The sequence below is a fragment of the Vidua macroura genome, chromosome 4 (assembly GCF_024509145.1).
Source record: "Vidua macroura isolate BioBank_ID:100142 chromosome 4, ASM2450914v1, whole genome shotgun sequence".
NCBI classification, from domain to species: domain Eukaryota; kingdom Metazoa; phylum Chordata; class Aves; order Passeriformes; family Viduidae; genus Vidua; species Vidua macroura.
In genome coordinates this window covers 41477561-41549649 of record NC_071574.1, presented here as the reverse complement: position 1 = coordinate 41549649, position 72089 = coordinate 41477561, and the positions used below count along the sequence as shown (strand labels likewise).

Genomic DNA, 72089 nt, shown 5'->3' with positions numbered 1-72089 from the left:
TCAGAGAGATCCATGTTTATTTCCCTTTGCTGTGTAGGGCGCAGTCCAGCCAGAACAACGACGACAATTATTTCCTACAATTATTAACACATTTCACACCCTTTCCTCTGGGTTATGAGAAGCAGCACCCCTTCCTTGACAACACCTACAGTGAGTTTCCTTCCTCACCAGAGACCTGCCGATGGTCTCATCTTTATGGGTTTTTCACTCTGTCCCCTCCCCCTCCATAAAGAAATAGCGTTTCATTTTCTACCAGAAACAACTCAGTCCTCAATTTCATCAAAAGAAAATAATTCACTTGGTACTTGTTAAAATAATTTAAAAACCAATCAAAAATCTAATTTACACAATTATTGCCCCATTCAGAAGCAAAATTTGGTTCTTGAAACCATCACTAATTTCTGGCACAAGGCCCTGTCTGGCCCATCACAAGTAACACAAGGCTGTCTGTTTTTCTGCACAGCAAAGGGGACTGTTCTGCATGTTTTCTGCAAGGATAGCTTTGGTTTATCACTTCCTCATCACTACCGGATGCTACAACACCATTCCCTTGTTGACACTACCAGTTACTTTTAAAGGGGTGGTTGTTTTACCCCTACAAACTTCCATCACTCCAAATGTGCTAATTTAGACAGAAGGGATTTCCTAATCTCTTGGTGCAATTCTGAACTGGCTTAGTTGCAGATCCTCCAGGGGTGTATAAACAGTGAGCCAGAAAGTACCAGGCATTTTCAAGAGCTCTCCATCAACATCCCTGTCAAATTCACTCCAAGGGAATGCCATAACAGTAGAAGGACATGCAGCAAGGTCTTCAACTTTATTTTCATTTTGTAGATGAAGAACAATGAAACAAAAACATGGTTTGTTTTCCCAAGGCCTGAAGAGTCAGTCACAACTCACAAGGAAAAATGTGGTCTGTGTGAGATGCTAAAACAAAATACTTTAAATCAAATAGATAAGCTTTGCAGGTCACATTTAAATTCCATGCACCTTGTCATCTCTCTGTATGGGAAAATAAATAATTTTATAGGAGAAAAATGCTTTATCTCTGTTTGACTGAAACATCCTGTGCATTAATGGGGGCGATTTGAGGAGAGTTATGCAGAAGTTTGGACCAAGGGGCAAGAAACCTCTTCAAATCACAGTGCAAAATGAATGTTTTGGAACCAGAAATTTCCTTTTTCAGTACAAACACAGTCTGATAGCTAGAAGACACTTGCAGGCACATCTTTGCCAGACTGCCCATCCACAAAGCTCAAACACATCCTGCCTTGGATACAGCTTCAGCTTCCTGACCCACCTCCTCTTCCTCCTTTCCTGGTAACACTCTTATTATAACCGAGATAAAATAGCTAAATGGTCACTAGCCGGCTAATAAGCACAACACACCTACATGCCTAATTTCAGATTACATCAAGCATTCCTTGTCAAGCTGAAACTGCTCACAGGGCTGTGGGATCAGCACTTAAACAAAATATGTGTATTTTGCAGGAGAGAAAAAACAGGAGGATTAAGGTCCTGTATCACCTTTAAACAAGGTCATGGGAGAAAAATACAGCTATTTCTTAGTCTTCTTTACCCGTCAGATAGGTCTAAAACACAGTCCAGCTTGACAGCAGCACTCAACCACCCTGCATTCTTCACTGGGATAATTACACCCGTAATAGCTGACCCTCTGTTCTGCACTGCGTCAAAGGTGTTTGCCTTTTGTAACACAAACCCAAGAAATGGCTTAGAGCAAAATGAGTTAGGCTTTACTAGTCATCCAGCAAGACACACATACCTTTGCTTCCACAAGGCTACTAATAAGCTGGACAAAGCCATTACAGAATCAATTAAGTTGGAAAAGACCTCCAAGATCCAAGTCCAGCCTACGAGAGAAGTGAGAGAGGGTGAAACCAGTACGTTTATGCAGTTCGGTGCAAGTGAAGATACAGGCTGGAGTGCTGCTCTGTAAAAAGGTTTATCCACAGCAAAGATAAAGGCCTGATTTTACAACATTCTGCCGCTATTTTAGAAGTGGAGAGCAAGTACCATAATGCCAACAGAACACCACAGGGATAAATCGTCCAAAATACGCAGCAAAGCAATCTTACACAATGGCAAGGAAACCCACTGGATTGCACACTAAGACATCTTACCTCATCTGGGCTTTTTAATGGGGAAGAATAGTTTGGAAGCAGAGAAGAATGGGAATCCAAAATGCAGTCAGTGATAAAACTCACCTCCTCAAGAAGCCACACTTGCCTATTCTGTTCACATTTTCATCAATACATACTCTATATCCAACATCACATTATGCTTACAGATGACTTCTAAATCTTCTAGACAGAGAATCTTTTTGACATCCTGTTTACACAAAGGCCAAAGCCCTGAAACCCCAGCCACAATCAGGACATACTGCCACTATCACAGCACAATAGACACACATACATGTACAAGACCCACAGGATGACTTACATGGGATTTCCTCACCAAATGAATCTATAGTCCAGATGTTCTTTTCACTTTTACTATTTCTGTCCAATTTCTTTCTTTCCATTCTTTCTTCCCTCTGTTCTCCATAGCACTGACACCAGACGTAACCCATACCGTGATGATATCTCTCAGCCACCAATCTGGTTGGCTGGGCCAGCCAGATCATACAAAGGACTAAGCTCTGATATTAGGATTTGCTCCTGAAGTTTTCATTTTCTTAAGCTTGAAGACCAGATTCCCTTGCATGCAATTGCAGCATAAATCCTCCTTAATACACAATCTTACTTTGTGTTTGCAGGTATCAGCACAATAAATGTTCTGTCAACAATCTGTTTGGTGCACTGCCCAGCAGACTGAAGCACAAGGGAGTGATTATCCCAAAGCACCCATGGGATTTAAAGATTTCTCCTAGGATCTAGCATTTCACAAGGTGCTTTGCCACTGTAGGACTTGGTCTGGCTGAGCCACACTAGCAGGTACAAGTAAAGAGCTTTAGAAAATTATTCAATAATGCTGAAGCCACCGCAGCAAGGAAAAACTACTGCAAAGGAATAAACATTCAAAAATTTCTTCTTTCTTCTCAGTCTGCTACACCAACATCTGCAAGCCTTGTTCTTAAAGCTGTCATAAGTCTGTCTTGCACACAAGCACAGTGACTAAGAATGCAGTCCCTAACATGCTCAGCTTCCCCTCTCACTACCCTAACAAATTGCCAACACCCAACCTGTGGAAGTGAGCCCTTCCTCTGTCTCCACTATACCTGGAATTTTTGGATATGCATGGCTCAGCTGTTTGTTTGCTCTAGGGCTGGCAAAGCAAAGTAATTTTTGGGGACACACCATTATAGGTTGTGTCTGCTCTAGGTAAGTCCCAGAAGCACACTGAAAAGCTCTTCAGCTCAGCACATCCTGTTCAACCAGTCCTTGAGCAGATTTGGGCAGAGGAAGATTTCCAAGTAACTGCTTTTCAAACCATCACATGAAATGGTGTAAGAAAGGCCTCTCTCAAGTGAGCATCTTGCTAATTGGAAATACATTACTTGTAGAGGGCCCAGCTACTTCTGTCCTTCCTACTACCTGTTGCATACGGTACTATACAACAAGCCAAAATTGGAAAGTCATTCTTTCTGGCTGACCCAATCTTAAGGAGTGACACCAATATAAAAAAAGGCCACTATGACCATTCCATGTTATGTCATTTGCGATGCTGAATTGTTACAGCAGGAAAACTTTTTAAAATAAAAAATAAAGAAAAACAGAACAAAAAACCAAAACCAAACAAAAAAAATTCCTAAGCAACAACCAGAAATGAGCAAAAATCCTTAATGAGACCCTGTGTGAGATCCTGTATTCCACAGAAGTTCAGCAAGTATATTTTGAATTGTCAAATAGTTTCACATCACACATATAGCAATAAAGCATTTTTTTCTTTTATTGTAGGTGTTAATGAACTGTTATCCTTGTCTTGCTCATGCTATTCAACAGATGTGACAAAAAGAATTCTCTACATTTCCCTAGATTTGCACGTTACTCCAAATGGTACTTCATGGTCACGCTATGGAAAATATTCACATGAGTAAACATGACAGTCATCATAAGTATCCCTCTGAAGAGGCATTTCATCTCCTCTTCTGGCATTTGAAGAGACCAAAAACCACTAATGTGCTGAACTCAGTTTGTTCCAAGCTCAGCATTTTAAAATAAAACAGCCCATTTTGAAATCAATACTGGAGCAAATATCTCCTTTTGTAAGGAGCCCCTGGCTTCATGTAGGTCCTTACAACTCTATAATGAGCTCCTGGGAGGTCCCCAGGTTTTTCTTTCAGCAGTGGCAGCAAATTCCTTAAACTCACTTTTCTGGTCCTTGAAGCAAATTATCAGATGAAGAAAATGATGCATCTGTAAAAGTAGAAGGAAGATCGTATAATAGGCGGCATACCAGTGCACTGACCCCCTTCAACCCACGATGGGAATTCAAACCAGCACTTCCAGCCTGGCATCTTCTGCTCAGTGCACTCATGCTTTGCTTTTCATTTCCCATCTCCTGTGCCTACTGCCCACCTCTCAGCCAAGCCAAACCTGCACGGCTCTGAGACTGCAGGCTGGAGATTCAGTGGCCACTGGCACAACACAGAGCAGAAAAAGGAGCATCTCCACACACAGCTCCTGTGAACTCTGTTGGGAGTCACCTGTGGCTGCAAAAGCCAGCTCCAAATTAGTCACAGGGGGAGCCAGGAATGGTCTGGCAGCACACAAAGAAGTTCTTGTGTATGCCAAATTTTTCTTCTGTGAATATATCTATTTACTTTTGAAGAGAAAAGTTCAGGTTTGGGGTGGGGGGAAGGCTGTTCTGTTGTTTGGGTTTTTATGGTTTTTATGAGAAATCTTTCATGTAAGATATAGAGGATACAAAAAGTCTAAGACATTATTTATTCGTTGTTTTATTACGTTTTCTGAAAATATAGCTCTTTTGTTTGTTTCAGACTTACCTCCTAATATTTTAATTTGATGCTCCCAAATCCTTACATCAGGAAAAAAAAAAAAAAAACCCAAACAGGAAAAACATAATTGCTCAGTTCATTTTCTCCCAGGACTCATAATTCAGTCAGTTTCCACAATATAGCTGCTACATGCAAAAATTATTCTCCAAACCTCAAGAATACCTGTCCTTGCATCTTTTCTAGTTCTCTGGCTTTGTAAAATTGGTATTCTACCACCTTTCATTTTATTACCTATTTCTTAAACCATCCAGTTTATTGGAAAAAAAACTCCTGAGCATACATTAAGTTCAAACCAAACTGGCAAAACACTAAGTTTCAAAAAATCAAAGAGGAAGCTTAAGTTCCTGCCTTTGTTCTATTTATTTCTATTCTATTTATCTTTTTGTTATCAGCTTGAGTATGTTCTCAAATAATTTCCCATTCTTTAGACACAAAATGTCCAAGTACTTTGCTGCCTAAAGAAGGCTGAGCAAAATCCTTTGGCCCAGTTGTCTGGTCAGCCAGAATAAATACCAGAATTCCTGCAATGGAAAAGCTATGACCTTCAAAGAAAAAAAAAAAATAACTGTAGTTCCAAAGGTGATTCACATCCTTGCCTTTAAATATACCTAACAAGCATGTTCTTCAAAGGAAAAAAGACATTTTAATTGTGTTTGTTGTGCATCTGCATTCTCAGCATTGTCCAGTCATCAGCATGAACTCCTGGTCATGAATGCCAGGAGTGTGGGTGCCCAGGCCATCGCCACAAACAATAACAGACAACCTGACATCCAACACAAACATGGAATGGGGGAGGAAGTTATTTAAAAGAGTGGCAAGTGGACTGAAAGAAGGAAATACAAACTGCATCAACAGTAATCCTTTTAACATAACAACTATATTTTCCCCTTCTTGTTTACAATGCACAACAATAAACTTTGCAAATTTCCAAAGAAACAGAATGATGCTTTTACTTTCAAGAAGTCAGGAGCTAACAGCGTGAGATAGCTTGCCCAGACACTGCTAGCTAGTCAAAAAGAAAAAAAAAGTGCCATCTAATAAAGCCAAAACACAGACTCCTATCTTATAAAGTCAGGCATGCCCTTACCAATGTCTTAGTCAGACAGGCAGCTCTGGATTCTACATTTAGAAATGTAGAAAATCTTGTATATATTTGCCTGGGCTTGCAAATGCCACTATATCACATTTCTAGCAATGCTTTGGGCAGTGTATTTTGTATGAGTTACATAATCAGAAAAGGTTTAGAATCTGCTCAGTTGGCAGCAAACTTTGCTTGTGCATATAAACTTCTCAATTGTTTATATGTTAAACAGAGTAACTAGGACACATAAGCAGAGAACTGCTTGATTGTATTCCATTGTCCCTTCTACAATTCACTGAAAGCAGCCACTTACAGCACCACAAACAAAGCTACAGTTTGTGCAAAAGAGAATAGAAAAGAGAGGAAATGGATATTAAAGAAAGAATCAGACAAACTGCAAAGTCTATGTTTCATATATTCTTTTTCTCCTGTGTTCCTCTTAGCTTGAGGCATCTTTATTTCTCACTTCACTGAAAATACCTTCTAACTCCTACTACAGTAGGAAATTCCCACTGATGGAAATAAAAGTTGAATCTTTAATATAAGAAAAGATGGGAAGGTCTATAGCTCCCTCTTCCAATAACCCACCACGGTTTAAGTAACAGCTTCTACAAGGGTCATCCATCTACTTTGCGTCTTCCTTTAGCAAGACCCTTTTCAGATCTGCTGTGATGCAGGTGCCCAAATCCACTGACCAGACACAGCCAATCTCACCAGGAGCAGATGAATAGCTCTGTTGTATTACAAATTGTAGCAGATGAGCCAAAATGCTCACAAACTTTGCATGTTTTCTATGGTTTTACTGACATTACCATGCAAAAATATATATCTAGGGTAGTTTTTTTTTTTTTTTTTTTTTTTTTTTTTTTTTTTTTGGTAAGTTGTTTATTCAGACAATGAATTCTGTGCAAGTCAATGAACCACACTTTCATAGTCCAAAGAGTATCTGTCAGACTGTAGAAACACTAAGAAAAGTATGAATGGTCAATGTCTCCTCCTCCCCTCTATTCTGAGACCAACTTCAAGGCTTACAGCCTCCATTAGGTGCTTACTGATGCAGCTGAGGAAAGAATAAAGTAAGGAGATAAGAAGGAAATGTTGTCTAAGAGTAGTTTGAGAGTTTAAATTCTGAAGAAGAACATGATTTAATGAGCTGAGTAAAAAGACTGGGGTTGCACAAGGAGCAGGTCACCTGCAGACAGAAAAGTCACAAAAGAAGTGGGAAAATGAGGTTATGAAAGGAAGAAAAAGCACTTGATGATTTGTTTTCCATAACTTCCAGTCACCAAGTCATTACAACCTAACTTCTCAGCATTTAAAATTAAAGAAAGGGCAGGATTCCTGGACATTTTAAAAGATCTATCAAGATTACCTAAAGCAGCTATTGCTGGGACTTTAAAAAAAAAGTTTAAATCATGGATTAAGTGTTAAAAAAAAAAAAAATCTTTCCCAAGACAAGCATGGTAAGAAAAGCTTCTATAAAAAGCTGCTGGCAACTACTGGTCTGTCAATCACCTTAAGGATCTGTCAAAACACAGAAATATATCTGAGGCAGGCTGGGGAAGGAGTTACACTTCTTTTTTTTTTTTTAGACAAACACGTTTCAACTAAAGGCAACAGCTGCCTAATCTCGTTCAGAGCTGTGCATTCAAAAAGGTATTCCATTTGCCTCAAGAAAGCCAGTGTCCAAACAGTGTGGGTAAGAGAGACAGCCAGACAGCACTAGGTGCTCCTGGTTCCCCATTATGCACAGGCAGAAAGACCAGGGGAACCTGTTAGGCAGGAGCCAAGGCTCCAAAAGGACCTGTCCACAGCAACACATGTAGGAATTGGGGAACTCATCCACAAGATCCACCAGAGCTGCTGTTAGCTGCTGCTGTCTTCAGTAGGGCATTACCTCCTGTAAGCAGGAGGTCAGACCAGAGACCCATGGAGGCCTCTTCCTACAAAAATTACCTTATGATTCCACACACATTTTTTGAGGACTATAATGCAGAGAAGATAAGGCACCTGAACTATCTTTTCCTCTCTCCTCACTCCAGGTTAGGTTTTTGTCTTTGAGATGGCTCATTGTGAGCTCCCATGTCAGAGCAAAGGTTGTGTGACCTCCTCGGTGCTGGCCCACACCAGCTCAAATCACTGTGGCAGCGCAGATACAGAGGGAAGTTCAGTTCCTGCTAAGTGTAAGGAGGGCTATAGTACTGCAGTCAAACATCTGGAAATGGACCTGTGCCTTTCTCAATGAAGTGCAAACAGAAAGAAAAAAGGCAAGTTAAGGATAGCACTGGCACAGATCAACTCCAGCACTTCCCACATCTACCTAGTACGTCCCAGTGATTGGTTTCTCAACCCCACTTTTCCCACACTGTTTGGTATCATGCCTTGCCTTAACCATCTCATGTTTTTAAGGATCAAAAACATGCCCTTTACAAAACACATGGTCTGACTTCAAAGCACAGTATCACCGTATCCATTCCAAGAGCCAACTTTTGAAGGCTCAGCCCCAGCTAGAACTAAATGCAGCCAGTGGAATTTCTGGAGCCATCAGGAAAGACAAGATGAAGGTCTCTGAAGAAGGTGGATTTTGTAGAAGCAGGTAGAGCAGAGCCAACAGAAGAATGACAATGCTGCAAGCAGTGAGGCAGGTAGGCTGAGAAGGGATAGGCTGTTCAGGGCACTTTATCAGACTGGTGTGATCCTGGCACAAAGCCATTGCTGGAGAAGATGACAAGAGCTTACATGCTGGCATGAGCTTTTAAGCAGAGAGATAGCATTGAGAAAAGGTCAGTCATGGATAAAGGTAAAAGCCACACTTGCTAAGTTCACAGAAAAAGAAATTCAAAAGGCAGGAAGCAAAAAGCCCTTAGGAATTCACAGCAATAGCTCAGTTTGTAGAGGAGAGTTACCATATCCCAGCACTGCAGTCTGGATAAGCCCAAGCTGGCTTTAATCTAGGAACTCAAGTCTCTTACTGCAGCAGCTCATCACAGGCTCCCTGAGCAGCAAGGGGAGTTAGACACTGCTGAAAACCATAATTATTGCTGGAGCTGAAGAAGAATGCAAACTCACCTGAGCTGGCTACTTCAAAACTAGCTCAGATATATTTATGTTCAGCTGAAACACATGCAGGAAAAATCAAGGAGCCCAAGGCTGAAAGCAACCTTAGTCATCTTGCAGAAGCACTGAGACCTGTGGTTTCAGGAAGCAAAAGGAAAGATACCCCACAAGATACCACTTCTCTTTCCACCTCTGCTTTTCCAGGACAAAAGTAGGTCACGTCCTCAGATGTACTTCTGGGTATTGCCACAGAGAGAAGAGACCCTACCAACAAACCTTAAAAGGACTGCACTGACAAACATGCTTCAGTAGAAGATGCAGAGATGCCTTGTGGGGCAAATTTTATATTTTCTTACCACAATTCGAAAGAACAAGCCTGCAAGAAGCCATATACAGCACTAAAAGCTACAGGTAATGTCACACAAGAATTACTATCTTGCAGTTTATTAAAAGAAACATCATATAAACCATGAGAGACTCCAGTTCCCTTATGTGCAATCACCATATTCTATGGTATGATGGTCCTATACCCAAAGTACAAGACCACAGACTGTGACAATCTGACATGTCTCCATACACCTGCTCTAATTTTCTCAGTTAACAACCACAGCAAATAAAGCAAGGATAGCCATTTATGAACTATTACACATTTATGGCTCCAGATTCAAGCCAAACACATATCTAAGAATCTGCGACTGCAAACTCACCACAGCTCTGCTAAAGCCTTCAAGATTTATGCATGCAACTCATTCATGGAGCAGGCTGAGGACTGCCACAAAAAGTAATTACTATTGCCCAAGTGGTGAGAAAACAGGTAAAGCAAATCCAGGCAGGTTTTAAGCAAGAATTCTTTGCCTGGCTGCCTATTTACAGATTACCTCTCATTCACTAATAACGTCATATGTGTATATTATTATGTAAGATTTTGCACTGTGAGAGCACCTAAGGGCTTTAGCCCCGCTCAGCACTGCAGTGCCTAGCACATAAATGTGACAGTCACCAAGTTCTCTGCCCCAAGACTTGTGCTCTCAAACACAAGGGAAGGAACAGTGGTTGGACCAAGCTTTCCAGCTTGCAGTCATCAAACTCCCAGTCATCCCTGCTGTTCCAAAAGTTACCACCACAGGTGTTCTTGAAGAAAAGATGATGAGGAAAAAGTGCAGAAGCTCAGGGTAGCTGTCATAGATGATAAATTGTGAATTATTTGAAGGGAAAGTTTGGTATGTCTGCAGCATACTAATAGGGGAGCACAAACTTCAGCTGTGTAGGTACCTGCCCATTCAGGTGTAAAATGGTGGGGTTGGTGAGGTCAGTTTTCAGCTTGGGGTCTGCAGGTCTCCGAGTGATTTGGTCCACAAACAGATAAAAGTGAAAAGCACCACTTACATTTGCTGTATTTTCACTGGAAATTCAGCAATCTGCAAACTAAAGAAAGGTGAGGATCATGACACTAGTGGATTGTTACTCATCAGGACAGGAGGCAGCATAAATTACCCAAATGAGTGTGCAAGCCAACAAGCAAAAGTACTCCCAGCACAAAAAGAAAGAAAAAATTGAAATAACACATCCCAGTTGTTAAATATTGTCCTAAGTAGTGGGGAAAGTTCTGTCAAAATTATTTCCTTTTTACCCCAGTCACTCATCACAAAAATCAACACTGAAGACTGCACTCACTTTTCTTCCATCTCACCAGATGACTGGTGTCTAGTGGTTCCCAACAGACAGGATATGTTTCGGCCTTTCTCTCAACACAAACATTGAAGAGACTGGAAAGATATCACTGGGATTAATTTAAGTAACCACTGAAACCTGAAGCCCAATGATTATCCAAGCAGAAAAATTGAAAAGACTCATGTGCTGGCACACAGATGAATCTGCTTTCCCCCTTTACGAACAAATATGTCATTGAATGAGACTAGTTATTGACAGAGAAAAGCAGAACAATGATAGATGTAGTGATTCTGACACTAAAACATTTTACAGCCATACTGCACTTGAAAGGCAGCCAAGAAGCAAGTCCCTACAGACCTTCCAACAGCTATTTGGCATCAGCTTCACTGAGGAGCTCTATCTGTACACCTCTAGCAAAGACAAACTAACAATAAAAAAATACCTTGGAAACGAATCCAAAGACCTTGAATTAATAAGAAATCTATAAGCTAAAGGCTACAAGCTACTGCCATAAATAAAAAATGACAAGATGATAGTCACTAATTCCTACACAAGGAAAGAAAACAGAATGATTGTAGGTTAAGTTGCCTACTTTTTATGACTTTTTCTCTATTGACAGAGTATTAAGACTTCCTCTTCATACTTTTATTGAAGTATTGATTAATACTTCCTCTTCATATTTTCCTGAAGTCACCTACAAAAGCAGGGTAAGCTCTTCTGCTATTTAGTTCTCAGAGTACTGTATACATCAAAATACAAATGCAAAGAATACCAGTCTTGGATTCCCAAGCTAAATTCTCAAAGGGCTCCTGGTTTAGACACAGATGACCCGCTCTGGGATTAACCAGGAAGAGATTCCTTTGGCAAATCTCTTAACAACAGTCAGGCAAATGCAAGAATATATGACAATCCTATATTCAAAAACCATGATTCCTCCACCAGACTCAGACTTACTATAAGCACATGTGGGGATCTGTAACTTCTTGAATCAAGGCCACTCAAAGTAATGGAAAACCTCTGTTCGTACAGCACTTAAAACACTACATACACCCTCACACACATGTCTACATGAAGCAAGCCCAGCTGAAAATTGCCCTAAGTTTCCAGCAGGGAATACTTAAGCACACAAAATTTCTTCGAGAAACACTGCGAAGCTTCATGGCCCTATGAGCCCTATGTTCTTCCATCCCCATGTTGCAGACACATCCCAATCTCCTGAAAGATGGAGATACCATGTAGCTAGACCCCCTAAGTGAATGCATCAAGTACAGTTAAAGTTTTCATTTTTCATAAAAACAGAACAGACCTGACACCTATCAACCTCACTTCCCTACCACTGGAAGCACTATGTCCAAGATTATGTCATTTCACTAAAAGGCTGGCTGGCTTCCCTTCTCCTTTGGTTTCCCACTCTTTCCCGATGTTCATTTTCATAAAGGAGGATTCCCTACAAGGCTGACATCTGTTCTGAAGATAACTGTTTGAAAAACAAACTTTTTTCTAGAACATCTAAGATTGCAGAGATTTGGAGTTATTTCTCTTCACCCTGTTTTTATCCACTGTTTAGCCCTTTATGACTTTTCCTCTCTGCAGCTTCTCACAAAACTAATTTTTCCCTCACGCTACCTAGGATTTTTCAATCAGTAACACCAGTAAGATTTTTTTTTAATCCAGTAGGATAATTGTGGTAAACCAGCAATGATGGCAGTCAAGTTTAGCGTCCTCAAAGCTTTTTCCCTCCCCATCTCAGGGACAGTGGTAAATGTGCCCCTTTAAATTATTTTTTCTATGATTAAACCAGGGAGAAAATTCCTTCTCCCTTTTATTTATTTTCAACAACCCCTTCTGCTAATAATGTCTGGTATGTTGGATACTGCATCTGCTTTAAAATAGTCTTAAAATGCTGGTTTTCAACTGGTTAAACCACCTTGTGAACCTGTGACTAACTAGGACATCCCTATAGCCCAGGCAAGTTGCTGCCTTCCCACAGCTGGACCAGGGCCACTCAGGTGATACCAGGCACCTGTAAATATCTGTTCAGGTTCATCCAGCTGTCCATAACTTTTTCCTCCTTTGAGCCACATAAACACTAATTAAGGGGCAGTCCACCAGGACCTCCTTCCTCTACTCTCTTTCCAGGTGCTGTGGATATTTCACTCTCTGCTTTGCGCTCACAAGATTGCCCACATCAGCCTGGACCACCCCACTGGACAGGGACTACTTGCAAAGCCTTACCAGGAGTAGCAGGCACACCAAGTGGATGGAAATCTTCACATGGGTGCTGACCTACTCCTGACTTCACCAGCCAGAGCATCTCAACAGCACCCTCAGATTTAGCAACGTGTACATGTTGCCCTGAGCAGAGAAAGTGGAGACAAAGGAGGCCCTTCAGGGAAACCCAAAGAAAACACTCTGCTTTCTCTTAATGCCAGGTATTGTTATTTCATCTGTCAGTGAAAAGGGAACTTGTTTGGGCATAGCCCAAATAGCCATAGCCAATATTGCCCTGCAATATGCACAAGCAGGAGAGCAAACATTTAATGCCAGTCTGCTGGACTGGGAGTCAAGTGCATGGTCCAGTTCTACACACATTGAAGAGTGGCTGGAAGGTTCAAGGGCAGGTTAAGCACTACTGGCACCCAAAAACCACAATATGAATCCTTTGAGTAAAACTCCCCTGAAAGAAAAGCAATTAAAAAAACAGAAACAAAAAAAAAAAAAAAAAAAAAAAAAAACCTCTCCCAAAAACCCAACTCCTACCCCCAAAACTACAAAAAACCAAAACATACCAAACATACAGAAGTCCACTGCAGCATCGCATGGAGCTTACAGGACTTCAGTTACTTCTTTAGAACTCAAACACAAGAAATTAACAGGCAATGATAAAACTTATTTATGTCAAATTTATCTCTTTGTAAAGGGACATAAACAATAAACTGTATGCCCTGCTACTGGCACAGTAGCAGGATTCTGTAACCTCATGCATCCAAGGATACTGTTAACACAAGATAAATAGACATGATATATTTATTAGGCCATTAAGCCTTTTTCCCAATGACCTGGAGAAAGGCTGCTGCATCCAGAAATCTATTTCTTCTATATTCTTTGCACATAGAAAGATATCCATGGATATTATGAGTGGAAAATATAACTATTATCTGAAAAAGTGAATATTAATTTTTCTTCTTTAGCTAGAAGTTTTGCTAAACTTGCAATAGGGCTTTTTAAAGAAAAAAAAAATCCGTTTTTAAAAAAGAAATATTAATTTTATAGCCCCTCAATAACACCTAAGGCTCTGCTGCCTAATCTCAAATACACTGGCAGCAGCCAGCTTGTTCTAATGCTAATAATACATTGCAAGCTTTACAGCTCCAGTGAAAACACAGTCCCTGCAGTTTCACTCCTTCCCAGGAGCCTCTGAACACCCAGTGAGAGAAGACATTGCAGCACACACAACTGCAAGACAGCAGATAAGCAGGAGTTACTGGAGCTGCAGTTACTGATGAGGATGGACCCAGCAATGCAACTGCCCTGCTACCAATGCAGGGGAACAGAGACACTGGCTCAGCCACAGACCAGCCCCAGCACATACCTTTATTCCCCTTCTGCTGGCACCAGAGGAGGAATCAGCCTGCCTCGTGGCCAGCCCCGTCCTGGAGGCCACTTGGTTTTGGCCACGTAATTGCAAAAGCCATTGGGCCACCATCCAAGAGCCCATTCTGCTCTCTCCCAGTGGGATTTCCCATACTGGGGCCAGCAATGGGTCCTTCAGTATTCGCATCCTCCTCTAAAAACACACATGAGCCAGCATATGTACCCTCTGAAGCCCTAACAGTTACCAAAAATTGCTTTAAAACTAAAGCTTCTGGAATATACCCAAACCAAGCTCTTTGGGTAGAAACATTTTACACAGTCACAGTATACTATAAAGAACCAAATTTGGAGTTGTTTCCCAGAGCTTAAGTGAATTGGTTTGCACTTCTAAAAGATCAATCTTTGATACACCTGCATGCCTCTTTATTAATTATCTCATGGTGAAATTCAAGGTTAAGCTAAAAGGCTGCTGTGTTTTACTCCAACTTCTGCTATTTTGGTACCCCATCCTGTCCTTGTGTGCAAGAACAACAATGAAGTCCCATATTACATGGATTAGAATTCTATCCAACTCCAGGAAAGACACTACAGAAGTTATTACTCTGTGCATTAATTGAGTGCACAGAACACTAACTTGCTTTCATAAGAAAACCAAATATAGCTTAATAAGTGTTGAGAGTAATATTACACCATTGCTTTTCGGTTACACGAAAAAGAAATGCAACTAAAAGAACCCCCATTCAGATTCAGGGTAGTTACTGACCTTTGAATGTATGCTCAAATGCTACTTCAACTCAGAATAGGATCCCAATTTGAAAAGGAGGCGTGAAGGCCTGCTCAAATATCAACATGAAAACACTGTTTCATCAAAATATATGTGTTTGTACATTCTTTACCTTCAGATACTTCTCATCACGGGTCTCAGGTGAAATCCCAAGTCATAAATAGAGGGATCAAGTACAGCAGACAGAAGAAAGCATGTTTACATATTAGGTGAAGGGATTTTAGTCCAAGAATGTAATAGCCTTAAAAATCTCTCCAGATCTGGCCCACCCAGGGAGCAGTTTCAATATCGGAAACCAGAAACTGCAATAACATTCCCAGAAGTCAACATCATTAGAAAATAATCAAAATATTTATGGTTTTGTATTTAAAACAAAGAAGAAAAAGTTTGGAGACAGCTTGAATTTTCAGAACCCTGTTAAATTTCTGTTATTGCAAAAAAACTATTAAGAAATTCCTTCTATCCTCACATTTCACAAGCTCAGTTTCTGAAGAGGAAACCACCACCTGGATGCAGTTTTTATTTTCTCTGAACACTTTAGACTTTCCTTGACTACTAAAAGAAAAGAGAAGCCTGCCTATCATGTTTGTCATAGCCAAAGGAAGGAGTGATGTTGCTTGGGAGGCAGCTTTTGATGCCAGGAGTTTTGGAGGACACCCAATCCATCTGGGTTGCACCTTTTCTTCTACACTCTCCAAAAGAGTGTCTAAAATGCAGACAAGAATGTGCTAATGCTTTGGCACATCCTGTTGGGGGACAAGCTGTGATTCTCCTGGCCTGCAGAAAGGAGGAGAGATTTACCATCCAAAATCATGGCCTGAGGAAACAGCACCAGAATTGCTGGGAGAGAGCGCCAACTTTGTTATCATTGCCTTTACAAAAGAGCTGAAACAAAAACCTGCCAGTCAAGCCCAGGGACAGCAGTGTTTTCAGACACAGTTGATCCTTCCTAGCACCTTTCTCTGTGCACTAAATGCACATTTCTCCAGGCTCAGGGGCTGGAGCACCTCTCTTATAAGGACAGACTGAGAAGATTCTGGGGAGGCCTTCTAGCACCTTTCAGTACCTAAAGGAGGCCTGCAAGAGAGCTAGAGAAGACTTTTCACAAGGGCATGTAGTGATAGGACAAGGGAAATGGCCTTAAACTGAAAAAGAGAAGGTTTAGCATAGATACTCTGACAAAATTCTTTACTATGAGGGTGGTGAGCTGCTGCAACAGGCTGTCAAAAGAAGCTGTTGGTGTCCCATCCCTGGAAGCACTTAAAGCCAGACTGGATGGAGCTCTGAGCAACCTGGTCTACTGGAAGGTTCCTTGGTCACGGCACAGGGGTTGGAATGAGATTATTGTTAAGGTGCCTTCCAACCCAAGCCATTCTATGAATCAAAACTCATTTAAAGCAAAATTTTGAACTGTGGCAACACGCATAGAAGGTCTATACTTTGTCAACTAAAATCATTACAGTTTGATAAGTAAAGCATTTAACAACATGACTCTAATTAGTAAATTACAAAGATGGACGAAAGGGGAAACACAACTGAGTTTTCATGCCACAAAATGGTAAAAATGAGTGGGCAGGATGGAGATGCCTGTGACTAGCAGCTCCATGGTTATCCACTGCATGGCCCCTGGACACCTTATTCACCTCAGTCTTCTTAAATCCAAAAATGACTATGTAAAAAAGAAGAGTGGGACAGATGGAAAGGTGATTTAGTGACTGGTCTGGTGGTACATGATGCTGGCAGCCCAGGAGCCCACTTAAGTGCTGGGAGTAACACCTGACAAGGGCTTCGTTCAGTGCACACCCACTGTGCTGCTCCCCGGTAAAGACAAGGGCCCTTTGAGGAAGGGAACGAGGAACATTTAATTAAAGACCAGACCCTCATGCACAAACAAAGAGATGAAGAGTGAGAGATCTCTTGCTTTGTCAAAGCCCCATGGCCAAGGGCTGCTCTCAGCCACCACGGCTCCCTTACAGCATTGCTTTTCACACAGAGCATGCACTTAACTTGCAAGGCTGGATGACTTATCTGCCACCGGAAAAGATGCTTTCCTATACAATGGTGCTCTTTGTGGGGAGGAAGGAGGTGGGGAGACAGTACTAGCTGGCTATTAACCTTATAAATCCTTCCCTTGAGTTGCACAATGAATACCACAGATCTGTGTATTTGACTTTGCTTGTTCACGAGAAGCTGCTTTGAGTGAAAAAAATGAAATTAAATAGCCTATATCTTTCCTTCCCTTGTGTTCTTTTTAGTTTCACAATACATTTTTGATGACTAGCACTCGCCTCGCAGGCCATCCACAGTTTTCTTTAAAGAGCAGAAAGCAATTCTGACTCTAAGAATTCATTCTCACAACACAAGCGCAAACCACATACTGAGAAATCAGGCACTTTATATGCAGTCCATACTCATTTAGCTCTTGTCTCTGTCTCCCCAGCCTCTGAAAGCTGCTTTTACAAATTACATTAAAGACCCAACCCAACACTTGTGAGCAGTGAAGTTCTTTACTCAGAGTTGGAAGTAAATTCATAAGCACTTCAGCCTGGCCATAAGCTTAAGTTTACCCTTTATTTTCAGGCTGCAATAACCACCTCACAGATATAAAAAGTGAATCTCTAACAGGCTCTAGGTTGGAGTGGTAGAGAAGAAGAAAAAAAAATTGTCTTTTAAATCCACTGAATTTCCCATGGTAATACCACAAGGCATACAAAAGGTGTAGTTGAGTGCATGGTAAAGTCATTGGAGGTTTTATTACTATGAAACCTAATGCCCCCTCACTGAAAATAAATTTTCATAATATAAAGGAGATAACTGGCAGGGAAAAAAGGAATTCATGATTTATAAATGTCTATAGATGAATAACATTTAATGTCCAACAGTCTACACTTCACCATAATCATCCACTAATGACTGCAAAACTGATTGTGAAAATTACCAAACCTAAACTGGTGGGGTGTTAATTTAATTTTTGGTGGCATGAGAGGATATGGCAGGGAGAGAAAAGAAAGGGAGCACTTAGCTCCAACTCCCAGTGTGGCAAAAACCGTTTCCCCCCTATGCTTGGCCAAGCAGGAACAATGCACAACAGCCTGGCCCTGCCGACTTTGCTGAATTATAACTCCTGCTAGTTAGTTTAATTATTGCACATACATTTCTTAAAAACTCCATCTGAACATTAGCTTCTAATTGGAGAAATTGCTCTGGGCATGGCCAAAGGGTTATTATAAAGTTTGGTCATTTCTTTTCAAGCAATCTTTACAAAAGGGCATGGCCCTTCTGCGAAGCGTATGAAAACCTCTCAAAGATGCCCATTGTCCGTGACATAGAAATCAAGAGCAAGAGATACAGAAGGAAGTCTCATCTGGGAATACAAAAGGTGATGAAGACATGAAAATGAGGTGGAACATCCTGCTACAGCGACAGCACCTAGCACAGAAGAGCTGAAAAGTTTAAAAAAAAAAACAAAACAACCCAGCTCTCAGGATGACAAATATTTGTGAGTGCAAATAGAAGGCGTGTCAAAAAAAGAAATCTTATTAAAATACTAACGCTCATTAAAGACTTAAGTTACAAAAGTCTTGCAAAGTTACAAGAGAGTTTCCAAAGACAATGAATTTCATCACTGGACCTATAGATTTGCATAAGGCTTCCTTGACCCCCTAAATCAACATATTAAGCAAGTGCTGGTCTGGGGATTCTGTTTATTCAAAGACTACTTATGCTTCCCAAAGTTTCCCATCTGCCAACTTAAAAAACCTCGATACACCCAACAATTTCCTAATATCCGAATCACTTTGATCACTGCAAAACTGGTAACTGAGCAGGCTTTTATGACGTAACCATTTAGTTCAAGAAAACTGCCAGAGGAGTAAGTTTAAAAGTCACACATGAATCACTTCATCCGCCATACCCTCCAGCCCTAAGATGTCAGTGCTATAAGCAAATTTCTCATGTGCTTCATATTCCTCCTGTATTTAATTCTAAGGTCTAATTTTATAATTCAAATCTTCAGACACTGGAATCTCATGTGGATTTTAATCTATTCACTTTGTGGCTCAGGTACACCTGCACTGAGCACAATAGTCCAGTCCCTGCTAACTACAGATTATACTTTCATGAACTTTTCATTATCAAACCGGGATGACTTAAAGGTGGGAAGACTATTCAGAAGTGAGTCTCTCCTGGTTTACATTTTACAATTCCAGCAGGAGAAAACGTGCTATGCACATTAGAGATTTAGTATTCTCTCCTCCTCACCAGCTATATTTTCCTCCAGTTATTATCTCCACAGCCACCACAACCCACCAGAGCCAAGGCTTTGGACCACAGTGAAAAAGAAATACCAGCAACATCAGCAGAGGTTTGAAAGTCAGGCTGCAGTTGTGATCTCCGGGTCACATTAGCAGTTAATATAGGGGAAGTATTGTCCAAGGCTCTCTACTACGTCTGCATGGAAGTTGTGCAGCTGAGGAGACCTTTCTGTCCCTTGTCCCATGCTAGACAGCAGCAGGCGGCTGAGAGCTGCCCCCACACCCACCCTAGGGCAGGCAGCTGGTCGTCCAGCTACTCCACCCCAGCTGGACTCCAGGGGCAGGTGAGGCAGAAATCTAGCCCCACCTGCCTGCAAAGAGACAGCCAGCTGAGAAATCAGAGAAGAACCAATCCAACAACTTATCACAGCATTGTCCAGGTATTCCAATGGCCCTGGGGTGCAGAGGAAGACCCCCTGGTCAGTCCCCCCATGCACCCCCCCACTGCCCAGGCATGGCAACCCCTATTCCCACCACAGCATGGGGACTACCAGCCAGACCAGAGCAAGAGAAAACAACAATGTCACGTTCATCAAAACCACTGTGCCACTTTTCCCCCCTGACCCTACCAGTTATTTATTAACAGGAGTAAAATATTACTATTCTGCAACTCCCAGCAGGCAAGTTTTCCTATCAGCCTAAGATACCAACCACATTTTTTAAAGCTGAAAAGCATTGGAGCTTTTTTTGTCTATGTGTTGTTTGCTGCTTTAATGAAACAAAGTAGATAATAAAGTGTGAGAGAGTTCTCCAATAAGTCACAGTCACACATTAGCTACCTAATTATGCTGAAAATACAATTACATGCATTTAAGCTGATGCTCATGCCCACAGGCCAAGCCCATTATTTTGACAATTCTTTAACTTTACAGTAAGTGCAAGTTGAATCTACTTAGATACAAGACCTGAATTATCAGTCTGGGAGTGGAAAAAAAAAACTGTGGAAAAAAAAATAAAAGTCAATCAGTTCCTTCTATCATATTTAGCACAGCTAAGGCACTAGACAACAGGCAAGACTCCAACAGGTCCTTTCTCTTCTTTCATAGCCTTTAATCAAATGCTGAGAGGCATTTGCTATTTTTAAAGCCAAATGAAAAACTCTGGCTCCAGTCTTTTGTAAATTTGCAGCAAAGATAACCCCCCAAAGGAATGCATATTATTTGCACACCAGTGAGCTTACTTATTAACATGAACTTCTAGCAAAAGTTTTGTTTCCATATTTTAAGATAGGCCACAAAGACCTGTTTACATTCCTTGGGTGGCTTTAGTAAAGTCAAGGTCAGAATGCACCTTTCCACAGCCCTCCCGGGCAGCAGGCTGAGGAATGTCACTCAATGAGCAAGGTCCAGGAACACCCCAAAAATCAAACACTGACCCTGATACTCCATCAGGTGACAGGGCCAATTCAAAAGCTCTTCATCCTCCATCCAACTGCAGCCAAAAAGCCCAGATGAGTCAGGCTGAGCAGCTAGCACTAACCACTGCCCAACTTCTTCCCTTCTCCAGATAGTGGTGGACCACACAAAACTTTTCTATCACCTGCTCTGCAACAGTGTCTTGTCATCTGAGGTTCAAAGGAAAATTTGCTATTATGAGGAAAAAAGGTCCATCAGTTCATTTTTAACAGGGCAACTTGTCTTGACCTTCCCTCTCAGCTCAGGAAAAAATGGTAATATTCAAGTAAGTCTGATGGGGAAATAGTGAGTGACAGACAAGTGTCTGACAACTGTGCAAGAGACAAGACTGCTAATAACTGGAAATTATATGAGTTAACATGGATTGTTCAAAAGGATAAAAGCAGCTAAAAATATTCAAAAGCCAAATTAAAAACAGGAAACTGGGAAACCTCGAATATTTATGTTCCATTCTTTTCAGGAACCTTATTCAGCTAATTTTTTTTAAAAATAAATGCATCCTGTTTTAAGAGTCTGAAACTCCCAGCACAGAGAGAGCATCTCTAGCTTTGTGACCTGTTCATGGTGCCTGCTGTATAGGACATAGATGATATAAATTGTACACAAGGAAAAGGCAGTTTGCCACACCATCACTGCAGCAGCCACGGCAAGTAATTAAGCCAGCAATAAACCAAATTCTCACAATTTTCCTTCTCTCTACAAGAGAAGCTGCAATGGATGTTTCAAGCTGTAATGAATACTGAGTTGCCTTAAATCTTAAGAAAAACTTTTGCTCTGTTGTTCTTCACAACTCTCCAGTATACCCAGCAAATAGCCGCAGCTTTATATCTTAGGGTTTGGGGGTGGTGGAGGGGTTGGGTTAGTTTTTTGGCCATGTTGTTTTTTCTTTTTCATGTCAAAATAACTGCTGAAACATTTCTGCTCTCCATGCTAGGATATTTTCGTTTCCCAGAGAAAATTCAGGATGAGGTGTGCTTTGTCCTAGGCCACTGCACACTGATGGGATTCCCTTCGGGAATCGCACTGTAACTTGTAACTTCGGCCCACCACGGCATAACAGACTTGCTGTTTATAGCCTCAAAAGCCACCTGCCTTGCACCTCAAAAAACCACGTAACTTATCTCCTACTACTGCTTCTCGCTGAGAAAGACACCTTCACAGCAACGCTGGGATACGAGTTTGATAGAGTACGTAGAGCCGAATATAAAGTAAAATATTGTTTCAGCGCACCTGGAAATACTAAACAAAACTTTTAACTCCCGAGCCAAGCAGCCCCGGGAGCACGCTGCGGGCGGAGCCGGCCCGTAGGAGGCCGGCGGGCATTTCATCCTGCAGGGGGTATATTCCAACTCTTCCAGTTTATGTTTTTACCCTGGCCCGCTGACGGGAACGGGGGAACGCGCCTCTCCAACCGACCGCACAGCCGTGGCCGGCAGCTCTCCCGGAGAACACCATTTAGCTGCATCCCCGTAATGCCACCGCTCCCATCCCGGCTCACCCCTTTCGCGCACACCCACTTTTGGGAGCTAAAACCCCAGGGCGGGGAAGGCCCCCCTTTCCGCCCCCGCTCCCTGACCCCGCCGGGTACCTGCGGCGGGTGCCCCGGGGCAGCTCCGCGGGCCCCGGCCCGGCCCGGCGGCACCTACCCAGGCACTTGATGTGGAAGCCGCTGGGGGGCTTGAGGGAGCGGCGCGCCCAGCCCTGCCGCAGCACCTCCAGGTGCTCCTCCTTGCCCTGCACCAGGAGCACCTGCTCGTCGATCCAGCCCAGGAAGAAGGTCTCGGCCACCGCCGCCGTGGCTCGCCGGTCCCAGAAGTGCTGCATGTTCTCCCGCTTGAAGTCCGCGAAGATCTCGTAGCCGATGCGGTGGCGGCCCAGCTCCGCCGCCGGCCCCGCACGGGCACCGGCTCCGGCACCGGCTCCGGCACCGCCGGCACCGTCGCCCCCCGGCCGCCCCCCGGCCGCGGCGTCCAGGACGATGGCCAGGGAATGCGGGGCGATCTGCAGGCACCTCTCCGCCCTGCGCGGCATGGCCGCTCACCGCCCGCCGCCGGGCACGGGCACGGGCACGGACATACCTCCCCGCGGCCGCGCTGCCTCCCGCGGCCGGCTGTCCGCGCTCCGCGCCGCTCCGCCCCCGCCGCGGCCCGGCCCGGCCCGGCCCGGCCCGCTCCGCCCCCGGCACACCCCCGGCGCGGTCCGGTGCCGCGGGCGAGGCGGGGACGGGATCCCGCCGCTGTCGGTCCGCAGCGGGTGGCGGCCGCTGTGTCCCGACCGGGAAGTCCGCACGCCCTGCAACCCACTGCTGCCCGCCTCACGCTTCCCTGTCCCAGCACGGGAGCACCATCCCTAGAGAGGAAACGAGCCCGATCCCTGTCCCGGCCGGTAGTTTAGGCTTCCCGGCACCATCCCCCCCCTCACCTCTGGGAGACCCTCACCCGTCCTTTCCACGAGTGAAGCATTCCCTAGCCACATCCACATTATCCCAGCAAGTCTTATAATGCCTTATAGTTTTGTTTCTTCCATTGTCTGCACATCTGTAAGTAACATACACCGTGAGCAGCACTGACCCTGCCATGTCCAAACGCCTCTCTCTTCATTCGCTGTAATCCTAGTCACTGTTTCTTAGTGGTACTGAAATGCAGAGCAAGTGTAAGGTTCATTCCTAGCTTCTTTAGCTTTTTTTTCCAGCAATTCAATATTTTGCATCCTCTGTGCACTGGATCACCAGCTGCCCGTGAGGCTCAAGGGAGAGCTCAGGAAAACTGAGCAAGGTGCAAGCAGAACTGGAGAGGTCCTTGCTGGCAGTGCAAGGCTGGCAGCTGGGTTGTGCATCAAGGTGGTAGGTGGCTGCTGAGCTGCAGGTGCTGGCAGCAAGGTGCTGGTCACACTTGTGAGAGAGCAGATTCAGGATCTTCACTCCTATCTTCTATCGGAACCCTCAAACCCACAGCAAAACTGAGTCTCAATTCTGAAAAGATTCTTGAATTTCTGAATGGTCTGTAGCTGTTGGACACCTTGGTGGTGTGTGAAATGTGAGTGGCCTCAGCAGCAACTCTCACCTTGCCCCAGGGAGCAGGGCACCGTGGCACTTGGGCCATGGGCAGTGAAGCATGAGAATACACCAGAAAGACAAATGATACAAAGAAGACATCTATTGTAGAGAAGTGAGGGCAAAAGTGGAGGCAGAAGAGAGGTAAGCAAGAGGAGAGAGCAGGCAGCAGCCGCCCTGCCAGGCAGCAGCGTGAGAGCTGCTACAGCCGCAACACTCCATGCTGTGCACAAACGAAAATGTTTTACCTGTTGCTTCTGAGTTCACTCACATCAACATCCCTTGACCGATTTGGCCTCCTTAAACTATCACCCATTTGGTTCTAATCTCATTCAAATCCTGTGCCACTTGCCAGCTGGCTTCATCCAATTCCTTCTCTGGGTTTCATTCAGTGCTGTCACTGTACTGTGGAAGGTCAAATTCACCAGTATCTCAAAGACTTTTACAAGGAAACAAGTTGTATGAAACTCGCGTTTCCAAAGGGCAAATCAGAGGTTAAATAAATTATCCTGTAAGTCATTTTGAGCCAGGAGCAGAGAGTATTAATACACAGTTTGCAAGTCTCTATTTCTTCCCAAGTCTCCAGCACAGCAAGATCTCAAGAGGCCCCTCACCGCAGCCAGGAATAGTTTAAATGTTGCTGCTGTCAGGATTTCAAATAAGCTCTTTTATTAGGCTTTGCAAGAGGACCCCCCTGGCACCCTCATTGCCCTCCAAAATGCTTCCCAAAGTTCAACAGAGCCTCTGGCTGTCTATCGAAAGACCTAGTCTTACTGTGCTGAAACTACTGTCATGATCTTGTCATATTCATGTTATTCTTACCTTGTGCCTTCCTCCTTTGCATTATATCAGCCTTTTATCTTGCCCATCATACTTGCATTTCAGTTCTCTGGGCAGGGCCCACTTTTGCGTAGCTTTTATGTGCAGCACATCACATTGACATGTCAACTGCTGAGCAGAGTCACCAGGTGACTTCAGGTCTTGGATGAGTTTTCATTTTTATTCCTACCTGCAGAACAAAGAAGCCAGATTAAGACCTCTAACTGTTTTTAGGCTTTTGCACCAGATACATCCTGAATACCTAGACGTGGAGCCCCATACTTCACCTACAGCTCCCAAATCCCAAGTGCTAGCCAAATCTGTGATCCTTCTGCTGCCTCTGACATAAACGCACGTTCAGTGTGGCATGCCCGTCAGCCTTTGGTCACGGCAGCAGTGCAGCTCTCTCCATTAGCTGAGCTCCTTTTCCCTTCAATACTGACTTCTGAAGCAATGGGTGTGGCAAAACGTGCCACACAGTCATTTCCCACCTCCTTGCAGTAACGTTTGTGGGCTGTCACCTCTTACCTCCTGTAAAGGCTAGTACCCAGCCTGCTAGTCCTCTCCCACCCTGCTTTCAGCACCTTTTCCTTCATGCCACTTCAGGCCTCTGTGCTCACAGACCGGACCTCCCTCCTCCCTCCCTCCCTCCCACCCTTCCTCCCTCCCACCCTTCCTCTCCTTTTCAGCATGCTGTCCTTCTCTGCTGCTTGCACACATGTAGTGTCACACACAAGTGTGATGACAAGGCAATGAAAGCGGGCATGCAATAATTTGTCCAACACTTGTCAGATGAAGCTGTAGCACAAACCAAAATACACTGTATGCTAGGGGTTAGGTGCTGTCCCCACAGAAGGCAGTGCCAGGGTTGCCTAAGCAAGATCTTGAGGGCCCAGTTAAGAAATGCCCAGGGCCAGGGGATAGGCTGTGGACAACAAATATGTAACTGAGTAAACTGTCCATCATTCATTACTTCCCTTTTTTTCCCATCTCCTTATTGAGCCAAACAGTTTTTTATCCTCAGAATTTGGGGTGTTTGGTTTATTTTTGTTTATTTAAATTTTTTTTGCTTGTGGGTTTCATGTTGAATAGCATCTCTTCCCTTTTCATTCATTCACTTCAAGGGACTTGTTCCAAGATATCAACATCTATAGCCAGACTAAAGCCCATCTGGTATTTCCCAGTAGAAATATAAGAGAGAAGACAGCCTACAATGTTCTTATGGCCAAATTATGAAAGCAGGTGAAGTGGAACTCCTAAGTGCCTCTGAAGTGTTTGGAAAGGCAGAAGTTTACATTGCTAGCAGGACAAAACCCCTTTAGAAGATTTAGACACGTCTCTTTGAAATGTGTCAGTGGTGTAGGAGGTCTGCAGCAAATGGTGTTGTTCATTCTGGGTGGGAGCAGAAAGCCAAACAAACCAAATAGAGCTGTGTTCTCTGGCTGTCTGTACTGACCCATAGCTCAGGAGTGGCATCTTTGCTGCAAACATTGCCTCATTTAAAACTTCCTGGGGAAAGGGTCTTCCCTCAGAATTAATCCAAGGCCACACGATGGAAAAGCAAGGCTGAGGTGGAATACCTCGTAACTGTGTGTCCCTGGATTGTACATAATAAGGCAAGTTACAGAATTTCACAGCCTACACAGTATGTCAGCAAGTGATCTGCTTCAGATGCGGTACTCAAGCAGTACATCAGCAACCTTCCAGGAGAGGTTTTGAAAGACTATTTCCTATCAGAAAATTATTTTAAAATCTCTCCAGTCATTTTATACAAGTAGAAATGGTACCTTCCCTCCCACTGTCCATCCAGTGTTGCCACCTGTCAAGACAGTCCTGGATACTTCCTAGCCCAGTCGTCTCACTCCCAGGAAGAAGCTTTTTTTATCATTGTGTGGATCTTCAGGTGGTTGAAGCATGTTTGGCACAAAACTGCCAGATACAGGATGGTCTTTTAAGATATTTCTGACAGGATTTTTTTTTTAACACACTTGCATGTATTCCCATGTGGAAGGCTGACTGAAGCTTGAGACTCACACTGGTGGTGCAGTTGCACAGCTCAGTGCAACAGCTATTGTCAAAAATGGCACTGACTGCAGCCCTAATAAGACAATAGAATGCAGACCTCAATAATTAATTTTGAGAAGTGTTACACCCTCCTCCTGCCCCATTCGAGACTTACTTACATGAGCCTGACTAGACTTTCCTGGACATGGAGTCAATGTAAACTGGGTCTGGCTTTGCTGCTGCAGGGGTGCAGGAGAAGGGCCAGCAGCAGGTGTGCTGGTAACACATGGGCTGGGTGCTGCTCTTCTCGTCATACTGTGAGAAAAACCAGGAGCAATCTTAGAAGAGTGAATGTTCTGAAACAGCAGATCATGAGCAGTGGTGGGGACTTGCACCTAAGGAAAGCAAAATGGTGGAAGGAGCATACTAGTAGTTATTCCTTAAAACTCTTCCCAGAGATGTGGCATCCTTTGTAGGTAACTATAGCTCTACATTTGCCTAGTTTGCATCACTTGATGACACTTATTTGCCACCAAGAATTTCTAAAACAATACCATGTTTAGCTTCACCATTTGTTTTGGTAACCAGTTTTTGCGATACAGGGATAGTAATACTTCTCACATTTGTGAAGTCCCTTGAAGCCTGCTATTAAAAATCAGGAACGGCTGTTTCACTGTCTCTGCTCTGGTAGGGGCCAAGTATTTCTGTGCTCAATCCTGTCCTGCCATCTTCCATCAAGAAGCCCTGCTCAGAAATCCTTGCTCAGTGTTCCCAGTGAAGTCAATGGGAGTTTCCTGGTGAAGAGTGATGAGCTGGGTCCAAACTAAACACCCAACTAATAAACGCAGCAGGAAATAGCTGACTGCATAATTTTAAAGCTCTGTGCTTTTACCTGACTCAGACACACTGGCATCAAGAAGGATCCTAGGGCCAGGATGTGACCCAAGGAAGGAGAGGAGATTCCAGGTTATGGGCAGGCATGTCTATCTTCTTCTTCAGGAAAATCTTTGGCAACAGTGTTAAACCTTTGCAGCTAGGTGAGTGCTGCTTGGATAGGTGAGCTGGTAGGTAGGCTATTATCTATTGTCTGCTTAACAATAGCCTACACATACTGGGAAGTTACAACAGACTAGGAGGAAAATCACCTCCCAGCAGACACTGAAAACAAATTTCCGCTTTACTCACAATACAGGGTACAGGTTTCTCACATTGAAACTCAGGTGCCTATGTTTAGACATGTAAACAACACAGCACTAAAACATCTGGATTGGAAAGCCCTTTAATTTTATTTATGTATGAATTTGCAAAGAGGGAAAAAAGACTTGCAGATGTTTTGGAAAAAAAAAAAAAAGAAAGAAAAAGAAAAAGAAAAAAAATTGTACAGCCTATAACAACAGTGTGGGGTTATATGGGCCAGAATAGATTTTATGCACAGGAAATTCTTGACTCTAAAATAATAGAGGCAAGAGAAGGGCATGTTTATATGTTGACTTTCTAATTTTTTTTTCTAGAGATGTTTTTTATGTGCCTTCCAACCTATATTTGTCTCTTACCTGCTATGGTATTGATGATTATTTTTGGCCAGATTACAGTCAGACACTAAGGTAGGGGCTTAGGTGATGTATTTGACCAAGACAGGGTTTATTTCAAACTCTGCAATTGTACTCTACTGAAGCCATAAAGGACTCAATACTTGGAGGAAACATACAATTTTAATTATGGAAATAGCACACCAGTTTGCCTTCAAAAATATGTGCTTGTCATGTTGCCTTGGAAGAACTACTGAAACATTGAGGCAGCTCAGGCACTGACATGCAAAAAAACTAGGGTTTGTTTTTATGATTCCCCTACCAGTAATAGAAAGAGCTTGTGAATGAAATGGCCATTAATTTTCATGAGTGCTTTGGAAGAAAGAGCAATAAAATCTATTTCTCCACCATATTTCTTATTTCCTTTTACAGCCTGTGTCTTGAACAGCCTAGCAAAGGCATGTGGTTGATCCCTGGCAGATCTCATATTGCCAAATTTATGATGCCAAAGTCAGACCAAGGAGATCAGAAGTTCTTCCCCAGCCTTAGCATTTTAATCTGAAATTTCTCTGCTTTGAATAGAATGCTTTCCTCCTACAGTCCCTTCCCATGTAGTACAAGGCAACTGTAAGTGCTGGGGGTAGTGCAAAACTGTAGGAGAACAAAATTCCAGTGAGATACCTATACCCTAAGAGTATGCAAAGGTAAATAGCATACATAGGCCAAGTGAGATAAAGGGAAATCCTTGTTCATGTAACATGCACAGCCAAGAGCTGCAACCCATACTGGCTCAGTTTTCCTGTAGGAAGCCCATTAGACTGTGGACCAAAATGAGAGAATGATGACCTGTGACTCCACATTTTTATCTGGCAAGTACATTTTTTTGCCTAAGCAAGAAAGCAAGGTAGGCAGAGCTGACCACTTCTAAATGAACAATTAAATGAACTCTTCTAGCTTCCAGAATAATTTAATCAGGGGCTGCTATTACAATGCCCACCTGGGGTAAAAAAAGAAATTTAAAAAGGGATTCTGCACCACAAGGCACCCTGCAGCCAGGTTGATCAGCACAGAGGGTGAGAGAACCAGAGCTGGGCATGGCTTTGTAAGCAGCCTTTGCTCTGCCCTGGTGGCAGAGCTGTGGGTGACAAGTAGACATTGGTCTCAGCTGAACAGCTCTGATGTGAGCTTGAAAAGGGTAGGAATACCACATCTCTAACTCAAACTGCAGTTATAAAGAACTGCATTGTTGGGAACCATACAGTACATCCCAGAGAACTTTCACTGGTGCCCACTGGCATGGGGGGAGCTGGCACAAGGTGCTTGAAGGAAAAGTTAGTGCATGTTGGCTTCTCTGAGAATCCCATGGTGGCACAAACATGGGGTGGTTTTCCCAGATCACAAGGTGGGAAAGCTCTACAGTCATTTGTCTTGCCAATTTTTGGATGGCAGCTTCTCTTTTCTAACTGGGCAAAAGGAAAGTGACCAGTGATGCTAGTTTCAGGTAAAAGCTCTTTGAGATTTTGCCCTGCTCTTCAGACAGACAGGCAGACACCCATACTGATACGCAGCGCAGGGATACAATATATCAAGACACAAGGAGGCTCTACCTGTGCCACAGCGTTCTTGCTCTTCCTGCTGGGAAGCAGAGGCTGAATGATGGGCTTTCTCTCTGTATCCAGCCTGTGACATCTTCCCACTTTCTGTGCACTGATCCACCAGCCATGACCAAGTTCACAAAATGTGACCCAGGCTTACAACCTCCCTCTGGGCCTCCCTAAACCAAGGGCTTGTCTTTCCCACAGAGTTTTGCAGGAAGAGGATTTCTACAATCAAGCATAGGAAAATGCCTGTGGGAACCAGAACTAACCCCTACCAATGTCTTTGCAGGTAGGGAAAGGCTGAAGGCAGCCAAGAATGTTGGATAACATGCCCACCGTGGGTTTTGGTTCTCTGCTCTTCTTGCTGCTTCTCCATCCACAACCACCCATCAACATGTTTTTAACTCATCTATGTTTTTTCTTGATCAGGATACCAATTTTTGGTGTTTCCTCACTTGATACAGATGCCTCTGGGAAAGGACAAAGTATCCCTGAAAAATAAATTACCATCATGGCCTTTTCCCCCCTTTTTTTCCTTTACAAAAATTTCTTATTCAGTTTGCTCAATTCAACAACCTTCTCTTTTTTCATGTCAGGCCTTAAGTTGCTTGCCCTTGATGAACTAGTTCAGTCAAAGTCATGAGAGTTTACAAATATGAGAGTAACAGGCACCTTACAGCTGCCTACAATAAACAACTATTACTTTTAAAAACAGGCCAACACCTGTTACACTGTGCTGTGACACAATCCCTTTTGCTCTTTTAACTGGTGAAGGGTGGTGGAATCGCCCAGCAAATGTTCATGTGCACAGGAAGGGAGGTAATAGATCTCTTCTCCAACAGGACCTGCCACAGCTCTTCCAGCACTGGTTTTGTGCCCGTTGGGGGAGTGCCAAGAACTGGCACACATTCAGGTTACAGTGTCAGCCAGCCATCAGCTAGCTTCTTCTCTCCTCCATCATTTTCATTTCACTCAGAGCAAAGGGACAAATATGAAGGCTGATGGGCTAGATGCTCACCTTCAGGTCCCCTCTGGCAACAAGGAATTGGTGAAAGGGGTGGTGGGGTGGATGTAAGAGAATTTATTCCTGGTTTAATAGCCCTTCATTATAGCTAAGCCTTTTGCATAAACAGCAATTTGGCTCCCATCTCCTGAACATTGCTCCCTTGTATTAGGCCTTCTATAATGGCTGTAATTACAGTTGCAAGCTCTGCTTTTATTTTATGGGAGCCGAGGTAAACCTGCCCAGTGTCCCAAGTGTTGATCTTCAAGTACAGCCATGTCTGTGAGGCAGTGTCTCCATGCAGCGGGGATCTAATAATGGGTGAGTCACAGCAAAGTCCTGCCAGTTTCCTCACTAGCCCTGTCTGCTCTCAGGACTGATCTCTCTTGTAGGTAATTTTAAGCAGCTACCATGCTAGACTCCTGCCTCTTCTCTTTGCCTTGGCTTGCCAAGATTAGACAGTTTAATCAATGACCCCAGTTGTCATCAATCTCAATATTGAGTGCACCAAGAAAATACAGGCACTTTTCTGTGAAGACAGGCATTTATGAACTATTTGTGAAACCATTTTAGCTAAAGAAGACAGACAGCTCTATTTTGTGCCTAATATTGTCTGACAGGTGTGGACACACCCTGGGATGACTTTCTTGTCATCCTGACTAGAAGGTCAAGAGTCTACATTTGACAGAGAATTGCCTTTGGCACTCCAACAAAAAATGAAAACACAGCAGTATTCAGAAAAAAAAAAAAAAAAACAAACCCCTTTGTAAACCAGATATGCCAGATTTAACATTTCCCAGAGCTTAATTCCTTTTAAATTTCGTAGCTCCTCTTTGAAGATTATCCATGGACCCAGGCCACCAGGCTATACCAGAAAGTTTAGCTTTGGTTCTTCTATTAACCATTATCAGCTTACTGTTTTAAACATCCCAGGGATGGTGGGCAGTGTCTTTCTTCTCTCCTCTCCCCTCCCTCCATTTTCATGCTTTGCCTAAGGACCTCTATGCAATACCACCATGCATTTCCCTGCCATTCCCAGAATGCAGCTGAGATCCACTATGGAAGAAGAGAGCAGGGGCTGACCTCAATCACCACAGCAGTGCTATGGTTTTGGGGAGAGATCTCAGTCCCACCAGGATAAGAAGGTTGAATTCAGAAAAGAAAGTTCACCAAAAGCTCAAGAGCTCAATAGTGGGACCATAAGAGATACCAGGTAAGCTCTCCTTGATTATTTCTTTGGCAATGCACATTTCAGCAACTAAATCTGAGCCCACTCCATTGCTATTTACCAATGGACATTTACCAGACCCAGGATAAATTACAGTTTCCTGCTAAGGTAATAAAGATGATGCCTATAAATTAATTTTGTCTTGGTTTTGAAATGAGGTTCCCTGTTTGTATAAAAATGGACACATCACTGCTTCATATTTGTGCAGAAGAGAGTTACATGTTAGTAGCCAAGAATCGGATCATTTCTTTCCAAGGAAGTGGTGGGAATGAGTAGTTTTTTTCATGGGTTTTAAGGGAAGAGCTTTGCCAGGGTATGTGTTAAATTTAGAAAAAACTCCTTAGGCTTTTCCTTCTCTTTGCCATAGGAAATGCTGCAAGTTACAGACCCAACAGCCACCTTTTGTACTAGCTGCTTCCACATACTGAAAGGGCACATTCAGAGATGCTGCAGCAACCAGCTGTGGTCAACCCATACTTGACTTTTTGACCCTTTTTGAGGCCAACCTAGTGCTGCTTTCAAAGGCTGGATGGTTTCCAGGAGGATCACACCAACCCAGGCATTGGAAGGGAGGAAGGAGAGAAGAAATCTTAGGGTTTCCTTGCTGCCTTTTTAGCTCACACTAACTCATTGTACAAAACACTTGAGGCAGTGTACCTGGAAAGACCCCTGTGGAGAGCAGAGCTGGAGATAACCCTGCTCTGACTGGCTGATGGCTGTGGCAATCCTGCTTCAGCAGGTGCCACTGGATGGTGCTGTATGGAGGGGAGCAGGAACAATTGGGTTTGCTGCTAATCTGAACCTCAGCAGCTTTTGTTTTCAAACTTGATCTTTTTGACATGCAGAGTAATGTGCATGAAGTCCGTGGCCATCTGTGGGGGCTCAGGCAGAGAGCGCTGTGCCTTGCCCTTCATCCTCAGCTGTGGGATTCTTGGGGGAAACATGAAAGCACAAAAAGGTACAGCTGACAGCAGAACATCAACGGGACACCCAGCAGGCACTGAAAGCCAAGGATGGAATAAGTTCATTTGAGAATGTCCTGGCTGACCCACTGCTCCAGCAGTGCTGGTTTAGGTAGTCCTAGGAGTCTGGCTTCCATTCATTAACTTCCTCTTCTCCATCACCAAAGGATAAGAAGAGGAGGAGGGAGGTGGCATCCAGGCCAGGGTAAAGAGGGGATGGCTGGATCAGCCCTCTTCCTGAGGCTTCTTCAGGCTCCGCAAGAGTACTTCACAGTCGGGGGTCATCACTACTCCTGGTCTACAGTTTTTCAGGATTCCTTGCCTAGTCCTCTTTCCATGGTCTGTTGGGTTTTTCTTTCATGCTCTTTAACCATTACAGACCCCAGCATTCAGTTTTTCCCTGCATTAATCTTTCAATCAAACCAATCTTCTTCCAGCCTTTGTGGATGGGGTAGAGGAAACTCCAAGAGATCCGGATCGTGGTTTTCAGGAGACAATAATTGGTTTTACAGCCTAACAAGGCAGGTTACTTCCAATAAAGTCATGCAGCAGAGTTCAAACAGCCTGCATCTGTAGATCTCCTCACATGGATGAAGCAATAAAACATCAAATTAATTTACCTAGAAATAGGACAGCAATCACAAGCCAAAGTTCCCTACAATGCTTTGCATTACAGTAACAAACACAAAGCTTAATCATAGCTGTACATCTCTATTTCCCTTCAGGAAACACTATGCCCTCTGCTCATCATGGATAGCTCATAACTGGTCATGCATGTAACTAATGCTGGTTTTCCTGTAGCAATGAAATTCCAGGTAAATCCCATGTGCTCTGCTCAGCAGTGCATGCTTCATCTCCTGGAGTAACCATGGCACAAAGGACATCGTGCCAGGTCCCCCCAGGTGCAAACGGGCACAGCTCCTTTCCAGTCAGTGGAGCAATATCAGGTTACTCCTGCACAAAGCATGACCTCCTTAGGGAAAAATAACCAGGAATTAGAAAAACATTTCTGTTAAAATTAGCTGGTGTACACAGTAATACATGGCTGAGGGGATAAAGCATTCCTCTCTCACTACCTAAAAACTCCTTCACTGAATTCAGAAATCGTTCTTATCAGCATCCCTTTGTTCCTGGGCTATAAGAGTACTTGAACTAAAAGTTTCTTAAGTCCAAATCCACTCTAAGTGATGAATATCTTTGGGGTCATAAATTAATGCAAGCAATTATTATGTTAGCCACATGAAAGTCTTCAGTGGAAGAGCAGTGACCCTAAGAGAGAGTGAGATTTTACTAAAGATAACTTTTGTCTGACCTCTCTGCAACCTCCTAGCCAGGTAAATATCTTATAAACATCTTATAAGGTGATTTTGTAGCAGGTAGAGAAGAATTAACATTTTTCCTGTTAGAAAGAGGCTGGTGCTTGAAAATTGGACTAAAATTACTTTATTCTGCATTATAACTTCCAAATGTTGGTGCACAGAGAAACCATTGTATGGAAAACTAAAGAGGGAGCATTTTGATATCTTTGAGTACATTTCTATTTTCCTTCCCTTTGTAATTATCATATATGTTTTGATATTTATCATTACAAGTGTTTACACAGTCACTTGTAGACTATTTTGAGAAAGCAATCCATTACTGAACATATATGTCCCAGTACCAAGTTTCCAGGAGATGCTGAGGTGGGATTCTTTGATGTCAGTTACAAAAGAGAGGATGTATATATCTATATATCTGTATGTGTACCCATGTGCTTATGCCAGGCTTACAGCTGGTGACTCTGGAGGGACAAAGTATTGGCTGCTGTAAAGCAGGTCCATGGTTCTGTTTACTTTAGGGCTGGAGCAAGCACTTGGAATGCCCCTGGCTGAGGGTGCAAGACAACCACCCCCACCTCTGCTGTTCATGAAAACAGGTGCCAAGAAGATTTCTATTATGGCATTGTAAGAAAAATCAGGCTAAGTTCATTCCAATGAACTTGAATGTCTTCTGTGTGGGACAGGGAACTGAAATATAAGGGGTTTTATCCTCATTTAGGTATACATTGTTGTTTTAATGGAATTTATTTATTTCACTGGCATACATAGGTATGAGTACATATACATGTATGCATATATAAAAGCTACATAATGAGAACCAAATGGATTCAACATATTTCAGCTAATTACTTATTAAAATAGTTTGGGAAATGAGTAATTTAAATACTGGTTAGCAAAAAAAAATCAAGTAAAAAAAATTACAAGTTCAAGATTTACCCTTACCTACTCTATTAAAAACCCCACAGTAACTGCTAAAGAGTACAGAAAAGTTAAACTTTTCTATGCAAAATTATGTATGTGGGGGAAGTATGCACATGTTCTAAAGCAAATATACTGTTGGAGGAGGAACAGTTAGACTTCTAGAAAGATTAACTGAAACTTCAGCCTTAAAGTCAGCTTTGAACATCCCAATGGAATCAGATACTTTAAAAGCAGGCAAAAAAGTATCACAAGTTTTAACTTACTTTCCAGGGGTAAATTTCGGACTCTCAGATCTTGCCACTGGCAAATTGAGACGACGGTAACCATAGTTAACATAGTTAACAATGTTAACATGTTAACATAGTTAACTAGTTCACTAGGCATAGTTAACATAGTTTTGCATTGATACGACACATCCTGCAAGATTGGCCGTACAAACTCGATTGCCTTTGCACAGTAACATGTTCCTTAGCAAATGATACAAAGATCTGCCATGGAGAATTTGACATAATTTTCCTGAAAATAACTGGAATAAAATATTTACATTTTGTTCAGGTGAAGGAATTAATATTGTCTTTAATAAATCTTTGGATATCTTAAACTTTTATTCAAATACATAAATGCCTGGGTTTACTTCTCCAACACTTGCCATCTCTTTGGCAGAAAAACACTGAGATATATAGAGTTCTAGTTTTCCTAAAATCTTGTTCATTCCTATTATTATTTGCAACATTTATTCCTTACCTACCCCAAATTAAAACTGAGCTTCACAAAGGCTGCTGTCCCCATACCTCATCCTGCTGCACTGCTCAGTCAAGCATGCACCGCACTCGGCAGGGTACACGAAGACAAGTCTCAGAGCTGTATGAAGATTGGAAACTTCCCTGAGCCCTGCACCAGGCTCAGGGTAATGCCCAGGTATTTCTACAGCAAAAGGGTACATATGCATGTTCCCACGTGGGACAATGCCAAGCAGCATTCACTCCTAGTCTGAGGCTGAGGGAGCTGTCTCACAGAGGCCTTAATCATGGAAATACACTGGCACAACCTCACAAGAGGCTCCAAAACAATCTGGTTTAGAAACAAAGGAAGGGCTTTCACAGGAGTACTTTGCCTTGAACAAACAGAAAGCTGAGGCATGTGTGGCATCCAAGGTGCTGAGTTCTGGGGCCCTGGAAAGGCAGAGACCTGTTAGTTCCCTGACTAAATGCAGAAATCAGAGCTCATTCTAGAGGAAATTTGCAGAACTTTTTGAGAAAAAATGTGTCAAGAAATACAATAACATATAGACATCAAACAGAAGGCCCCAGTGCCCTCTAGAAGCCAGCACCTATTTGCATGGGCAAGGAAGCAAGCAGGAAGGCCACTGCCTGAGGGTGAAGGGAACCTTCAAACCATTTTATTGAAAAGCAGTGAGCTCGTTCCTGGGCCCTCTCTGGCAGCAATGGGAAAGGCAGAGAGTCACATTCTGCATGGATGATATTCTTGCCAGTAGAGAAGATTGCTGACATCCAAAAGTAGAGAACAACTGGGATAAGTTTTGACCAGCTTGCAGTAAGTCTGGATGACTCTGTATCTGTGTTATCTGAAGTCAGCTCTGTGGATTTTTGCAAGCAGACAGATGTAGCCCAGTTGCATGCTAGCCCTTAAATTTAGCAGGATTAAACAGGTTTCAGGTGGCATGTAACTCTTCTATTAGATTTGTTCATCTCTAGGGTTTACTCCAGCAGAAACCTCAAAGCAGATGAAACTACGTTTCCCCTTATCTAGTTCTATCAAACTACAGTACCCAGAACCATCCCTGCAGAGAGCTCTAAAGAAACTACTCTCTGAAATTATTTTACACATTATATAAACTTATTTGCTAAAGTTTCTTTAAGCACAATGACTAATTGGGATATACACTATTTTTTATTGACAAAACAGCTCACTTCACAGCTGCTCAAGAACCATATTTCTGGTGAGGTAAGAAGTGTTATAATCATGAACTATTTTACAACCCAGTGTGGCAAGGCAATGGGACAAAGCTACTCAATGAGCAAGAGCTGCCTCAGTAGCCCATTAAGCCAAGTGTCTGTCAGGGCACATCTGATACACTGAAAGCTGAGAGATGCAAAGCACTCTGCATGGGCATCCTGAATCTGAGAGAGCTAAACACAGTCACAAGTCTCGCACAGTTCCCTATTCTCCACTTCAGTTAAACAGGTAGCATGCCTAATCCTTGGAATACAGCAGAGATTGCTCCTCTTAGCCCCAGAAGTCTTTTGCCAAAACCATCCCTGGAGGAGGATTGGGAAGGTACTTTGGTGTAAGATACCCATGTTGCTCTCCTTTAGCCTAACTTCTTCCCTGAAAAGACATGAAGGAGCAGGAGGTTGTTGTTGGGAAATGAAGTAGAAGAGGAGGTTTAAGGAAGGAAGTGTCTTTGAGAGTTTTTTCTTCTTCTTCCTACTTTAGAAACAGTAACCTCAAACCTGAAGGCTAGCAGAAGTGCTCTTACCCCCCAAGAGGCTTCCAATCTCCCAGGTGAAGACAGAGAAAGAATGAAGAGAAACAACTTGCTCATTAGGACATCCAAAAAGGAAGCTGGTTAGAACCTCAAACTCCTCTATGAATCAACAATCTGAGAATACTTCATGTAGGACCCTAAAAATGAATCTAAAATTTAAATCTTCCTTTTAAACCTTCACTTTTCCTTAACTTCCTATAAATAGAGGTTAGTGGTTGGAAGCAATGAAGAAGGAACAGAGTACTTTCTTCACTCCATGCTTTGTTGTAGGCCAGATCAGAGAGGATGAGAAATGTTCTTCCCCTCCCAAGCACTGAGATGGGACAAGTTCTCCCCCTCATGCACCAAGTAGCATAAAATGGGAGGAAATTACAGTGCTAGGGCTAGGTCTCCAGCTCAGCAGCAGTTTGACCATGTTCATCTCAATCTTTTTTTCCCTGAAAGCTATTTTTAAACTAGTCTATATGTAGCTTCTCTTTTCTTTGATACTTAATTAGTTACAATTAAAATAGACTACATTTATGCAGTATAAACTGAAGTGTGAATGGTGCTCATCAAAATACAGTAAATAAAAAAAATTGCACTTACACTGAAATACATGTGAATATATCTCCTTAAGACTTCCAAAGGGATTTGGGTTATGAATCACAAACATTCCCCTCAGCATTAGAATGTTGTGAGTCAGAAAGATAGTCATCATTAATCACTTCTCGAGCATTTTTAACAAGGTGGCTCCTGCTTGCTGCATGTTTTCATTCACATCAGTAATTTACATAGCATAAAAGGTGTGCCTAGCACTTTAGAGACAATTAGCACAAAAATATTTGCTTTGTAGTGTTTACAGCTATAATAAGATCATACGAAAAAAGAAAGGATTCCCTCTGTGAATGAAAGAACAGGAATTATGACTATAGCAAAGTAGCAAGCTTTTTCCATGGTGTGGGATATGCCTGCATTTCTGTTTTTCCTTATTATTCTTACTACTCACAATTTTAAGTAGGAATGTATTTACACAATTCCCTTAAGACTTCAACAGTATTGTAACCATGAAAGTATTTCATGTCATCCCCTTTCTCAAAGGGATAAAAACCACTGTTAGACTGTTTTGGGGGTGGGGGAAGGCACCCAATTCTCCATCAAACACTTACACTACTTGCATCAACATGTCTTTTAAGAAGCAGTAACAGAGGTGCCAGCATTGATGCAATCTGAGTGACTACAACCAAAAAAAAACACAGGAGAGAGAGAAAGATAAGATACCTATTCCATGACTGCCACTTAGTTCAGTACATTTAAGCAAAGAATAAGGAATGTTTAATTTGTTCTTCCCAGCACAGTTTGTCAATCATCTTCTTATCCCCATCTATACATTGGAAAAACCCTCATAATAGAACTACCTCTGCACTCCATGGAAAAACTGTATATCCTCACATATTTTTTCAGGACTTCACTCATGCTTTCCTTCAAGTATTACAGCTGTTATTTTGGAGCTCAATGCCATAGATGGAAGTGTCAGTCCACAAGTGAGATCAGAGTTATGAAAGAACCGTGAAAGCAATGCAGTTAGGGACAGTTTCAGAAGTACTCTGTCACAAGCAGTTTATTAGAACTTCACTTTGACAATAAATAAGGTATTTCCCAAGCAATCAAAAGGTAATTATTTAGAAAGGTAAACAACGCAAGTTTTCACAATGCAATTTTTTATATATACATATTTTACTGTACTTTACACACCAGTTCATCCAGAGCTGTAAAACAATAGGATGTTTATTTTTTAAATTCACACAGCAGGAGAATATCAAGACATGTCTTTAATCTGGAAACTGTGTGTAAAAGTAACCCCAAACCACACCAGCTCCAGGTTGGATAGTCCAACTAGTATGTCTGAATCTGTGTTCTTTAGACTAGCTGCTGAATTCAAAATTGGATGTATGGCTTACCCAGGAGAAACAGTGCCTTTTGAGAGTTACGGTTTTAAAGGACTAGTAAGCTGCTCAATTGCAACAGCACGATGTAGCCATTTGTAATTTACAGTGCTACTGCACAACCTGCTGTGTCTTCAACACAAGTGGCACAGGACAAACTTCTGTAAAAAAATGATAATTTTCAATGTTGTAAATCTCTAATAGTAAATACAAACTTTGCACTTTGCACTGTTAACTGTGAAAACATCTTTTGGGTTTGGTCAAATGAATTAGCATTTCTTAAATATTCAAGACATTTAATATGCCTCAATAATACTTTTAAGAGTTTGACATTCAAAATTTACTTCAAAAGAATGCTCCCATTAAATAAAGCACCGAGATTTCCCCACGTGTTTATTCCTTAAAGAAAGTCTATGAAACACTAGCTTTTTTTTAAACATTAGTTCTGCTAAGAGTTGTAATTTCAAAATAAAATTTAATTCTTATGGTTTGATCAAAGCCTTGTTTCCAAAGTGAGCTTTACATATTCTGTGCAACATCCCATTTCTTTAAGTGCAGAGGTACAGGTCTCAAAGTTATGCAGCTGCAATCGAGTTGTCATCTGCCTGACGACCCTGAGGCTTTAAGAAAATAAAGACAGAGAATTAAAACAAAAAAAACCCAAAACAAGCTACCCAAACAAACTCCCCTCAAAAACCCAAACCCAACCAAAAAGCCCACATCCAGGCAAAAATGATAGACTAGGAACTAACCCTGCAATACACTATTTTACAACACAGTAAAATAGTGTTGTCATTGTAGCTCTGGTACCCAAGTGTAGCATTAAGCTTATCCTACTCCTAAAGGTTTCCAGTAGTGGCACAAACACACAGGACATCCAACTGAAATTTCAGTTTGGCCTCTAGAGGCCTCAGCTCCCCAACTGCCCTAGTAAATGCCTTCTCCACACACATCTGCACAGCTTAGACAAGGCCTGGCTTATCAGAGCTCCAAGCATTACTGCAGTATAGAAAGCTGATAATTATCAATGTGTAAAACAGGAATTAGACTGACAGTTTCTTGGAGAAATTTTAAGCAACATGACTCGAGATAGAAGAGAGCAAGGAAGTAGTTCTAAAGAAGAAAAGGCATCCTTACAATAAGGTTTTCTGATGTTCTGACAACTCCAAAGCAAAAGCAAAGAATTCTGAGGCTTGAGAGTCCACAGGAGTTTTATGAACATCATGCTCTTGAGAAAAAAATGCCTCTTTTATTTACTTAGGAGGACACCCTGACAACCAATCTTGAGGAACCAGTGACTGCCAGCATACTCGAAAAGTAAGTTCTGCCTATCTCTTTTGGTTAAAACAAAATTGAAATAATGCCAGGCCCGTTTCCTAGAAACATGATTACAGATGTCTGAACAAGTCCATCTCAAATCATATAAACAAGTCTTTGGGCTCCTTGCTTGTTAAGAATCTGAACAAAAAGTGAACAAAATATTCCAGAGACAACAGCAGTGGAATGAGAAACCACTGTTTTGGGTAAATGGATTTAAATGATTATTAAGAAGTAAAAAGATCTGTTTTTCATGGCATGACTGAACTGTCTTCAGAGTTATACCACCTATGAATCTAGACTGATTCACTGACAGAATGTGCTTTTAGAAGTTATTTAGGGAGATGTGGGATGCTGCAGTGTCTCTGAACCTAGTCATATGGGTTGCTCAAACACTTTTTTCAGAAGTGCTATGAATCATGGTATTAAAAGTATTTCATTACTTAGCTTGATCTACTATGCTCAAAATAGAGGCAAATTTAAAACTCATTTTACAGAGTCAGACATGGAACAGAACAACAGAGACATGACAAACACTTTCAGTTAGTTCACCTAGCGGTAACCAAATACATACTGCACTGAAACAGATTTCCTGAAGATTTTGGCTGACAACACCAAAGCACAACACAAGATTTTTCAAAGCAAGTAACCCTTACAAGATGGACATTTTAGTCTGCTTAGAGACACTCAGCTTTGAACACAGTGGTGGTTCTGGGTGGTTGTCCCCAGAATCTGAGCAGCCCCAAGGGGAGCCTTGAAATACAAGTCACTCCTCACAGCCTTACCTTTACAAAAATGTGTGTCGGTATGAAACGTCTGAGCAACTGATTGGTGAAGTTTGGGAATCTCATCAGGTTAACGTGAAGAGAAGGTAACTGCTGATAGCCAGCCATCAGAGGATAGAAGTTATATAACATTTCCTGCTGCGAGCCAGGAAGGATTCGTAGCCGGATCTTAAAAAAAGAAGAAAAGAAAGCCACAACCATAGGTAAATTCTGTGTCCAAAAGCTCTACCTACTTTCTATTTATACACTGGTTACTTTCTGAAGCTGGAAAGAATGCAACTGATTTCCAATTCTAGTTAAACTATTGCTTCTATACCGAAACACCATGTTACCCATAAACAACATGACAAACAGATTCTAGGCAGGCTTCCATCTAGCCCTTTTTAAAATGGAGTCTGCATTCATATATTCTTCTAGACAGAATTTACCATAATTTAAACATTTAAAAAACAATAAGTTTATCCTCTCTATACATCACTGTAAGTCTAATCAATGTATTCTTCACTACCAGATAAACCAGCAGGATCAGTGGATGTGGCAATTCTGTACCTGTTTAAGGCCAGAGAACATGAAGGCATCACTGGGTTCCACGGACACCTCCACATCCTGGACTAAATTGGTCTTATTTTGCAGGTGATACCTGACAGGTAAGGACTCTCGGACTCGACCAAATGATGGCAGATCTTTGGAAAGAAAGTTATCTCAAATACAAAATACATCTTCAAGTTCCACTCAAAAAAAAAAAAAAAGTCTATCGCAAAAAGCAGTGGAAAGTTAACAGAAAAAGATACAAGAACTAGGCATCTAACGCCCTTCTGACAAGTTTCTTTAGAAACAGATTAAACAACAGAACACAGCTTCATTACAGTTTTTCAGTATCATGTTTCAACACCTAGTTACAAACCTCCCAGCTGCTAACACTGCCTGAGAATACTGACTAGGAAGTCACTTCCATTGCTGCTGACTATTTTCAGTTTACCAAAATCGAATCACATATTGTCAGGAAGCTCCTTCACAATGTAACAGGATAGGAGGATAATGGAAGAATCTCAGTACATATGAAACCAAACAGAGGAAAGCATTGAAAGTGTTTGGTGGGCATTTCAATCCCCCTCTGTTCTTGTGCAGGTGAAGTGCTGTAAGAGAAACATTTCACCTGGCAACAAGCATCTCCAGCTCTTCAGTCTGTTTCTTTCTGGGATGCACCCCAGAATGTGGGTGGATGGAACAACTGCTGCCATAGGCATCTAGAGAAACCAACTGGGAAGGCAGCATCAGCAGAGCTAACTCCAGTCTGTGCTGCCACATAACACAGGTTGAGTATTATTTCAGCTCCATTGACATCTTTTAGGAGAACATCTGTGTAACTACTACCTCCTCTTCCCTTCAAGTGGGGAAAGAAGAGTAAGCCTTGAGGCCGTTTCTTTCTCTAGCTCCATAATATTCAGCACCACTTTTTCTGTGTTTTGCTACAGTAAATTGAAGCTCTGGGTGCTGTAAAAATTGCGGCAGTCTTTAAAATTCTAATTAGGACATGTATGTTGCCAAATTAATATTACCTGCATTAACATGGAGGGGAATGCTCTCTACAATCACATGTGGTAGAGTGATGACTGTGTTAACAACAGGTACACTTTCCACAGGTGAACTTCTGCAGGAAAAAGTCAAATGCAGACCATGTTGAATATTATACTACATAAAGTATCAAGTAAGTATACAAACTAAGTAGTAATTAGTAGGTACAAAGTCTAAACAGTGCTTGTTACAGGAAAATACAAAACTTTTTTGTTTGTTTTTTGCACTCCTCCCCACTCCCAAAAAAATCCCAAACACAACATCTCACTATCATCCCTAAAAAAAATCAGCTTACTGCCTCTCCTTATCAAGGCCATGAGATGCTTACCTCTTCCAGGTAATTATATAACATCCAGTTGCCACTCCACTAGCATTAGTAACTGGAGGACATCGAAGGCAAAAGCACTCACTGGCACTCTCACCTGTCTGTAAAACAACTATCAGCAAGATTTTGTTTAAAATCAAAGCATAACAGCAGCCTAAGCCACCAAGTCTAGAAATGCAATATGACACAAACACAAGCATTCAGCCAGAAAGGCCTTTGAAGTGCTTTGCAAAGTATACCTACATAATGTATAACTCCAATAGATTGGGAAGTATTCTAATACATGAAAGGGTAACATAAATGCCACTTTCTGAACAGCGTTATAATATCTTTAATGTACACAAAGAATGAGTCACTGCAAATTTAGAGTTCATAAACACACACAAAAAGCAAAATAATGCCAATTAAAATTCTACACTTCTACAGCACATTCCAAGACATCAGCATAAGATGCCTCTGATGCTTGAAAATTAAAATGAACATGGACACATCCCCTTTCCCCCTGAAATGGATGAGAGCAGGGGAAGAGAAGAAATACAAGAAAAATCTACTGGCTTTTCAGTGAAACTGAGTTCTCACTTTTTCTTTTCTTTTTTCTCTATTCAAATAAACTAAAAAAAGAGATCGCCTTTACAGGTAGAAAGTGTTTTTTAAAAAGTATTGAGAAAATAGGTTTTGGTCTTTAAATATTAATGATAAATTTTGAAAAAAAAAAATCCATCAACCAAAAGATGAACAGCTGAACAGTTGATACCTACAGGGTTCATATGTCCTGGCACTTAGCTCTTTAGGAGCATCAATCAGAAGCCATGAAGCACAAGGTGCCAGAGCTGAAGATGAAATATCATAGTCTGAAGACTAAAGGATCTGGGAAGAAACTGCTTTTTGCCAGGAAACCCTTGAATCAACAGAGCAAGCAGAGCCTTGCAAGTCCTTGGTTACAGGAGTGGACAGCTGCCCCACAGTCAGGCATCCACCTAGAACACCTCACTGCATCCACAGTTTTGATAGAACACATAATTCACGTCTCTGATGCCACAAATGCAAAGACAATGTTTTGTTGGAAGATTTTGGATCAGCTCTACTTTTAAGTACTCCACTTATTTAACTTCAAAGCTAACACACTGCAGTTTTAATGGCTGAGATCTTCAAGATAATTTTTAAAATGCAAATAAATAGGTTACAGAACTGTGGTAATATTAAAAAAAAAAAGATGGCTACTACTGGTTGTTCTTCATAACCTACCCTTTCTAGCTTCACATTTTTCAGTTTTGTGACTGCAGTCATGGACATGGATCACTGGCCTTTGGATACTGCCTCTACCACATGGTAAAAGTGCATTCCAGAAAGTATATATGGCCCAAAAAAACTGGAAATATTGAGTATCTTTTGATATGGTTATCTAAGAAGTTGCATTTCAGAAGTATTTCAGGTGCTTTCCCTCATGTCTATTATATTTAGAATTTTATTTACCATCCATCATCCAAGTCTATTTAGTTGACCTAGTGAAACAGAACTACATTCTAAAGCATGCTGCTGTCCAAGTTGTATTCTGGCAAGCAACTAGAGTACTCAGCAGCTTTCTTCTACTTACAGTTCAATAAGCAAACATTATTTAAAGCATCCCCCTTTATTACTCCCAATTTATGCAAAAAGTATCCTCCTGATAGAGAATATACTCTAAGAAAACTTACCATTCTCCACATAAGATTCCAGTTGATCTACTGGGGTCATGGAAGCTGACAGTTGTAACTTGCTTGTTACAATAGTGAGAGGCCAAGGAGAGGCACTCAGGATGTCCGTCATCAGTAAAAATGGTATATCTGCAAATACTCTGTCCAAGTGCTCCAGCTGTCGAGACACACACAAGCTCTGACTATTTCTAACTAAACAGGGTGTGACTCCAAAGTGCTGTGATTCCAAAACCTGAACAACTTTTCAAACACATACCTTTGTGGAGACAAATTTGACGGCAACATCAAAAGGAAATACTGTGTCTATGGTTACAGTTTCATCCTTTAGAGGCAACAAAAGGGATGGGAAGAATAGAGGAAAAAAAGTTATATTCAGCTTAAGGCCTGGCTATTGAAGTCAAAGATTATTAATATAAAGTTACTTTTAATCAATATTTTAATCAAGTCCTCCCCAGGGAAGAATGTATCTTTAAAGATATTTATGAACAAATAAAGAAAACTTTTCTTCTGCTAATAGTTACAGAACTGCTCATGCTAAAAATGGCTACCATACTGCTGACTTAGCATTTATTCTATCTCCTGGAAAGCGTTCTAAGATACTCAAAATTACAGCTTTTAGAACATTTCTTGTATTTCACAAATTTATCTGTATAAAATGCTAACAGTGCATCTTTAAAACCTACCCGGTGACACCTGCAGAGGATTTCTTTCCCCTCAACAACAGTGTTGATTAAGTAAGAAATGTAAAACAGAAACATTCTTGCACCAACTGTTCCACAACGGATGTATATTGGTTTTTCCAGCTGCAAAATAAAGGAGACTGTGTGAGCTATATCTAAACTATATTAATTAAGTCTAGAGCTGTCCAAAAGCTGTTAATCATCTGACTTGGTCCAACATGACAACAATAAAATGGGCATTATTTTGACCATAATGTATCTCCTAGAATGCACAATCTGGATCATGCAGCAAATGATTTTAACCAGAGCAGCACAACTCCAGCTGCTTCACTGGATTTGTTCCAGACGCTAGTCTGTTACTTAACAATACAAAAAAAGAACCATAACTGTGTAATATATGACATAACCAACTTCTAACTAACTAGTCATAACTTCAGTTTAGTGCATATTTGATCCTCTACCCCCTTGAATCACACTTGTTGACTATTATCTACTGTCCATTAAGCAGTGCATTTCATTAGCAGTTGAAGTTAGCCTCCTTATTTCATATCTCCTAGCTGTATCATCAAACTCAGAACATACCTTATTCTCCAATTTAGTCCAAAAGATGGTCTCATTAAAGGAATACTAAACAACATGTAAACAGTAGGCAAAATATGCCATAAGCATTTCATTTATTGGTTCAGATACCAAAAGTAAACTGAAGTTTGTCTAAGGGAGCCTTTTATTAGTTGGTCCCTATTTTCTTGAGTGTGATATAGAAGTAAGGTTTTAAGCCTTGACCTTTTCCCCTGGTTGCAAGTCTCCTACAGGGATATCAGGAAGCAGTGCAGGAAAAGAGTCATCACATGCATCTGTACCATGAAGAGTCACCTGAGTTTTCTGAGTCAGGTTAGCATCTTGCCCTAGGATTAAAAACAGTGTTCATATCCACACAGGCTTACATCACTAAAGCATGAAAACAGTAACAACAACAAAAAAAAAAAATCTCTAAAAGCAATGCATGAGGAATTAACACAGTTCATTTTGTCAAGAGAATCTTTCAAAAGTACCAGCAGAAGGCAGATTTGACAACACCTCAAAATTTTCCAAGTTGAAGCATTTGTACCCTTGCAAGTTTATTGTTTCATCTCTTTGGGGCAGGAAAAAAAATCTCAAAAATCAGAAATGATATATGTAATACAACAGGATTATGTGATTCAAGTTTTTCTCGATATTCTATAATGAAGTAGAATGAAGTTTCACTGTTCTGTGATTCTTTTGTTTTCAAGAACGTGGTTTAATGATTTCACGTATTTTAAAAACTTTTCTTTCAAGTCGGTGTTGAAAATACATTAAAAGAAATGTATAGATGTTAAATGACACCATTCTTCAGTCAGAGCTTAACCAGAATAATGGCATTACTGCAATTACATGGGATTATTTTCAAAGCAAAACAAGCCACATCTTGCCAAAGAGTTACTACTGTGGAAAATACATCACCTTCCCTATAAGTGAAATGTCAGATTTCAATTGTTCTTTTAATGCAATCAGCAAACCCACACTGACCTTGCATATCCCATGTTAAAGAGATTAGATCAAGCAAGGGAAAAAAAAAAAAAAAGAAAACAAAGACCATCTATTAAACAGCGCTTCAGAAGCCAAGCCCAAACATCCAATTAAACAAGTTTCAAGAATACTCCAGTGACTTTAATGAACCATACAACTCTATAGAAAACAAGGTTCTATTTCAGAATACACAGAACATATGGCATCCTATATGCTAGTGACTTAAAAAATACTTTTGTCTTTCTGGATAATTGCTACAAATAGGAATACTGAGTATAACACTTGGGCTTCACACACTGAAAACTGTCAGCAATATCTACATAGAGATAGCTACGACTCAGACATACAATATTTACATTTTTTTCCTTTGCTTTCTAAAAAATACTGCTTCAGTGCTCCATTCTTCTCCAAATTTCAAGTGGTCTAAAAACCAAATCATGTTGTCCAGGGCAGGGAAAACAAAAAAAAGCAGGGTGGGTGTGAGAGAAAACCCAGTCTGAAAAACAATGTCTATATTTAGAAAACATTTATCTAGCACTGTCTAGTGCTGTCAGCTCAGCAAGAAAAAGATCTCTCTTTGGGGAAAAGAAAACTTTAGTTACAAGCAAACTGAATAAAATGTTAGAAAATAATATAAAAGCTTTCATGTTTTCTTTCAAACTTGTAATGTTTTATATTTTGAAAATACCCATGTAAGCACCACAGACAAGCAGTGGTTAAAAAAATCATAACTGAATGAGTCTGTTAGCTGTTGTTCTTACCACTGGTATTTCATCATTCCAAACTTTCATGTTGGTTTGGCTTTTAATTACTGTGAGAAAACTGTTTACTGTATTTCTCTGCATTGCATCCACAAAAAGGAGTCAATTATGAGACTGCTGGATTAAAAGAAAACTCCGAATACCTGGCTTTAAACCTGCTGTAAGCTTGACATCTTTGGCCACTGTCTCCTCATGTGACTGGACTGTCACAATCAAACAATACATTTCATTAGTCAGCGCAGGAGGTTCATGACGGAGATGAACAGAAATGTTTGGCACTCTAGAAATGATCCTTTAAGAGAAAAGACTCAGTTATTGTATCTTTCTTAAATAACTTGCTTTTAAGCCTAGTTTAAAGGAGGCTGAAACACACTATTCTTTAAGAAAGTCCCCGCAATTGGTGGCCTATTAAGCTAAGAGATGCGAGACTCCTGAAAAACAACATAATGGGAACAACTCAATAAAAAAAGACTACTCTGGAACCCCAGTTACTCACATCGTGCTTGCCTGAATAGTCAAAGTGTCCCAGTGCACTTCATTGTCTGGAAGCTTAGGTCTTCTCTTGAAGGACCGTGCTGCCTGCAATGCTTCTTGAGAGGAGGAAGCATCTCCCCCTCCTCCTCGCCAGTTCAGAATCACACAGCGGCCAGATTCACTTCCCAGGATCAAATCCACAGAAGTGATCTGATAGACACAAATTTAAACACCTATTGGTGAGTCTTCTGATCACCTGTTGTAGGAATATAGTTTTCCAACACAGACAGACATAATAAATACATGTACCATCAAAAAGCTTCTGACAGCTTGGAGACTGAGGACCTCACCACCCCAGGATTTAATTTAATGAAACAGCAGTGGAAAAAGTATCCATGTTCAGGTGCAAGCAGTGTAATAGGTCGCAATTTCCTACCCTCCCATAGTACTATACCAGCACTCACTTTTTAAGTATTGCACATATTTCAAAAAAAGGATAAAATTTTCTTGAAACAATTCTTCAAATTTTATGGCTTTCTTCATGTTTTGTCATTGTTCACTTTTGATACTCAGTTTCAAGAATTCAGACATTCAGAACTACAGTTACTTTTTAACTGGTGCTAGACTAGGGACACATTGTAGTTTGAGCTCATTGTATGTAACAGTAAGAAGGGTACAAAACAAACGGACAAACCTCAATCTTCTTTCCTACATCTTCAGTTTTTGCAACAAATTTAAAAGAGAACTTTCTTGTTTTGCCGGGCACTAAGCACATTGTTCCTTGTGATGACTGTTCTAGAATATCACTTTTCTGATAGGCTTCTTCTACAACACAGTATTGGTTGTAATCCTACAATGGAGAAGTGGGGAAAAAAGTTGATACATTCAGACAGAAGATATCTTTAGAGAGTAATGGCAATGTAGCAAATATTAAGGGTCTGTGTTACTGGATCAAACTCTATGGGTTTTTCCTACTTTTCACAATATCACAGTTAAATTAGCAACTAATTACACTGCAATTCTTTGACACAAGATATCCATTATATTAATATAACTTCATGAATCAGAAGAAATAAGACATTAAAATGATCCTTCTGAAACTTTAGCAAGCTTCATAAAAAAACGGATGAACTAATGAAATGAACTAATGAACTAATCAGATGAACTAATGATGATATGACTAATGAACTAATCAAACTGCATTTGAGAGTCTTAATCCAGTATCAATATATTTGTCAAAAGCAATAGATAATGCATTAAAAACCCAAACATCTTTCAGTTTAAGTATTAACATAATTTTTGGCAAAACATTTGATCTTTTTTTTAATGTTTAAAACTAATAAAATGTTATTCCATTCTTATTATCCGTTTCTCTCACTAGGTCAGAGATCTATAGAACATGTACCTGATTATTGAAACTGATGCAGAGCTTAGAAAACCTGATAGGATGAGGACAATCAGCTCTCAAGTACACATCAAACTGCACAGGAACATCAACATGAAAACTAGGAGCAAGAAATTTTGCTTTGCACTGTACTGGAATTAAAAAAGAAAAGAAAAAGTAAAAGCAAAAAGAAACAAGAAGTAGGTGTTAACATAAACTATAATATTAAATTCAGAAGCACACTCCTGAAATGATTGTGGCAAGAATTGTTCTGTGTATACTCTTACAACTCTGCTTTGCAAGTGGACAAATTTGGCAACTAACACTGTCACAGAAAGCCACTTTTCAGCACTTGGCCAAAACCCTTGCACAGGAGAGGAGATGCAGATGTCCAGCAGAAAATAGATAGTCCTGTACACTCGGATGTCACGTATGCCCCCTTTTCAATGGGAAGTATTACTCTGCATACATTCTGCCCTCTTTCCTCAGAATCCTACTTCACAGCACACCAGAATATCAGAAATCTTTCAAAAACAGGGAATTCTTTAGTAATCCATATCAGGGATAAGAGATCACTGACTTCTCTCATTATTTCTTTTCTTGTTGATTTAGACAAGGAGCAGACCAAGGCTGGAAGACTGTTGTTAGTTTTAATACATCCTTCATATTTTCATCCTAATTAGTTTTTTTCAAGGTATAACTACATCCAAATTTATGATCTGGTATAAATTTGCTTTCTTACTTACCAAATGGTATAAAGTCTTGGACTTCTATTGTAAAAATATTACTGCCTGCCAAGGAAACACGGTCAGCCCACAACTTCTGTGATGCTTTCACAGCAGCAGTGTCACAATCAGGTTCAGGATCAGGGCTTTCATTCTGCATGCAGGCAAAGGATTACAAAGATCAATAAAAGAAGGTTACCAGACACTGAACACTCAGGATTATTTGAAATGGTAATAGGAATTCTGCCACTTACCATCAGAACTTTTATGAGATTTTTTTCTATTCGAGATTTCTGATCATCTTTAAGAGTAGATGCTAAAGAAGAGAACAAAAAGATTACAAGACAGAAGCAAGGGTCTCTACTTTTTTTCTTAACAGTAAATCTTCTCCTCAGATTGCATCTTTCAAATAACACATTCCAGAAGGAAAAAAATTCTAACATCCATCTACCATAACAAAGGACATTCCCATTTTAAATGTTTCCTCTTACTTTCACTGAAACCAAGTAAAATATTTTTGATTAGATAAGCATTTTGTAATTTATTGAAGCAAAGCCTCAGAAGAATAATGCTTATACCTCCTTGTTGTTTATGTTTAAAAACAGAAGACAGCATAGACAAGTCTGGAACACACAAAGAGGCCAGCTCGGATAATACTGGAAAAAAACAACTGCAAAAAAACTTCTTCCTGTCACCTTCCTTTCACAGAAGATGACAGGAAGAAACAAGGACTACTTAAAATAAGCATTCTTTTTTTGAATAAAAGTGGTTTTGCATCATTTTCTATTTTTCAATAGACAGTAGCCTGACTAGCTCTAGGAAGATGCAAACCCATTACCACTGGTACTAATAGTGGTATTAGCAATTTAGGGCCCCAAAGGATTATTTCTGCAACGTCAAGAAGCAGGTATTACACAGACCAGGGTGCTTGCATTTTTACTGTGGAGCCACCCTATGCCACATTTTTCCCCTAAAACATCCCGTGTACATATTTCATCAGCAGAGTTCTATAAAGATTCTTGGAGAAGCATATTTGGGATATTAAAGTCCAGAAAAATTGTGTTCGCTTTGTTACTAGGAAAAATGTTTTTCCTCTTTTAGCTATACTACTGTTCTTTGCCATCCCAAAGCTCAGGAAGTTCCTGTTACATTATTTGAACAGTCTCAAATGAAGCTCTGCGTCTCAGATATCCTAACACAGTCTATTTGAATGCAATGAATTTTGTAATAGAAGAAAGACAACTCAACTCCCAGTGTAGCACAGAAAGTAGTCAAAGTCCAGCACAAGTACATAGTTATTTTGTAGTCAAATAATTTGAAGTACTGTAAGCACTGTGTCTGACAATGATTTGTTATATTTCAAAATATTCACAGAAGATTACCTCTGCCCAGTAGCTCTAAAGAGTATGTGATATAATCTTTCAGCTGGGCCATCAGATATGAACATTTGAGTGCTGTTGTCAATATGGAAGTGAGGAGGGTCCACCATCCTTCGCTGCGATAATCACACATAACATAATCCAATAGCCTGCAACACAGCAAAGTTGAGAGGAAACAAGTTATGCTTACCAAAATTTTTTAGAAGCATGCATTTTTTTGGTATCATTAATACAAAATTAATCTTCACTAATACAAATGCTAGATTAAAGTCTACTGTTAATACAAGGCAATGATTTATTGAAAACAGCATGAAACTACGATAAAGAAGCAGTTATTCCCTGAATTTTCTATTTCTAGATAGAAAATTTTTCACAAGAGAACAACAAGAAAACTCATCTGTCTTCACATAAAGAACAAAACAGCAACTGGACAGAAGTGCCTTAGTCCAATATCACATTAAAAATATGCCTTACTATTGAATATGCAGTATGGATTTAGAAAAACAAACCAAACCCCCACACTGAAGTCCCCTTCCAAACTGAAAAAATTTAATGTTCCTTAAGTTTCTTTTCTCTCCTACTTCCCATCCCCCTTCAAGAGTTTCAAAGGTCCACAACATATGCATCAATATTTATCAGGCAAAACTACACACCTTAATATGTTCCTAATACTGACCACTGTTTGCTGTTACTAGCAAAGCAGAAAAGTGATTTTTTTAAACTCTTATCAACTATTTAAGACAAGAATTTCTGCCTACCTCAGAAAAATCCACCTAACAAACAAAAAAATGCCTGTTCATAGAGCAATCAGGCTTGACACAAATTGATCTGCTTATCCTTGCCTATCTTCTCTTCCATGTAAAGTCCAGTCACCTACTAACAGGTAAATACATCTCTCCTACTTCAAACAAGAGAGACAGACAGCATTCAATCACTGAGTTAGAAATAGATAATTTGCCAATATGGCAAATTCCCACAACAGCTCAGAGCAGGAAGTTTTTATGCTCTAATAACTGACTCATATGTTTTAGTTTCTTTAATATAAGTGGGGTTCATAGACTCAATAGCTTGTGCTTCAATCACAACCAGATACAAGGAGCATCTCATACAAGCTTCCAACATTATTCCATAGCAATAAGACATGGGGTGTTAGTGAGAAGGCAGCATGAGAAGCTATCATAAATTATACTCACTTCAAATGATACAAGAAGCAATCATAAATGATACTCACTTCAAAGCTTTGGCATAATCTTTAGCATAGTAATATTCTTCTCCCATTTGAACCACTGGAAAAAAAATCCAAATCACTACTGAAAGCCTTTGCAAAATTAAATTTTAAAAATGTATCTGATTATCTACACTTACTCAAATGACTTTTCATTCTTGGACATTTGTATTTCTTGAACTGTGCGACAGCATTACTCAACAAAGTGATTATTAGCTCCTAGTGGATAAAACCATTATTGATATCATTATATATGCAAACATTAGGGTCACGTTAAAACAACAGATTTTTTTTTTTTTTTTAATAATGAAACTTACTGAGTGAAGAACATTTTTCTCTTTTAGCTGTAGGGATAAAATCCCCATCTTCTCCTTTTCAGGATCAGAAAGATCAAAGCCTGCATAAGACAATGAAAAAACACATGAAACTGGAATTCTGTCCAGACCCAAAGGGAACAGTTTATACCATGAGCAACATGCAATGCAAGCTTCAACTCAAACACACTCACACATTCTATTACCTCACAGGCAGCTACATCTCCCTAGAAGGAAAATTCTACAACAAAATCATCTTTCCCCATGTTTTTAAGATTCTACCCAAAATCAGCAAATTACAAAAAAACCACCTAGTCCTTATACTGCATATTTTAGCATTTAAAGTGTGTATGTTAAGACAAATTAGTCCCTTTCTAATCTGATATCAAATAAGGATTCAAGCTCATATTTCTGTAGAAGTAGAGAGACATACTTAATATTCCTTGCCGCCATGGTCTTTGCCCATAAAAGTCAAGCACTCCAGTTTGCGTTTCCAGGGGATCTGGATTGGGATATGTCACAGAGGACTGTAAATTCAAATATAGTAATTAAAAGGGGTCCTGTTTTGTTTTCTGCCAGGCAAGTGTTAGAAAAAAACAATACCCTCCCCATATCCTAATACCAATGCTCTTGTTTCTCTGCTTCCTGTAAGTCACCAGCCACGGTGCACATATAAACACACTAGAAAAACAAAGTGAGTTTTCAAGTATCCAGAGATGCAAAAGTATATTAAAAAAATTTAAAAACATGTCAAAATTATTTGTAAATAAATAGATACCAATGCATTTGTCCTGGGACAACCTTTTCCATACATTACAAATACATGTAATGTTAACAAGCATCACAAAGACACATATCCTTTCCTCAGATTTCATTTACACATATTACAGATTGTTCCACTTCCATTTAAGACCACATTAGGGAATTCACTATCTGGTTAATTACAAAGCATTTTTCCCCTCACAACTTACATCATGGTTACAAAGCATACTTGCTAGTTGTTTCCGTTCCTGTGCATAGTAGGCTGCCTGCTGGTAATAGAAACCTGGATTCTGAGTTTGAATTGCTGTCAATCCCAACTTAATTGCTTCATCAAACAAGTCACCAAAAGCCTGAAACCTGTTAAAAAAATTCATAGCAAAGATTATGTATAGAACAACAATATGAACTAAAAGGTATCCTATACATCAAAGTTCTGCTTACTCAAGACAGATTATATTTCTCTGAACTTTTGCATCTAAGTTCTATGGCTGCATTTGCTCATACTCTCTTCATTCGAAGAGAGTAGTAGTCAATGATCAATGCAAAACAGAACAACAGTGTATTTTACATTCTTGTGTATCTCTTAGCTAAGAATTTGTATCTTGTCTAGACAAGTAAATCTTTTGAAGTTCACTGTTTATCTAAAACACTACTAAGCAAAAACATACTGTTTAGACATCCAGGCAGCATGCTCAAAAGCCAGTTCTGCACTTCCTATTTTTTTCTTGCATAGGTCAATATGCTTCCTGAACTGTGCAATAGCATCCAGTGGAGTATTATGTTGAAAACAGAGGCGACAGATCTAGGAAAAGATAAGAGTAAAATGAAAAATCACTGTTAGGCTGCTAAGGATTAGCACTCAACCCCGCCACTCCCCCAACTAATTCTACATATTCCTGAAGAGCAAAAATTGCATAAAAAACAAAGGAAGAAAAGTTAATGGTTTGCATCTGTAAACCATAATGTACTACACCTGAAACCATGTGGTTCTCTATTTCATCTAATACTATTTATCATCCCCTTCTTGCCCAAGACACCAACAGAAGAGTGCATAACTCACTGCCGAATATAACAGGGAATTTCAGAGCCTCTATAAAGATCATTATTTTGAAGCCTGCAGTCCACAAATGGAATTTGATGGAGTACAACTCCAAGATTCTTGTAAGTGGTGGGATAGTTTTGCTTTACCTAAAAGCCCTCAAAATACCACAAAAGTATGGACTGATTCTTAAAGAGTTACTTTCTTCCCCCTTACAAGCAGTAACTGAACTATATTGGCCTAAGCTTTGCACGAAGACAGAACTATACAAGGAAAAAGCAGCCCTGGTGTTCATTCTCACAGAGTGAGAGTTAGAGCCTAGTCTTTCAGAAGACTGCATCTCAAATGAACTCAAATCCTTCAAGATAATCCCAAACTTCAGCTAAGGATCTTTCTTTTGTGTGGAATTCAGAAGTGTCTGTAAGTCTGAGCATAATTGGTGTTCCAATTTCTAATCCATCTCTGTAAAAGCAATATAAAACTGAACTTTACAACCTTTCCCCATTAAAGGTGCATCAACCCTTTTCTTTTAAGTAACAGATGTCAAAGACTAGAAGTACAGTTGTTACCTTGTAATTTATAAATCCTGCCATAGTCTTGATTTCCAACATGTTTGTTTCATGAGCCCTCAATTCATGCACAAGATTATATGCAGTCCTGTAATTCCTAAGCAGGAACAATTAGAGTTAAATCACACATGATAATAAAGTTCTATAAAAGGACTACCAACAGTGAAAAACAGCCTTCCAACCAGAGCAGTCTTCCCAGTGAAGAACTTGCCCCTTATATACATGTTTAAATAATTTTGCATTCAGGAAAATATTTGTCAGTTTATGGCTTAGCAGTAATTTGGGGTAGAGAGGGTGGGGAAGATAACAAGTCTTACTTGAGAGCATTCTGTGTATCCTGTTTCAGCTCACTGAAGAAGGCTATTTTGAACTGGTGTCTAACAAACAAAAGCTGAAAAACACAACCAGTGTACATCATTCACAGACATCCAAATATACCTTGTTACCTACAAAGAGATACCGGTGGTGAACTTCAGAGGTTTACATAATACAGCACTTGACTTGAAAAAGGGACTCTGCAACTGTTTCCTAATAGTTGTGTCTGCCACCATGACGCAGGAGTGATCTTTCAATAGATTTAATCTATTCAAAGCCTGTTACCCTGGCACAAGGGAGAGGCTTTGTAACACCCCAAAATCTCTATGCCAACAGAGCTGATTGTGGTTTGGAGCTCACCACTTGGATTCCAGCTTCCAAGAGAGCAAAGCTGGCAATTGCAACAGAACGTAATGTGTCCGAGTGCATTTGAAAAGCAAAAGTTAAAAACTGAAATCAAGTGTAACTCTGAGTACAAAATATCTAAGGGAAACACATCCCACAAGTTAAGATACCACACTCAAATAGGTTAAACCATGTAGATAAATGAGAAGTTTTTCTTTTTTTAATCTGAGAATTTAATTTTGCCCTGCAGCTCTTCTAAGGAAGATATGAGAAAGACAAATGTAAGAACAAAACCAATCAAAATAAAAGTTTAAATTGCAGAAAATAGAATCAGATTTACTTCCTATACTGAGAGGACATCTCAAATTGGAAGGGAAGAATAAAAACATTTAAGTAACAAACAGTTATTTTCATGTTTTAGCATGCAATATAGCTTGCACAGTATTTCAAAAATAGGGTAACATTACCTGATGAGTGGTTTTGTTCAAGAACTCCTTATGAGATTTAACTCTTCTTATTTCCGTATAATAGTAAGTTTGTGCATGCTCATAGAAAGCATTTTCCAACCTGCAATAAAGTTGCTGATAAGTTTCACAAAGTTTCTCCCACATACAAAGAAATTCTTAAGTTCTTCAAAATAAGTTACTTTTAATCATGTTTGTTTTACTGTTGGCAAAGGACCTTGTGGTATTACTAAACTCCTCTAAGTTACCACACAGGGTAAGAGTCTGCAGACAAAAACTTTTTACAAAAGGGGTAGTAATAAGTAGGACAAGTAAGTTGAGAGCTTTATATATTAACTTCTCATACAACAAACTCTAGTATTTAATTTAAAATAATCTCAGGATAAGCTGTTCTAATTTTGCAAGACAATAGAAAGATGAAAGATGCCCTTAAGTCAAAACAAGAAAACCCTGCAGAGGCTCACAGAATATGTCTGAACAGCATCTATTTGCTGGACTGTGGGGGAAGGAGTGGAAAGGTAAAAAACAGCAATAAATAAAATTTTGAGGGTACAGACTAGGTCTCATCATTCTGTCCAAACATCAATAGCAGAGACAATGGAACTTGTCTGCAAGAGAAATAGCCCACAGCAACTCACAGGGAGAGAGGACAAAGAGGACAAGAACACCAAATGCAACACGAGACTGAGGAGAATCTAAGGAGCATATGTTGTATGATCAAGCCGTAAGGAGTAAAACCAACTAGAACAAGATCAAAATCCAGGAGAGGAATACATGCAACGACACTGATACATGCAGGAAATAAAGTACCAGTCCTGTTCTTATAATCTCAATTTAGCACCGAAAAACATATGAAAAGACAGAAGTAATGGTTACTTTATTTTGATCAATTCCAGTGGCAGTTTGTGAGCAGCATGGATACAATAGCAGCATTAATTTATGTTGACATTTATACTGTTTATATATAAATATGAGGGTGAGAGAAGAATTAGCTTCAGATTGTGACCCCTCCTCTCCCTGAGGATATATGGAAAAATTTAAACTAATTATAGTAAAACATGATTTGACTTAGTTTGAGCCCTTCTTTTTAGAGCTATGCAAAAGTGTCTACCTTTCCTCAATCTGCTTTTGAAAGGCCTTCCTAAATTATTTGAAGTTGTAGTCCATGTAAACATCAAAACAGAAAGCACAAGAAATGTATCAAATGGCAAAGATATAATATTTGCAACCAGATAGATGCCACGTAACATAAACAGAAGGCAAGAACTACATGGCCAGGAAGTGGAAGGGGAGGAAAAACCAAAGGCCGGCTAAGAGATAAACCTAAAAATGTATTTGTATGGAAAATAATTTCAAACCAGCAGGGCCGAAACCACTGTAGAAGTAGAAAAGCCCACTTTACCTCTTCCTGAGGAACATCTTGGGTTATCTACTAATATTTGTTTAAAAGCAACATCTCTGACTGTCATTACTCAATCTCACAGAGAAATGAAATTGTGTGGAATTAATCAGAATAACCTGAAGAATTCCAGCAAACAGGTAAAACATTCACTGCTGGTCTACAATCAGTGTGCCACATTCATCTCAACCTATGACCTCTCAAATTCTCCATTAGAATCATGGAATTGTTTAGATTGGGAAAGACCTTTAAGATTATCAAATGTAACTGTCAACCTGTTACCAAGTCCACCACTAAACCCATCCTGTGTCTTTTAAATACACCTTCAATGGTGACTCAACCTCTTCCCTAGGCAGCCTGTTCCAATGCATAACTCCTCTGGTGAAGAAATTTTTCCTAATATCCAATCTCCCCTGATGCAACTTAAGCCATTTCTTCTCACCCTACGGCTTGAAGGGAAGCCCTGGGGAAGAGACCAACTGTCCACTACAGCCTCCTTTCAGGGAGTTGTAGAGAGCAATAATGTCTTCCCCGAGCCTCCTTTTCTCAGACTAAAGACCCCCAGTTCTCTCAGCTGCTCCTTATAAGGCTTTTGCTCCAGACCCTTCACCAGCTCTGTTGCCCTTCCCTGGACACACTCTAGCACCTCAATGTCTTTCTTGCACTGAAGTGCCCAGAACTGGACACAGCACTGCATGGATTTCCATCCACTATCTCCACTGAGCCAGCAGAATGAAGGCCCTTGCTAGCACACTAGTAGTCCAACACTGGCATGCTGACCTCAGGCTTATTTTTAATGAAACTGGTTTTATCCTTTTCCCAATTTAAATCTAGTTTAAAGCCCCTTCAGTAAGCTCTGCTAACTGTTGTGTGCAGATCCTTCTTCCCCTTTGAGACAAGTGTTCACTACCTGCTGCTAGCAGGACAGGTGCCATGTAAGCCAGCCCACGGTCTGCAAACAGAGCAAGACAGGGGTTTACAGTCACTTACCTTATAATATAGCCAACAAGATGATCAGTGTGGGGAAGTACAAAGAGTGATTTCCCAGAGAGGTCACAAGCATTACATAAAGCTGCAGCCCTCTCTGATGCAATAACATCTTCCCCTAGTGAAGTCAAGGAAAGCACAAGTAAGTGGTATGTGGTGCTGCAATGTCAAACTAGTTTTAAAAGCTTAAAGGTCAGGTTATGAACCTTAGGTAGACCAAAGGGTCTAAACAGTATTGAAAAATCTAATAAAGATAAAACCAAGAGCATATTCTTTCTTACTTCTTTCCGAGTACTATGTGTTTCATCCAGCAGAACACATGCAGAAACTTTCTAGCAGTTTTTAGCAAAAAGTTACAAGTATAATGTAAGTTTTTCATCTCTCACAGAATTAAATATCTCGTGTCTTGAGAAATACAATGGTATCCAGGAAAGACAAACACATATAGCAGGTAGCCCAAAAAAAAAAAAAAAAAAAAAAAAGGTTTGCCATGCATTGCCAGACACTAGAAAGCACACAGTAGCTCTACAGAAATGTAAAGTGTATCACATTTCACAGTTCCACGTGGCTCTAAAATTTTATTGATTAAAACCAAGTTAAGACAAAAGACCTCTGTTGGTACCAAATACTCTTCCTCTAAGTTCTCAATGCTTTTACTGGTTTACCTGATCTCAAGCAATGCTTAAAATGCAACTTGCTTACAAGAAGGCAGGTCAGATGTATTACCATATAAACCAACTCTGATACTGTGTATCAAAAAATGCACTTGGACTTAGGAGGAAGAAGTTAGGGATAAAAGTATCAAATGTTTAGGGTCAACTGTCCTGAATGCTCTTTTTATCCTTACACCTTCCTGCAGTCACAATGCATTTAATGAATGTAGATGACATCAGATGAAGAACCACAGACAAACCAAAGTCAGCTCAGTCCACCAGGCCTCCTGAAAAATCAGAATTCCACAACTGTACATAGAGTTTTCAAGTACCTGGAGGCAATGGTGTTTTTTTCTGAATCAAAACCACAGCAACTTTGGTATTTCTTCCCTGCAAACTCTGCCTAAAATAAAGACAACATAGCACAGTGTCAAGGTTTCACTTCTTATTTCTGAATAACCATGAAAAAAAAATTCAGTCTAGATGGAAGCACTGGAAGAATGCTACAAAAGTAAAAAAGCCTAATGACACAATATGCTCCATCATTCAGAGAATGCTGTCTTCCTTCTTTTGAGACAGAACAATTGTGCTGAGTTTAGCAAGTAAAATTTCAGGGGCTGTTTTTACTTAAGTAAAATAAGTAACAGTTTTACAAATAAACCATTAAAAAAGTTCTTTAATGTGAGTTGTATATTAAAAAAAAAATTTCAAGTTCCCCTTAACTCATGTTTAAGATAAAAAAATTATATGTTCTAGAATGCAAACAGATTCTCCAATTCACACTTACATTAGCTTGCAGTACGTTATGAAGCAAGTGAAAAAAATCTACCTGACAATTTCAACTCGAGTAGCACACTCCAACTGTTTTTCCTTCCACTGTGGCTCATCCCAGTCCAGTTCATAGAATACCACCACAAGTGCTGGAACCAAATTCAGGTGTTTGTTCATCCAACCAGTCTTCAGGATTCCTTTTGGAATATACCACTCATAGGATGTCCGCTGAAAATATTGAGGATATTGAAGCAAGCGACAAAATCCATTTACAAATATTTATAGCAGGAGAAATGGCATATCCTCTACATTCTTGTCACTAAATATGTTTGTCATCTTGCCTTTAACATTGTTCCCCTCAAGCCTTTGCTTCCTATTAAGCAATATCCTTCAATAGCTCAGGCAACAGGGTGTGATGCCTGAGATATGAGCAGCAAAGAACAACAGATTCCAGGAAAACTAGAGAAGAGGGTTCAGCTCAGGAGCAAGTCTCATACACCGCCATGAAATGCTAGGCTCAATTGAAAACAATATTCTCAAAACAGTGCAAGGACACACCAGATTAGATTATTTGTCTTTACCAGCATCATGGAATTATGCAGTTTCCTAATAGTTAAACTCATTGACATTGCTTCTTAACTTGCCATTGCAAAGCAGAGAGAATAGCAGAGATATTCTTTCTGCTGTGTTTCACTCAGTTGAAGTGAAATGTTTTGTTTAAAAAAAAGCCTTATTGGTTAGGTTAGGTTTTTTTTTTTTTCAGAATACATTATCTAGTTTCTCCAGAGTTAAGTTTTGGGTTTCATTAAACATCAAATTTTATAGGGTACCTTAATGCTAGGTAGAAGAGTAGCAAGTACTTTAAAAAGCAAACCATACGGGCTTTCTCTGCTTCTGGCTCAGGAGCTAAGGCACCCCTAGGCTTTCTGTGCACCCACAGCGCTCCATCACAACGCCCTCGGCTTCCCCTTCGCCCTCACAATTTCCCTGACTTGAAACTCCCACACTTCCCCTCCAGCATCGGGGGAAGAGGCAGCCGAGGTCCGGCAGAGCGCGGTGCCAGGCGGCTGCAGCCCAGGCAGACCGGAGCACGGCCCTTCCCCGCACGGAGGCACCGAGTCCCGCATCCCCGCTCCCGGGGCCGCTCGTGCTGCTGGGGCAGCGGGCTGGGAGCCCGCCAGGACGGGGCGCACCGGGGCCGGAGCCGCTCGCTACCTTCGTCCTGCACTTGGGGTACTCGTGGTCGCCGGGCAGCACTTTGAAGGAGATGGGGACGCGGTCGGCTCTGCGGTTGGCGCAGAAGGCGTCCCACACGGCGCGGTGCACGGCGTTGTACACCACGTCCAGGCCGGTGAGCGTGACGAACGCCATGGGCCGGCAGCACAGCTCCACCGGGAAGTCCCAGTGAGACGGAGGGGTCATCCTGCGCCCGGGACGGCGGCCTGCGAGGCAGCGGGACGGCGGCGGAAGGGCGGCCTAGGCCGGCCACAAGAGCGCCCCGTTGTCCCGGGCCCGTGCTCCCCGTAGCGCCGCTCACTGCGGCGGGATGGAGCCGGGAAGCGCCAGCTGGGAGCGGCCGCGGGTCACGGGAGGAGGCGCGGGCGGGCCGCCGCCTCAGGAAGCGAGCGCCGGGCAGCGTCAGAAGGGCAGCGCGAGCGGCCAATCGGCGCCTCCGCTGCCCCCCTCGGACCAGTCAGGAGCGCCCGCGCGGGGACGTCACTGCGAAGGAGCCAGTGAGCGGAAGGAGGAAGCGCGGGGGGACGCGCAGCCGGCCAATGGCAGGGCAGGGGGCGGCGCCCTCGGGTGCCCCGCGCTGCCCTCGGGGAAGGCGCGTCCGTGCGAGTCCGGCCGGGCCGCGCCAGCCAGGCCCGCCCTGCCCCGGCGGCAGCGGGGCCGGGCCGGGCCGGAGGGAGCGCGGCTGGGAGCGGGGAGCTCCGGCCATGGCGGCTAACGAGGACCAGGAGGTGAGTTCCGGGCCCCGCTGCCTGAGGGAGAGCGGAACCAGGGCGGGATAGAGCCGTGCGCGGGGAGGGGGCGGCCGCCCGTGGCGGGAGCGGGAGGGAAGCGGCGGCCGCTGGAGCGGGCGAGGGGCGGGAGAAGGGAGCTGGGCGGCGGCGGCGGGGCCGGGCACGGCGTCGCTCAGGGAGCGCGGTAGGTGCGAGCGCCGTGCCGGGCTGCGGTCGGTAACCTCTGCTCTGGCCCTGGCTGCAGATGGAGCTGGAAGCGCTGCGCTCCATCTACGAGGGAGACCTGTGCTTCAGGGAGCTCAGCCCGGTGTCCTTCCAGTACAGGGTAAGGCCAAGTTGCACCTTGAAGTTACTTTGCTGCCTTGTAGCTGCCATACTAGGGGGTTCTAAGCCAAAGAGATAGCCGATGTGCAGTAAAGGATAGATCCCCAGAGCGTTTTTTCAGGATGTTTGGTACCACAATGCTTCATAGCACAGAGAATCATGTATATGACCCTGCTCCCACCGTGGGTTTATTACCCAGAATCACAGAACGGGTGAGGTTGAAAGGAGCCACAGTGAGTTATCTGGTCCAACCTCCCTGCTTAAGCAGGGTCATCCTAGAGCACGTGGCACAAGATTGTGTCCAGATGGTTCCTGAAAATTTACAGTGAGGGAGACGACATCTCTGAACAATCTGTTGCAGTGCTTGGTCACTGCACAGTAAAGAAATCCTTCCTTATACTCAGGTGGAACTTCCTGTCCGTCAGTTTCTGCCTGTTGCCTCTTGTCCTGTTGCTTGGCACCACAAGCCAATTGTCCCTGAGCCAGGCATCCCCCTTGCATGTCTGTGCCCTGCATAGCCAGAACTGTCAAGTCCTCTGAAGGAGCCAGTCTGCTGTGTAATACTTACCCTAACAGGTCAGAAATTGAGAGCTTTGTAGAGATGTTTCTATGTAAAATTTGGAGCCTTTGTTAACTGCTCAGTTACAAGGTTCCAGCCTCACGTCCAAAGATTACTGATCACGTCTTGTTTACCTGCTAAAGAGAAAATCCACAAACTGCTTTGGGCGTGTGCACCGATAGGGTCTGGTCAGAACAGACATACAGGGAGTGGTGAACTTAAGGTACACAACTAGATTCTGGCATGAAATTCTCACCAGCTTTCTCAGATTTAAAATCCTGGAAGTTCTTCTGGGCACAGACTGAGGCAGATCTTTTGATGGCCAGAAATCTTTACTTAGGCACCTGTGGGACAGAAGGGAGACTTCTGAAAATGCTATATGCCTGTTTCAGGGAGGAACCATCTAAAATCACCTTTCTGTGGCTTCTCAAATAACTTAAGAATAATGTCACTAATTGTAATGAGAATCAGCTCAATTAATTAATAGCACTTGGAATCCCAGCCATGTAAGAACAGTCTTTCTTCATTTAGTGGATCATTCTTAATAAATTTAATTTCTTTAAAAGGGGAAATATGACATGCCTACAAGCCTAAAGTGTGTCATTTTACTTTTCACTAGCTTTGGTTGTTGCTGATTTTTATTAGACAAAAAATAATTGTCAAAAGTTAGGATAACTCAAATACAATAAAACTTAGTGTCATACAAAGGCAATAATGCATCTTTCCCATTAAGAAAAAATTGTATTGTGAGAAGTCATAATGCAGAAGATAGAAAGAATTTGTGTGGCTTTGTAGGATTTGTGCTGCACACAGAGAGTGCTTTCCTCAGAGAACCCTGTGAACATTGCAGCCAGTTCTGCTCTTGGTAGCAGCGGGAAATGAACTGTAAATGCTGCCTTGAAAAATGTTGCAGATTCTTGATTTAAAGTCTTATGTATTTCACCACTAAACAAGTGCTGTTGAATGTCACTTAATCCAGTCTGCTGAAGCAGATATTGTAAATAAGAAAGCAGCAATTTTATACTTTTTTAATTTTGAAGAACCATAGCTTTACCTTGATTAGGACTTCTCTTGTGGACACACTTTATTCTACATAGTTAGGTAAAGGCTGATTTTTATAATGAGGCAAATAAGGGAAAATTTTGGGTGGTTTTAGAAACCTTACTGTGCTAGTCTTCCAAATCCTTGTGTGAAGCAGTTATTTATGACTGTATGTCAGTAGTATGCTGTAATTTGGTTTTTTTTTAATCCAGACTCATTCTACTGACTTCTTAAATCTTTTACTACTCATCCTTTCATACAGGGAAATAAAATATTTGTAGGCATAAGACATAAATATTCATGTTCTTACCCATTATTTTTGCTATCTTAGGTTACTAGTTTATTATAATCTTTATTTCAAACCTGTTTTGTGGCTTGTTTTCATATTGCTCTGTGCTTAGATGCATGGGGGGGGGGAAAGGCTTCATATTTTCTGTTCTCATATGTGTTAGTATAATACTTGGCTTGAAGGTATTACAAAGTAGCTTTTAAGTAAAGGAATTTAAAAACCCCAACCATAAAAAGAGATTTGACAGTTTCTGCTGCTTCTTCTAATGTAAATGTTAATATTGATGTCTAAAATTTAATGCTCTTTCTAGGTAACAGCTTTTTTTTCTAACTGATAACTCTCAAAGTAGTTGTCTCAAGGAATTTTGATGGTCTAAAAGAAGTAATAGACTTCTGTATTGACTTCATAATCCTCAGAAAGTGACTAGAAACTGTTGATTTATAAAGTTGGTTTTTTTTTCTCTTCAGATAGGTGAAAGTGGAGATCCCAAAGCCTTTCTAATAGAAGTTTCTTGGCCAGAAACATATCCACAAACAGCACCCGTCATATCAATGGATGCTTTCTTCAACAACACAATGTAAGTATTTGTGACAGCTTCACTCTCTGGCTTTGTGGTGGGGGCTCTTTCTTTGAAAAGCTTTTTATCACCTGTCTAGCTTACAATTAAATTTAATGATTTCTTTTAGATCTTCAGCTATTAAGCAAAGTATATTGGATAAGTTAATGGTAGAAGTTGAAGCAAATCTTGGAACTGCAATGACATATACACTTTTTGAATATGCCAAAGACAATAAGGAGGTGTTCATGGAAAATCAGCCTGTTAACACTGTGGTATGTAGATAAATTCTGATTTTAATTTTGTGCTTTTAAAACTGAAAAAAATTACTGATTATTATAACTTGAATACTTCAGAGTTCTCTCTAAGCTGTAAATCGATTCATTGGTTATATATGTTAGTGGCTGAAAGTGACACACAAAATATGGTGCTGCAATGCTCTGTGGTGATAATTGTTCTATTTGATAGTTATTTTGCTGTTACACCAAAATGTTTGCAGCCTGCTGTTATGTCCCACAGGATAACATTAAAATAGAGACTTTGAGCAGAAGCAAAAAAAAGGAAGCTGAAACAGAGATGTGTCTGTTGAGGATTGGAGGGCTGGCAATTTACTGCGGCCTTCCTGGGATTGTATAAGTGCACCCCCAGGGTCTTTGGGTTGTGTAAGCACATTGTTTGCCATGATGGTGCAGCAGATCTGCTTTGAGGAGGAAGGAATGATTTCTATGTGCGTGACATCTGAATCCATTCAGATGTCACCCTATGATTAAATTTCAAAAGTGAAAAAGGTGCCCTTTGCAACTGGAAGAGAATAATTCCAGTTTCTAACATATGTTTTTTTAAAGTACAGCCCTGATTATATGTGGATTAAAAGCTGCAGGCTGCTGACAGCATTGCTTCTTTCTGACAGTCATGGTATTTCAGTAGGTCAGGTTCAGTAATCACATCACACAGGGATATCCATGGAACTAATATGCAAAATGTTTACAACCACTTTTATCCTTCTCAGACTTCAGTAAGCAATAGTATTTCAATTGGAACTCCTGATGTGCCACCAAGTAAGAAAAAAGAGAAAAAGGAGCAGTTATCCAAAACCCAGAAACGAAAACTAGCCGATAAAACAGGTTTGTTTGCTATACTAATCTTTGCTTTGATCAGTATGAAAATCCAAATTTTATAGCAAGGACACCTGGCTAGAGAAAGAGTAACTAGTAATTTGTTTATAAGATGAACTACTTTAAGTCTGTGGTCTCCATTTTATTTGTTCTAGATGAATTATTCTTGCCTGGGATGTTAGTTCTGGTCACAGCAGCTTTCTATAGAGTTATGATTTAATGACATATTTTATTTCAGTTGGTAACACAAAAGAAATTTTCAAAAAACACTTGTGGAAGGAGAGGATTTGGGACCTCTAAAATTTACTTTAGCAAAAAAAGCAGTTTGTTGATGGGCTCTCATCAACATTTTAATAATGCACATTATTAAAATGTAATTTCTAAACAAAAGTATTTTATTTGGAACCCAAAATAAAGCATCTAATTTAGTTTGCATTCTAGAAATAGAAGTGATTCTGCAGATACTTAATGCTTTCAATGAAATAGAAAAATTTTGATGGAAAGTGTTGATTACTTCAGTTAATTTTGCTGATGAGCCTTTCATGTTCACCTTCAGTTTCCAGTAATGATCTGGATAATACTATCCTGTTGTAGCAATAAGTGGTACCCTTTGATAGCAATTTCTGCATATCGTCTACCTAACCTAATGTATAATTGGCTAGCTTAATGTTAAGTGTAGAAAGGAAAAGCTGTATGAAGTGTAGTTCTTTGACAGAATTCATCATTGCTGGTCAGCCCAGCTCATATTGGAGCTACCTTCTAAACTAAATTTCAGGTGAAGTGAGGTGTTCTTATTTAAATTGAATTACTTTGAATCACATTATCAAGAGAATCACCAAGGTTGGAAGAGACCTTCAAGTTCATCTATCCAACTGTCAATCCATCACCACCATAATCACCCCTAAACCTATCTCCAAATGCCACATCCAGACACCTCTGGAATACTTCCAGAGACAGTGACTCCACCACATCCCTAGGCCACTTATTCCAATATCTAACTACTCTTTCAGTGAAAAATGTTTTTTTGAAATCTAATCTGAACCTCTCCTGGCACAGCTTAAGGCCATTTCATCTCCTCCTTTCACTTTGAGGTTGGTTGAAGAGCACACTGTGTTTAAGACATTAAAATCTGTTTCTGTTCTCATGGCTTCAGAGCGCAGGAATTGAGGGGTTTGGATATTTAGCATTTTGTGGGTCGATTTTGAAGAAAGATAAATATTCCCCTTAGCTTGTGTGCTGACATTAAAACCTTTTCCTGCAGATAACAAAGGAGAGCTTCCACGAGGATGGAACTGGGTTGATGTAATTAAGGTAAAGTGAGTATATTATATACAGTATTGTGAACATGCTGCATATGTAAATTAAAAATTATTTGTACTTATATCTGAAGAAAACTGATCTGATAATTTTTTTTCTTGCTTTTCTTCCTAACTATGTTTGGATTTGACTTTGATGTCTGATTAATTTCTAAATGTGTCCAGCATGTAAGTATTTCCAAGTTCTCTTTTTTTACTCTTTTTTTTAGAAAGATTTGTAAGAAAGAATAAGAACTGCTTCTTATTTTAGAGTCTAATTTACAGATTTCTCAAAAGCTTTAAAATGCTAGTTCTTCTGAATATTAGTCTGAAGGATTTCACTCTTTGAACTTCATTGGTTTCTTTTTTATTTACTGAGCAATTAAATTTTAATTTTGTGATGAGAGAACTTTGCTAACCAAATGCACTGCAAATATTCTGTCTTCATATGACAGGAAGATTTAAAATAAAGTTAGTAGTGCTGCCAGGTTCTGGAGGGCAGTGGATAAGTAAGAAATAAAAGGGAGCTGTCCCAAGTGGGAGTGCCTTGCTGTCTCCTACAAGCCTCATTTTCTGCTGCAACCCCTCCAGTGAATAATTCTTTTCTACTTGCTCCCTCAGTATTGATTTCTTCCACCCTCTTGTCTTTGCTGATTCAGTGAAAATCACTGCTTGACAATTTTGAAAGCAAACTATTTTATTTTACACAGTTGAGGTAATTTTCACTGTAAGACCTAACACCAGTTCCAGTTGTTAAATAAGAGCAAGTAAATGATGAAGATTTGGGCAGAGTCCTTCTGAGTAAAAAGTGGCTATTTGTAGTGGATATCTTGGTTTTCAGATAGATCTCATGATAGGCATGCTACTTTTAATAATTATAAGCCTAGCTTTAAAAGGTGAGAAATACTAAGTTAATGTTACTGTCTATTTTTATATTGTTTAAATTTCTGTATGGGAATTCTCTCAGAGGTGTGTGAAGGTAATGTTCCATTACTTCATCTTTTTTTTTTTTTTTTTCTTTTGGGGAGCTGGTGATAAAGCCTTCAAATTTAATAGAAACAGTGCCCTGAGGTTTTTCTGGGGTTTATTTGTTTGGTTTTTTTTTTAATTCAGCTTTCATGATCAGGAAATAAACTCATTTAGTGTTTAACTTAAGAATTAATTTTTGATGCTTTTCAGTCTTTTGATACAGTAGCACAATCAGTCTGTATTGTTAATTAAGTAATATGCATGTTCAGTGTGAGATGGAAATAATGTTCTTGTTTCCTAATAAATGGAATGACAGTCTAAACTTTGAATACTTTCTTTTTGTGTCTCTTTTATAGTTAAGCAAAACTGGTTCTAAAGATGATGAATAAAGGACTTTGGTACAAGGAAACTCCACCTTTTAATACAGTGCAATTCTGGCTCACCATCTCTCTCTTAATAACTTTCATATTTGTTGAAGTAAACATTTTATAAAGCTCTATTTCCTGACTTGTAAATCTAGTCACACAAGCTTATCTAGAGACCATATGGTCGTCTTCAGAAAAATCAACCAACAAACTTGCCTTAAATGAAGGTTAGAATGTGACAAAGGATATAGAGAGCCAGTGTGGTGAATAGTGCTGAAGTGTTTATTAATTTATATGTAGTCTGTAGTAAAATCCTGTTATAGTGAACCCAATGATACTGTAAACATTTCCTGATGTTCTTATTCCAGTTGAAGAAAAAAGCACTATAACAGTGATTGATGGCTTGATGGCTTAATTCATCAAAATAAATTGTTCCATGGAAATAAAAACTTTGTCATTTGTTTATCTAGTATGAACTAGAAGGAGAACATACAAATTGTTGCATTGCAAAACAGGCTAGAGCTTGTGGTCTCATTTTCACTAGTTGCTGGATGAAACACTAAATACTAGTGAAAGCAAGGCCAAATATTCTAGTCTGCTCAAAAAGGAATGGTTATAGCAGGAGTGCAGCTTCTTTATTCTCCACAATATCCCATCTGTTGATCTTTCTCCAGTGTGCATGTTTACAGACCGTGGGATGTCTGAGGAGGGGCAGAAGTGCTTTCTTGCTAGTGTCTCAGTGACTGTTGGGATTTTGTAGCTGCTTCATTGGAGAAATAGGCATTCTTTGGAGGGATTTGCTGACTAAGTGGTGGGACAGTGGAAATCAGTAATCCATTAAACGTTTTGGGAGAACTTCTTTGTGAGAGCTCTTTTTTTTTTCCTAACCTGCTCTCTTGTATAAGGAGAAGTCATCTTTACTGTATGAACTGTTATTGAATACAAGATGCCTTAATGTCTTTTATTATTTTTGTTTGTTTTGAGATGAACTTTAATAAATGCCTATTTATCTGCTGTGGTATGTGTTTATTGTTTTAAATTCTGTATTGCCTACTGCACTTTTCACTTTGCAAATTTGAACTGGAAAGGACTCTGTTACAAAGAAAGCATTCTTAAAAATTGCTGGAAGAATTCTATCTTCCCTCTTGTGGTATATGATCTTCAGGGTGGCTGTGTTTGTTATTGATAGTTTGTTATGGCTTACCAGGATCACAGGGCAGTATCCATTGCATTCAGTACACACAGAGCAAGTCCAGTGTCCCTTTGGAAGAGTGTGCTCCACTGTGTACAGCATCCATCATTTCAGAAAGTCTGGTTTCTTTTTGAACTCTACTCTCATGTAGTAAAATGTTGTAAAGTACAAAAAGGAGGACTTTTTCTGATCAGTGCAGCCTTGCCTTTGACATAAACTGGAGGTTCATGGCTGCAGTCTGAACAAGAGTGCCTGGCGTGGAGTGCCAGTGCCGGGAGAAGTTGCTCTGGCAGTACACCGTGAACCTGTAGCAGGGAAGAGCATTTAGTTTTAGTCTCTGCCAGCACCAGGACAGCAAGGACTCTATTCATGAGTTCTCCAAGGAGAGTTGACATGTTTGTGCTGGTATCCTTGGTGTATAAATCAAATTGCTATGACAATTTATCTGAATAGATTAGTTATGAGAGGGTGGGGGGAGGACAAAAAAGAACCGTATCTTTTGCCTTCCATAGTGTTATTGTGTGTAACTTGTGAAATGCATGCTTTTTCAGATCCTGCCTGTAAATCCCATGCTCTCATGAAGATACCTGAGTCTTCTCTGGTTCTGTTAGCAAATGGAAATATTTTGCATTGGAAATTTTTATACCCGTTTTTTCCTTCTGTGTAAATTGTGAAAGGTAATTTGTGTAGTTCAAACCATTTTCTGATATGATGTGATGGCTGGAACAGGATCATTTAAAGAATCTGGGTACTTGATATTATGGAGATGCCTGAGCAGTGATAAATGAGAGTAAGGAAAAATCTAATGATTCTTATCAAGCAAGGCACAATTGCAATAAGAGATCATGACTCCTGAAGGAATTCTAAACAGTGTTGAAAAATCTACTGCCACCTTCTTTTTTTTTTTTTTTTACAAAGACCTACTGGCAGTGGAAAATCAGTGATTACTCAGCAGGATGAGAGTCTCTTGATTGTATGGCTACACCCCATATTTAAATTAATCAGTTTTGCAGTAGAGCTTTGTTTGGACTGAGAAGACAAGTGTCAATACTAGTAACAGTAAATAAAAGGTAGCAAATGTCCAGAATGCTGTGGGTACCATGACCAAAGATGCCCCATTGCACTTGAATGTATCAAATTCCAGGGAGTAATGCAGTCTGCCTTT

General features: G+C 40.8%; 2 protein-coding genes across 2 annotated transcripts; one reads left to right on the top strand and one right to left on the bottom strand.

The window, feature by feature from the left end:
- Positions 1–39410: 39410 nt before the first annotated feature.
- TRAPPC11 (trafficking protein particle complex subunit 11) lies at positions 39411–62801 on the bottom strand. Its single transcript, XM_053975487.1, has 29 exons — positions 62468–62801; positions 61311–61480; positions 60814–60884; positions 59832–59946; positions 57446–57545; positions 56636–56709; positions 56319–56415; positions 55379–55512; positions 54920–55067; positions 54382–54475; positions 53952–54031; positions 53775–53853; positions 53641–53695; positions 52413–52558; positions 51285–51346; positions 51052–51184; positions 50327–50457; positions 49616–49771; positions 48944–49131; positions 48591–48739; positions 46922–47043; positions 46142–46261; positions 45715–45780; positions 45459–45615; positions 43768–43876; positions 43424–43515; positions 42414–42547; positions 41865–42032; positions 39411–40382 (listed from the first exon to the last, which is right to left on the bottom strand). The coding sequence occupies exons 1-29, from the start codon at positions 62672–62674 to the stop codon at positions 40338–40340; spliced, it is 3402 nt and encodes a 1133-aa protein (XP_053831462.1). The 5' UTR covers positions 62675–62801; the 3' UTR covers positions 39411–40337.
- A 305-nt stretch (positions 62802–63106) lies between these two features.
- On the top strand, positions 63107–69756 carry RWDD4 (RWD domain containing 4). Its single transcript, XM_053976669.1, has 7 exons — positions 63107–63216; positions 63464–63544; positions 65900–66009; positions 66119–66263; positions 66998–67112; positions 68365–68414; positions 69724–69756. Exons 1-7 carry the CDS (start codon positions 63193–63195, stop codon positions 69754–69756), a joined length of 558 nt encoding a protein of 185 aa, XP_053832644.1. The 5' UTR covers positions 63107–63192.
- The last annotated feature ends 2333 nt before the right edge of the window (positions 69757–72089 follow it).

What these genes read in the sequence shown, in the direction of transcription:
- TRAPPC11 (XM_053975487.1), bottom strand. Translation starts at nt 62,674, where the DNA reads ATGACCCCTCCGTCTCACTGGGACTTCCCGGTGGAGCTGTGCTGCCGG. An exon ending in TGAACAAAACCACTCATCAG is followed by an intron (nt 56,710 to 57,445) that starts GTAATGTTACCC and finishes TGTGTTTTTCAG; the next exon opens with CTTTTGTTTGTTAGACACCA. An exon ending in GATTATGCCAAAGCTTTGAA is followed by an intron (nt 52,559 to 53,640) that starts GTGAGTATCATT and finishes GCTGTGTTGCAG; the next exon opens with GCTATTGGATTATGTTATGT.
- RWDD4 (XM_053976669.1), top strand. Translation starts at nt 63,193, where the DNA reads ATGGCGGCTAACGAGGACCAGGAG. An exon ending in CGGCTAACGAGGACCAGGAG is followed by an intron (nt 63,217 to 63,463) that starts GTGAGTTCCGGG and finishes CCCTGGCTGCAG; the next exon opens with ATGGAGCTGGAAGCGCTGCG. An exon ending in ATCAGCCTGTTAACACTGTG is followed by an intron (nt 66,264 to 66,997) that starts GTATGTAGATAA and finishes TATCCTTCTCAG; the next exon opens with ACTTCAGTAAGCAATAGTAT.